This window comes from Tamandua tetradactyla, chromosome 5 (genome assembly GCF_023851605.1).
Source record: "Tamandua tetradactyla isolate mTamTet1 chromosome 5, mTamTet1.pri, whole genome shotgun sequence".
NCBI classification, from domain to species: Eukaryota; Metazoa; Chordata; class Mammalia; order Pilosa; family Myrmecophagidae; genus Tamandua; species Tamandua tetradactyla.
The window spans coordinates 74772024-74844112 of NC_135331.1; the positions used below are offsets into that span (position 1 = coordinate 74772024).

At 39.2% G+C, this 72089-nt stretch overlaps 1 protein-coding gene across 5 annotated transcripts; it reads left to right on the forward strand.

Moving 5' to 3' along the window:
- The first annotated feature begins 23551 nt into the window (after positions 1 to 23551).
- On the forward strand, positions 23552 to 46989 carry LOC143682523 (uncharacterized). 5 transcript variants are annotated; one of them, XR_013175170.1, is made up of 7 exons: positions 23552 to 23735; positions 24110 to 24168; positions 25728 to 25895; positions 28796 to 28883; positions 33976 to 34119; positions 38667 to 38890; positions 40405 to 40589. XR_013175170.1 is itself a non-coding variant. In XM_077159168.1 (6 exons), exons 3-6 carry the CDS (start codon positions 25870 to 25872, stop codon positions 40459 to 40461), a joined length of 315 nt encoding a protein of 104 aa, XP_077015283.1. In that variant the 5' UTR covers positions 23552 to 23735; positions 24110 to 24168; positions 25728 to 25869; the 3' UTR covers positions 40462 to 40589. The 5 variants fall into 5 exon arrangements, 3 of the variants coding, with proteins under 3 accessions (XP_077015283.1, XP_077015284.1, XP_077015285.1); XM_077159168.1 differs by lacking the exon at positions 38667 to 38890; XR_013175171.1 differs by lacking the exons at positions 33976 to 34119; positions 38667 to 38890; positions 40405 to 40589 and adding an exon at positions 46726 to 46989.
- Positions 46990 to 72089: the final 25100 nt, after the last annotated feature.

A 72089-nucleotide genomic window follows, 5' to 3' on the forward strand; every position in this document is an offset into this window, starting at 1 on the left:
CTTGACCAAAAGAAGGAAGAGAGAAACAAGACAAAATAAAGTCTCAGTGGCTGAGAGATTTCAAACAGAGTTGAGAGGTTATCCTGGAGGTTATTCTTACATATTATGCAGATATCCCTTTTTAGTTTATGTTGTATTGGAGTGGCTGGAGGGAAGAATTTGAGACTGTTGAGCTGTGTTCCAGCAGCCTTGATTCTCAAAGAGGACTGTATAACTACACAGCTTTTATAATGTGACTGTGTGATTGTGAGAACCTTGCAATGATGCTCCTTTTACCCAGGGTACGGACAAATGAATAAAAAAGTAATAATAATAATAAGGATAAAAAAATAAATGAATAATAAGGAGAGATAAAGGGTTAAAAATGGGTAGATTGAAATACTGTGAGTCAATGAAGGGGAGGGACATGGAGTATGGGATGTATGTATTCTTTTTTTTTCTTTCTTTTTCTTTCTTTTTTGGGAGTGATGCAAATGTTCTAAAAACTGACCACAGTGATGAATACACAGCTATGTGATGCTATTGTGAGCCATTAATTCTATAATATGTTTGGACTGTACATGAGTGGATATTTCTCAAAAATACTCAAAAAAAAGCAAGTCACCTTATGAGCGGGACAAGGGACCAAGGAGAAAATGGCCTGAAGTGCTACCTGCCATTCATCCTCTTCACCAATTCCCAGAGCACTTTGGGGGATATGATTATAAATGTCCAAACATCTCTTAAATACCTCAAGCATCAGACATTCACTAATACTTGTAACACATTTATTTAATCGCAGACATCTTTCTGTATCTGATAGATTGTAAAGTGGAATCTATATAGAATGAGACAGGGTACTTCTTCTCCTATTAAAATGAACATAAATATAGCCTGTAAAGGATGGTTCACTATAAAATTTTGAATAACAAATGCACCTCAGGACAAACAGTACAACAAGCACCCAGTGTTCTAAACTCATGAATATTTGGGGTAATCAAATAGAGCACAGAATGTAGATAGGAGAGAAAACTATAAATACTTTTGCTAAAACTTATCTGTAAATGGAAGACTAAGAGTTTGCATTTGGGTTTTCTTGCTTTTTAATTCTTAAGTATGTTGTGTCTTCAAATATATACGTATGTTTTTTATATGTTCGCCTGAAGTTTTAAAGCAGTTTATAAAATAAACTGAGGGCCAACAGTGCGTATTTAACAGGTTATTTAGTATTCCGGTCCTAATGAGTTAAGTGCCTCAAGTGGAATACGTTGATCATAAGCGTTAATTTTATCCCTGCCATGAGATTTCGCAATGCTTAGCTTACATATTCTTGCAAATTACTAGAAAGACCTCATTCCCATGAGACAAAGTGACAGCTATGAAATTAAGTACTGTAAGCCAAAGACTCTAACAGCTACATTAAACAAACACACCTCCAGCAAATTTCTCTGCCCCCACTCATGCAAATGGAATGCAATCTTGTCTAAATACAGTAACTTGCAGCTCTCCACACTTAGATGGTAAAAAAAAAAAATAGATCAACTCTCTGGCCTTGTTTTACTGCATTTCCAGGGCCTCTTAACTTCTCTTCCAGAGAGATAGGGAAGGAGAGACACACAAGCAAGGCAAGTCCATTCCTGGTTAGATCCTGTCCCATTACCAAAGAGTCATTTTCAGGAAAAGCTGATATGATTAATAATAATTCAGGTAAATCTAGTCATAATTTTTAATTACAACTGCGAATCCAAAAAAAATTATTTAGGAAAATTTATTATGTATGATTGCCAAACTTTAAAATGAATTGATTATTCTAAGAAATAGATTCTTCCCATTAAATAAAACAAACAAGTGTTGATTTTAGCTTTAACTACTAACCCCTTCTCAGACAGAAAGGTGATAAATCTTTCCTAAACCCGGCTAACTAGACTTAGGTCTCTATTTTGCTCTTAGCTGCTTTTTGTACATCACTGACTAACAGGGGCTTCCTTCCCAATTAAATCCCTTACCATTCGCATCCCTCCCCATTCTGTCTCCCACAGGCATTATTTGTTACATTGTAGCCTTCGCGCAGCAGCCTTGCCTGCTGCAACTGTTCTGCTCAGCCCTCCTATTTCCAGCTTGGCTCCAATCAGACTATCCTTCCTTTCTCTTTGCCATTTGCTTTCCCCATGCTGTCTCCACCCACCCCAAAGCGAAACACCTGTGCCCTGAAAACACTCAGGCATGGGGACTCCAGATTTTTTTTGTATTACATAAGAGGGGCTTCAAGGCAGCAGCTGGCTTTGAACTTGCAGCTGCAATATTGCAGCAGATAGCAGATAGTAAAGAAAGAGGAGGTGATGGATGTTATGGAGGTTAACTCACAATCCCCCAACCTGCCTGCTGAAATTGCCCCTGCCCCTAGCCCACCAACAAGCACACATTAGCTTAGCAAACTGTCAGATAGGTTTTAATTCATTCCTATCCACTCTCTAGACTCAAACTTCCAGAAAGAGTGCCTCAGTTTAATCATCTGTACAAGAGGAAGAACAGTACTTACTGGGTTGAGTTTTATGAAGATCAAAGGAGAAAACAAATGGGCAGTGCCTAGAACAGTTCCTAGCATAGAGTAAGCTCTCAAAAACAATTATTTTTACTATACTGAAGTTGAATCTAGTCATTTCATTTCTACCACATTTATAAAATTTGATACCTAATAACAATTTTATTGAAATTAAATATGCAAAGAATATTTTTTACGGGAGTAGACAGCACTGTGGTAAGAATTTTAACCCTTTTGTCATTTGTTGAGTGAGAGAAGGCAACAATTTATTTTTACCATGTGAAATCAATAGTAATTCTGGGGTAGAATGTGCTTCTAATGAGATCATCATCATTATTCAAAGTTTCTCAGTTTCCTGGAAGAAATTACATCTAAAATCTCAGTCAGTCATTCTGTGAACATGAAAGTGAAGAAAAGAACATAAGACACTGATGGAAAAAAATATCTCAAAAACCATGTTTGCTTTGAAAGGGTTAAATAGCAAAATGAAAGGCATAATTCCTTTATTTGACCTGCTCTCTGGGGGTAAGTAAAATGGGAATGGCATTGGTTTTCACAACTTTCTTTCTCTGATCTCTTTCCATTGCTACCAAATAAATTTTTTTTAATGTTTTAAAAGCAACCTCCAGGCGCTCTTGATAGTCACATTGTATCCAGCGGTTTCAAACATTTTTAAATATGTTAAAGCAGCTGCCTGTGATCTAGCAGGCAGGCATTGAAGGTGACATTTGCAAACATCATTGTTTCACTCCCAGTTCACAGGCATTGTGACAAAAAGAAAATACAAACCTTCACTCATTCTAGAGCAAACAGTCTGAAACCAAATGATTCACACGGGAATAGTCAAAGGTTAAATTCACATATTCCATAGCTTTCTTACAAACTTTAGTTAAATCTCTGAAGATTAACTATGGAGATTCTTGGTCTTTCTATATCCCATGTCATTATATATATTATATATAATATGTATATATTATATACAATAAACATTTTGATAACTTTTGAGATCATGAGGTTGGGTTTTTGTATACAAGATAACTTCATATAAAGCACATATGTACAGAGGGAATCATTTTAACTGTAAAAATTTAATGAACTGCCATGCAAATAATGCCTTGACTGTTATTTAATATAAATTATTACTAGAAGGCCAATTAAATCAAATTTATTTTCTTTGGCAGCAAAATCTCTGGGCATTGAAAGCTGAGGTAAAACATTTCAGTTGACCAATTTTAAAAATACACAGTTTCCCCTCAAATCCCAGAATGACCAAATCCTTGGGATGAGGACATGGAATTATGAAAATGAAAAGCACTTCTCTAAGAAAAGTACAGAGGTAAACTTGGGGGTTGGGGGACCAGCCACCGTGGTTCAGCAGGCAAGAATGCTCTCCTGCCGTGCCAGAGGACCTGGGTTCAGTTCCCAGTGCCTGCCCATGTGGAAAAAAAAAAAATGGGGGGAGAATAAAAATAGAAGATATTAGGCTCATGCTAATTTTCTATTGCTTTGTCAGATCAGAATATTTACATTTACTAAGAAAAGTTATTTATTGTTCAAGGTTACAGCTCTGGTTTCATGAATATGGAAACATAACTGTTCAAAGGTCTCAGCATGGATATTGCAACATCTTGATATAACTTCATTCATCACAAGAAGATGTTGCTAATTTGTCAAAGCAAAATGGATTTTGAGTTTGATTTTTTTCAGACATGACACTTTTAGGAAGGTGACTTCTGAGGAAACCCATTGCTTCAAATGAGGAATTCCTATGCAACCCATCCCAAGGCAGGTGATGAGAACATTGTATTCACTAATACATACATACATGCAAATGACCTCACTTAAATCTTCTGGAGGTGGGTCTGTGCCTCCAAGAATTCCTTCATTTACTTTACTCAGGCACAAGCCAAGGCAATTTAAGCAATCTGCAATACAATAGTTTTTCCTGCTCCTATCCCTTATCTTTTCTTTTTTCCTTTGTCTTTTAATAGATCAAAAGCTATCACAAGAAAAGTTCTGACCCCATGGTGCTTTAGTTGGAATGCATTTACAAAATTAACTTTGAAAAAACATTGGAGTTGATTAGATACATTAGATATTCTGTCAACAAATCCAACTCATCCTAATCAGTCATAATTAACACTGATGTTTGATGAGAGATACAAGAGTAGCAAGCTGACTGCTGAGCTGACCCTCCAGGGAACAGGTTAAAGTCTGCTCATTATCTTCCACTTGGAAAAGAAGTTCCTTTGCTTGTTTTGGCCAAATCAGCAAAAGAAACATATGCCCAGTTTCTAATGGGTATAAGAATGTTTTGCACACATTTAGCAAATTTAGCAGGCAAGTTTTAGGTTTCGTCAGGAACAGGAAGTAAATCCAGGAATCCTGGCAATTTAGTAAAATCAACCACCTGCTTAACCCATACTCTCCATTGTGGTCCTTCTATCCCAAGAATGTTAGAGAACGTCTCCCAGCAAGAGCAGCATAATTAAATGAGCATAACTCCAGTGTCCAAAAGAATTCCCTGGATAATAGAAACCAGGCAGAGCTGATCATTGGATTATACCAGGCACATCTCAAATAACTCCAGATTGGCAAGGAGGGAGCTTCTGGAATGCTGCCGACCCAATTCCCCACAACTCGTTTCCCACCAATATAAAGGGGCCTTTAGTTTAACCCAGATTCATCATTTACTCTGCAAAAAGGAACTTTTTACTACTCAATTCCTTGAAGCTCCTTTGGAAATAAAAGCCAGAAACAGGTTCTAGTGACCTAATTACCACCTGTGAATTTATCAGGACTAAGCCTTTCCTTCTACCTCTCCTGTTCCACCACCCCCCACCCCACCCAGAACTGAATTCTCCCCTCTCTCACTTAGAGTTTCTATCTTTCTTTATAAATTGTTTAATTCTCATCAGCCTGCAAATATGCAAGTCTTTACATTCTAAACACACCTTCCTCTACTTCTTCATTACCCACTTACTCCTCAACTCTTGAAATCTCCTTTCCTTCTTTGCTCTACTGGAATTTCTCTTCCATAAGCCTCCCCACTTCCCAATCTAAAGACCTCCTTCCTTCCTTGCACCCTCTCAGGAAGATGAGATCGCTGATCAGCCATGCTTGGACCTTCTCCCCTACAACACTAATTCTTGGAACTTTCCAATCAACTGTTTCCTCCTACCTCCTACCACTGCTCCAAATGCTTATTTTCACTCTCCCTGCAGTCCCTGGCCAAGTGCAAACAGTAATAGGCAGAAGCACTGACGTTACTTAACTATAATATTAAAGCAAATATAAAAATCAAGTTGAATACTTAAGATTTTTCAATTTTATTGCTTTTTTCCTAAACTCAGTTCTAAAAAAAAGTTAAGAAGGATCACATTTATTGAAGAATAAAATACCAAATTAAGATGAATGGTGAAGATGAAACACATACTTTCCAAGGAAATTTACCTTTGGTGCCCTAACTGTCCCCATCCCTGCCTCCTGCCATCACCAGTCAACTTGAGGTCGGGTCCTTATTTATTTACTCCTGTTTCAATTTTCAATTTCTTCATAGACAGCTCCGTGTGGGTCTCCCACAGGACCCTCACACTCAAATTGAAAACTGAACTCCCGGATCTGTTTCTATGCCCAGAGATCCTTTTTCTATCTGTAGCACCACCAACCTGGTGGTGACCCAGTCTCAGAACCTCACCGCACTGCGATTCCTCCCTCACCTTGGCCCCTGTGCCTAAGCAGTCTGCGCATTCTGCCTGCATGGTCACTTTTCACCAATTTCCCTATCTCAATCCCCTACCTGCATTACCATTCTTATACCTCTTGCTTCTTTTCGCACAAGCATTGCAACAGTCTCCAAAATGACCTGCCTTCCTTTCTCTATCCACGCCTATTCTGTGTGTCTCTGCCATATCGGTGGTTCCTGCTCTCAAAACCTTCCAATCATTCCCAGCATATTGACTTACAGAATCCGTAGTCTGGCATGCAAGGTCTTCCCCAGGCTGGTCACGTGTTACCATGCCTTTCCTTGCATTTGTCCTCAGAAATTTTTTTTTTTTTTTGGTTCTATTCTCACAGACACATTTAATTCAAGCCTTATGTCAAGATTAACAGTTTTCCTCTGTATAGGAAAACAAAGTGAGCGTTTAAACAGTTAACTGCATGAGCCTCATGCTCAGCAAAGTTTAGTTCTTAAATCTGTCCTGACTCCTTTTATCCAAGAAGGGAATACTCTATCAGATCGATGGCGTGTGGTAACCAGAATCCGTCATCTGCTGTGGGAGCTGGGAGTGGTTTGATTTCCCTTTAACTGTTACTCTCTTTCCATGTACAGCTTGGCTGCCAAGTCCCTCGGGCCTATAAGATTTCCATGTATGTGTATTTCTTTCCTTCCGTGTGATCTCAGCAGGGATAAATGAACCTAAGATATTAAAATGTAATTCGTTCAGATCTTCGCCTTCAGGATGAACATTAGGATGCTGCCATCAGCCAGAAAATTTGTGATCTAATTTAGAAGCAGTGAGCCGTGCTGCCTTTTCTCAGACACTTCAGAAAACTACACCGGGTCCCCACTTTTCTGTGGCTTTGTAAAAGGTTTTCTTTCAAGCTATAAACAATGTTGATTTTTTTTTCTTCACCTTACCATTTCAAGAAAGATTCACTTATTAAAGGCAAGGAGTAGGAGCCACACTCTTGAGCTGTCACTTTGTGGAAATGCCATATCGCATGAGCGTCTTACCTTTAATCTCTCGGATTCTGCTCTATTAAAAACTTTCCCACACTGACCCATTTTACCAACATATTTTGAAGGAAATCTGTGCTTGCAGAATTCAGTGATTAACATTGAATTGGCTTAAACAAAGAGTTCTAAATGGACTCATCTCATTATCTCTGAAAAAGAGATTTCTTACCCAAGCATCTTAGGCTAAAATCTTCAGTAGTATCATTAAAGAACATTTTTTTTTAATTTTTTGCTTTTCTATAGACAATTTTACCCAGTTTAGTTCATCTTGCACCTTATGTCAGCTAAAGGAAGTTACTAGTTCATTGGTTACTTAATTTTTTTCTTTATTTTCTCAGAAAAAGGAAGCCAAATGTTGGGCTATAAAAAGCATAACAGGTGTAAATCCCAGACTTTTTTTTTTCTTTACTTTAATACTTAGTTAAAATAGAAGTGGATAGCATTAAACATGATTCTGTTTAGAGGAATTCAACACAGTGAGCAGTAGAATTGATCTTGAATTAGATCAAATCCAATTCAAGAAAAAATAAACAGCTGAACAGATGAGTTGCTGAGTATCCTGGAAAGGATTTGTGAAGAGAGACTCACAGTCTTTCAGGGAATGAAGAATTCCTAATACCCTCCCTCCCACCTTCCTATGCCCTCTAAGGAAGAAGTTAAAGGAAAGATTTTAATTCATAAATGAAAATTTAATTCACAATGACTGTCAGCTCATTATAACCTATCCTAATAACAGGATATGTGCAAAGGCACACACCCAAAGAGAGGAAAAGAAAAAAAATGACAATAAATGTATCCACATTAACTGCAGAATAATTTTAATAACAAAATTAAAGCTAGACCATCAGTTGAGACACATGTTAAGTTGGCTTTTCCTTTACAAAAGTCTGGCCTCGTTTCGAAATCAACTTTTTCCAATTTAGATGTAGGATAAAGAAGGCACTAGAACCTTCAGGTTTTCAGCCTAAAAGCACCTGAGTTCCAGATCCATTGGCTACTGCAGACCACCAGCAGGTTTCTTTTGTGAATACTAATTTATCGATAGCTTCTTTACAATGCAACCAAAAGGGATTTGAGGCTTTTAAAATAAGATGCTGCCTTGCACTTCAGAAGGTAACTCTGACAGAAAGCAAATAACATTCTCAGCAAATGCAGTGAGGGAATGGATTAGCAAACATATTAGCAAGTAAGAAGGAAGTGTTCAAAGGGCCCAGTGGCTGCACCTTTAAACAACACAGGTATACCCTTCAGTTTCTGTTCACTTCTAGACCTCATGTTTCATCCAACACCATACGTACTACAAAAAGTAGTGTGACTTAAAAGAACTAATGATCCCCCAGTGCTACAATTGTGCACACTTTAACCCTCAATATAGCATTCAGATAAAAGGACTCAGCTGATGGTAAGGGATATCACCAAAAGGTTGTTAATCAGAGCTCAATTTGTGCACATCTTTTCTTTTCCTCTGAGAAGAAGTCCAACATATTGTAATGTTCACCTTCCTTTAAAATAACAAAAATTCCATGCAGATTATCAGAAAAATTTTGCAAGCTTGATTAAAAGGCATATCAATTTCTAGGGATGGGTTCTATTTTTCAACTGTGTTTTCCACTGTGAAAACCTTTATTAGATTCTCAACTCTAAGTATGTGCTAACCATATAATTTAGCAGAAAGCTGCACTTCCATAAACCTATTTTCATCATGCAGTCGATTGTTCATCATGAATGAATATAATCCACAGACTTCAACAAAATGTAGTACACTTTTAGGACTACCTTAAAATAAAAGTTTGGATAAATTGTCACTGGAAATTACACTGCCACATTACCTGTATTTCAAATTGTACTGATTAAGTCTTTCATATAGCCAACTCAGTCAACAGAGATAATTAGACAGCCTAGGAAGCTCTAGCATTATAAAATCAAAGGACTTAAGTCTCACTGCGAGCTCCAAGTGCCAATCATGCTCACGTCTCTAATGTTTATAAGGCACGATTGCCACCTTCTGGCAACTATGAAAGATTGCAAGGGCTGCCCAAGAATCACTAGCTTCAGCCTTGCTTCAGCCTTGCTAACAATGACAGGGGGGTTCTCCATAGCCAAAATGTGCCTGTTATAGGAGTATAGCTTGTTTCTCTGGATGTTAATATTTTAGTAAGGAGATCATAGGCAAAAAGAATTTTGCCTTTCGTCATTACATTTTACATTAAATAAGCACTATATATGTCAACTATCTATGTTTGTGCTGAAGGGCAGCAACATTATTTTATTCATTAGAAAATATTCTTTGTAAAAATTGGTGAAAGAAGAATTGAGCAAAATGATATTGTTGCTTTAGGACACTATATTATAGTGATTAATAACCTAGGTTTTAAAGTTAAACAGACATGAGGTGACATTATGTCTCCCTTTTTCATCTCTTTTTGTTAGACCTTGGTCATGTTGCTTAATTTAAGTCTTGGTTTGCTTGCCTGTAAAGTGGGGATATCCACACCAAGATAGTTGAAACAATTAGGGGGGCTAATATTTGCAAAAAAGTGCACAAGAAGTAATATTGGGACCATTATTATTAAATTCTGCTACCTTAAATTAGCTGTGGGCTTTGTCAGAAACTTAATAAAGATATAGAGTTTTATTTTTCTTATTTATGTGTGCCAAGAGCTCTTTCTTCTCTGTCACTTTGTCCTCAACTCCTACAAAATCCTCCACTTCCACCAAGCGCTGATTCCAAGCTGGCGTCCGATATCCAGTAGCATGCAGACAGTCACAGAGCCCTGGGGTTGTTAGGGGTGGCTGTATGATGTTTAAGAAGTCACTGTTCTGAAAGTCTCTAGCTATTCTCAGAAACATGTGAACAGAAATCTCGGGAAGGCTTTGCAAGGGTTTAAATTTATAGGATAGGATGATATTATATTCTGTTACTTGCCAGGGAAGCTTTTTGTACTTGCAGGGAAATACTTATCCATGAGTGCTTATTAGAGGGCTAGGCAAGCCACAGAGCACCTGTTGCAATGGACTTAGACATTAAGGAAGTCTATTGTCTCGTGTAACGTGGAGTTCAGAGGTACTGGTGTCGCTGACCCAGCAGCACAATTTCATGAAGAGTCCAGGTCCTTTGAGTGCTGTGCATTGCTGTGCACAATGGTGCTTTATTCCAAGGCTAGACCCTTCTGTGGCCTTACTAGGTTTCCAGTAAAAATCTGGGCCACGTGGGTTCTCCATCACAGTCAAGGAGAGAGAGAATTTCTTCCAGGACATCCTGGGGAAGAGGATCTTTCCCTTATAGCCTTGATGCATCATTTCTCTTGGTTCATTATCCACATACTGACACATATCCATTCCCAAACTGGATGACTTTAAGGTAAATCTGATTAGCTTAGAGCCTTAGATCAGTCAAGGTCTGCCCCTAGACTAAAATGGGATCATCTGTCCCCATGTCTTGCCAGCTGCATGAAGGAGAGTAGACCTGAACCCAATCCAGGTGTGTTGGAAAGGAAGCAGGAGAGAAGGGAGGCTAGATGCGCTGCTCATGTGAGCACACGCAGAGTGCTCCGGCCAGCAAGTACAATGTGGCTGTGCTGAATTTGTCCCTGAAATAATCCTTAAGGGAACATTTTTCCAAAGTCCATATACAAAGAATCCCACATGTTGCAACAGAAATGTTACATAAAAGATATGTGAATTTCCCCTGAGCATTATAGGGTTTTAACAAAAGGAACGTACTTCAGTTAAATCTTTCTGAGTACAAGTGTCTGTTGCTTCTGGGGACCTCAGTTTCCTCATCTGTTAAATGAGATGGACTCAATGTTATTTCTCATCTCTGATTCTGTGTTTGTGAATCCATAACCACCTACATCACCAGGCGAACATAAATAAATATTTGCATGTGTTGTTAGCACTCAAGTATTGACCTTCCATTACTCGGACTCTACTCCATATGGAACTGATAAAGATATACCCAAGTGTAAAGCCAGTTCCTGCCTTCCAGAGCCTTGTTTGGGAAGGAAAGACTGGTTTATGAAAAAGCCAACAGGGCAGCAAACAATTCCTTAGCAACCAAAGGGTGGAAAGGAAGAGTGATCCAGGCGGTAAGAGGTTGGCAAGGGGGAAGAGCAGATTCAAACTGCACCTGGAAGAGCAGGTAGATATGGAAGATGAAACGACATGGGGAGAGTAGGCAAACACCATGGTTAGGAATAGATCTAATGCACTTTGGAACTTTGTGTAGACAAAACAACTATATGGTAATGCACAATTATGATGATGCTCGATAGCTGTGACAGTTGTAAGTTACTCCACCTACTAAGTGCCAGCACTTCACTTACGATGTTTCACGTAATCTTCGTAATAACTCTAGGAAACAGGTGTTATGATCCTCATTTTACCCTCGACTTCTCTTGCCCAGAGTTGAAGGAAAGACAGTAAGTAGTAAGCCTGTGAATAGACGAAGGTCCATGCGACTTCAAAGACCATGACATCTTTTCCACACTGCTCTGCTCCTTGACATACGGCAGCTTTCTGCGAGAGCCCCACCTGCCCGGTAGCGGGCTGCACATCACTTCACACACGTGGGCCCACGTGGAAAATCAGACCGTCTATGGCAAGACTTTATCTTCTTTTACACAAATGAAAATAGCTTTACTGACCCCATAGAGAGGGACACTTCTGGTTGGGAAGAGCGCATAGTTTCACAACTTATATGATCCACTTATTAAAATGAACCGTGACAGTGAAAAAAAAAATGGCATTGCTGGTTAGCCACTGAATTGTTAGTATCTGGCTATATTTGAGAAGTCGTAACACAGAGGCAGCTTTAAATCTTTCATCTAGAGATTGGATTGAGGAGCTCTACTGGAAAGTTCCGCAGTGGATGTGACAGTACAGCTCAGAGAGAGGGAGAGAGAAAGTCCCCTTGTTGAACTCCCTCTCTGCACAGACACTGTAAATCCACCTGTCACCTACAAATAACTTTTCATGTTATATTCAAGTCAGCTCAGCACCCATTTGGAGCTTCTGCTGCAGTTCCTGGGCTCCAGTGGTCAGTGTGAACCCATAGCATGAATAGAACATGAATCAAACACGCACACATCAACCATCTAATCACGTTGTCCAAATGAAAATGAAGGTCCTGCCTCTGCTTTCATTCCAAAGCATGCCCCCCGGGTAGTCATGTACCACCACGCCTGGACTTCTTTCACCAGCCACCATTCCCTCCTGTACAATTGTAAAATTAAAAAAAAAAAATACCTTTTGATCTGTGACCTGCATTTCAAAAACTGACATCTGGTGGTTAGGATGGTAATTAGACATCACTTAAAAGTTATTCCTTCCTTGTTAACTGAGTTACTCTGTGATCCAATTACGGGTACACTTAGAGGAATTCAGGCATATTGACTGTATAATCCATAATGTGTGTCACTAATACTACCACCAAAAAGCTCTGTGTGAGACATTGTGAGGATTCACATTAGACAAAAATTCAAGGCCTGGATGGTGCTTTCTCCTCGATGTCTTTTATCAACTACACAGAAAAGGGAACACTCTCAAGAGGTATGGGATCCAGACTGGATGTCAGAATTGACAATGCTGCGTCCCTGGCACCCCTAACAGGCACAGCCTGGTGCCAACTGGGTACCCTCTCTGACTGGGGGCCAGGGGTGTCACCATGCTTGCTGCTGGCTTCTCCACGGTACTTTCACCTGCCATTTTTCACCCACCATTTAATCTTATTTTACTGATAATCATTAGTGAAAAAAATTTTCCTGTGGCTTTTGATGCATTACAACACACTTTTTGGTAGTGCCTGCACAAGGCTTATAATGTATTTGTTTACTCCAAATTGCCAATGTTTAGACCCAGAATTTCCTTTATGATGACAAGTAGTTTCTCTTTCTGAATTCATAAAGTGGTCCGTTCAGTTCAGGTTTTTCAAGCTCCTTTACTATTCTGTCTACTGCTTTAAAATACATTCAAATTAAATGACTTCTCTTTTTCATGAGCACACACACAACCAGAGGGGAATTGAGAGCCTAATTCACCCACACTTTTGTGTTCAGAGAAGCAGTCTGAAATTGCGGAACTGAAGCTTGGTCCTGGGAACCTTCTCAAAGTATCCTCGGTAGATATAAAGTGACCCTCAGTCGATTAATGGTGCAGCTTTCGCTGGGGATTGGGCAGGGGTGAGGGTGGGAAGATGACAATTCTGCTCACATATGATGCTACCCTTCCATAAATGCTTTGAACGAATGGCCATGAAACTCATGATGTGCAGGGTTGTCTTCAATTACAACAGCAAATCATCGGCCATCGGCTTGGATTAGAAGCCACAGACACACCGTGGCTGGAGCTGGAAAGGAGGGAGGTTGTTTGTAGAAAATACAGACACACACAAAGAACAAAAACAATTTCAAAACTTAGCAACAGCAGCAGGGCTGCTTCTCTTCATAAGCATGTCTATATTTCCTTAGGTTAAAACGTGGCACAAAGAGAAAAAGGACTTGGGGGGAGCGGGGGGTCTTCCTATGATCATCCCCTGTTCTGAAACAAGAGGGTAAAATGTGCCGCATCGAATGAATGACTGCAGCAAAAGATCAGTGAGAGCTCATTCCTCAGTCTCCTTTCTCCAAGTAAGGACAGGACAGGACAGGGAAATTCCAAAGCCTTCTTTCTTCCCTAAGCCGGTTTGTTATTTCATTCGCTTGGGGTGCTTCCCCTTTACTTTAACTGTTGACAGGTTTCTGTTACAATCTCCCCCACCCCACCCCACCCCTTCCTTTTCCTTTTAATCCAATTGTTAAAGCCATCTTGGGTTTGATTTTAAACAAGTTGGCGTGACACTGGGTCCCAGAAATAAGCTGCTATCTCATAAGCTGTTTGGTGCGCTTAGAATTTATATTTTGGTTCCATGAAACTGAACAGAGAACATTCAGAGCTCCTTCCCAGCCAGTACCATTATTTCCCTGCATATTAAAAAATGGAAAAATAAAAACAAGTCACACAGAACGTGGCAGTCCTGCTGAGCGTGTGCAGCGGGAGGGTAACATGCCTTCTCTTTTGGGTTCACCTGCCACTTTTGAGTTATAAATGAGACTCATCCCAGTCACGGGCATTGCAATGGTTCAGAGTGGTGTATGCTGTGATGAGCTGACACCAGCAGTCTCTTTGTGACAAGCTGTTTATACCCGCGCCTTAATGAAAACAACAAAACCAAAAAACTTATTGGTTGTGGTCAAGGTGGATGGTACCAGGACCTTCATATCCTAGACTCTTATTCTGCAGTTTGCAGCCACACCAGGACCCCAAGAAATGTTCACAAATAGGCACACATACCCACGCACACACACGTGCATTCATTATTAGCTACAGCTCCTTTCTGTTCCCCTACCCTGCATGAGTTGGACTGGCCTTTTGTGATCCTGAAGGACTTCTTGAGCTCATGTTATAAACAAACTTAAGACATGTATCCAGCGGCTCCTCTGCTTTGGCCTGGCTTGGTGCAGTGAGGCCCTCAGAGGGTTTGGTGGTGGCTGCATGGGAGGAGCCCCAAGGAGGAAAAGAGCAGAAGTCATAAAAGAAGGGATTAACTGACTCAGAGAGAAGAGTCTGCCTCGTCCATGTGGCATAACAAAGGAAATGTGGCCCTGGGTAGCACTTACACACAGACTGGCTTGGCACCTGCATCACTTGAGCATCATTTTTCTCCACTGGCTAAGGCCAGATTTGGTAGGATGGGGAGATGATAGCAGCTTATATTTATGGAGCTCAGCATTCTAGGTGCTTTACACCTACAATGTTTTATTTAATCCTCAAAACAATTTGGGTAAGGTGAGTGTAACACTAACCCCAACTTACAGAGAAGGACACTGACAAATGGTGGGATTCAGTCATCTACCGCGAATCCCGTGGTGGGTAAGTGGCGTTGCCTAACAGGAACTTCCCAGGTCCATGTGACCTCTACACACATGCCCTGAATGCCTCCACTCCGCCCAACCTCCTGAGTCTTTCCCTGAGAATTCCATTTCTCCTGTCATATTTCAGATTCCACCTCCTTAGGTAATACGGGGGTGAGATAAGGAGAAAGAGAGAGACTGGTACTGTGAAAAAGACCAGATTTTATAAAGAAAAGAAGGCCAAGAGAAATTTTCAATGATGAAAGGAGCCAAGAGATCTTTAAAATAAAGATGGCACCTGTTCAATTTTAAACAGTTTGGCTAAGTGCTCCATGGTGATGAAACCCCTCACATACAAGCATGCACAGATCCACGCATTCCCTCCAGACTTTCAGTAGAAGTCCACTAGGCTCACCTTCTCAGGTTAGAGAAAATAAAGACAAAGTTGTCTTCCATACATGGAGCTGGTGAAAAAAACAGAAGAGAAGAAACAGGCTAGGAGTTCAGATTCAGGGCTGAGAATGAGTATTTAGCAGAAGCTGAAAACCAAAGAGAGATGTGTCAGGAAAAGTTGAGTCTCCTGCCCCCACTTAAAGAATCCTTGGAAACACTACGATTCCCCACTGCATGTGGGAAGGACATGGAGGTATATTGTTTGTTTGCAGTCAGAGAATTGCCATCAAATCCCAGCTTACTGATCCAACCAGAGGTCATACAACCTTCTGGGGCAGAGAAACATGATCCAGATACATGTGCCTTGACTCACAGCTGGGTTTACCATCCTTCAACATTAAAACCTAACTAAAAAGAATGCCATGGGCTCGAGGCGAGAAAAACACTGGGCATCTGCTCCGATCCAAAGAAGCAGAGTGATTTCAAAATGGAATGTGCAGCTGCCCAGGAGAGAAATCCAAGTGACTCACAAAAGCTCTTTGGCTCAATCCTGTGTAATGGAATTTCGAGACAGGAATAACAATATTAAGTCTTCTAGCAATTCACAGCCAGTATTTTCAATTAAGACTCTTTGGAGTCTCCCAACCTGGAATAAGGCTAAGTAAGTTATGCTAATAGACGGATCACCTTCATACTTATAAAATTATCCCAAAGCCATTTTGAAAGGGCATTTCTGCTGCCCATGCAGAGGGAGAAATCTTCTCTTAAGCTTTACTTCTGGCCTGAATGCCATACATGCGGGACTGCCCGTCAGTCCCCCGTGGTCCAGCACGGCACCACATGCCAGCTGGTCAGTACAGCTGGAGAGCAAACACATCCTCAGTCCTCTATCGGAAGTCTCAGCTGGTCACTGGCAGGGCAGCCATATCAAAGACTTATTTGGTAATTGGATCATATTAAAATTTGTGGGTGAGAGTCTATATGTGTTTGGTGATCCGGACCAATACAGGCTACTGCCAATTGTTCCAGGGTGACAGTGACCAACACAAATGCTTAAACAAATCAAGCTTCTCATGCTTCAGACTCATGTGGTATAAATAGTTGCATGTAAAGGAAGGATGGCCAGCAAATGAGGAGAGGTAAAGGATGCATTTCATACTGTACTTAGGTGAGAGGACTAGCACTGCACTTTTACTAACACACACACACACACATACACATACATACACACTGGGGCGGTCAAGAGTACGGAGAAAAGACAAAGTCCAACTCACCCCATGGAAACGAAAGGCCCTCTTTCCTATTGTCTGCTCCCAAAAGTGGGCAAGAATTATGCTCAATAAGAATAAGAAGCAAAAAGAAAAAAATTAATGCCTGAAAAACCTTGAGGAAACAAATCATAATCACATCTTGGGGGAAATATGCATGAAACTTTAAGAAAATATTGGAGAACCCAAAATAGTAATTTTTAAAAACCCAGGTACATAAATAATAGCAAAATATGGAGTCAAATGGCTCATTGAGATTATATTTTCATGAAAAATAAATATTCCAAAAATGATAATTCTGATACTGATAGCATCTATGTTAATTAAGTTTCTTCTAATAAGAAATAAGTTCTAGTATGGAATAAATGCCGACTTGATATTACATTTGGAGGGATCTAAGTGAGAGTGAAAGCACAAGAGTGTGTGAGAAGAAATGATTTTATTGGAAGGACACTAGAAGGATTTTTTAAACTCAGGGACTTCACTTGCAGTTTTCTATAAAGCGCTGGTTTTTCAAGCTTTATTACATAATAGAATTGCATGGGTAACTTTGCAAAAGAAGCAATGCACTTGTTTGCAAAAGAAGGAATGCACCAAAAAAATTACATCCATATCTCTGGGGACTGGGTGAATGAATGAGTTAAAAAGCTGGCCAGATTATTTCAATATGTGGCCAGGGGTGAGGACTACTGCTCTGTGATGTCAGAATTAATATTATTCAAACTTAATAAGTCCCAGGTCCAAGATTTTTTTTGTACAAAATTCTGAATTTCCATGAGAGAGAATATAAGTAATCCAGTTTATATTCAAAGGCTATCCCTGAAAAATATTAGCCATACCAGAAGAGTAGGTTCATATTGGAGTAGACATGCCTGTCAGAGCAGGTTGAATTCTGTGAGCTGGGCAATCACTGAAAAAGTGTCCATTCCAGCAGCCATGGGCATGACAGGAAGACTCATGCTTAACCAATGCTCCAAATACTCACCCGGTGTCACAGTCAGGTTTGTGGGTCAGCTTGGCCAGGTGGTGGTGCCTGGTAGTCTGGTCAGGCAAGTGCTGGCCTGTCTGTTGCTATGAGGACATTTCATGGAGTTAAATCATGACCATGTTGGCTGCATCCACAGCTGACTGCATTTGCAATCAGCTAAGGGGAGTGTCTTCTGCAATGAGTGATGCTTAATCTAATCACCAGAAGGCTTTTAAGGAAGAGTCAGAAGAGACAATCACTCTTCCTGCTTCAGTCAACCAGCCTATCCTGAGAGTTTGTTAAGGACTTTCATGGGAGCTGCCAGCTCGCAGCCTGCCCTACAGACCTTGGACTCTATTTCCCCATGGTTACGTGAGACGCTTTTATAAGTTTTATATTTATAGATATCTCCTGCTGATTCTGTTTCCCTAGATAATACACCCAGATAAAATGGTACCACCAAATCGAGGTTCAAATAGGGCAATCTAGAGCAATGCCAAAATGAATGCTGAGATGTTCCATATACCCTAACCAGTGAATGCATCCACCTGCATTCATTTATCCAAACACTAATATCACCTGGTCAAAGTTATTGCATCAGTTAATAGATAAGAATACCTCATAAGTGTGTGTAAAAGAGTAGTTTAAAAAATAAATGCTTCTCGATAGGACTTAACAAATGACTATGAATGCTGAATCTTTAAATTGATATCTCTTTCAGTCTCTAGTATTTTAGAGCAGCTAGAAGTAAAAACCTAAAATCATGAAATTGTAACTCATGTCAAAGTCCGAAAATCGTTCTACAACTAATTGTGGTGCTGTGCTTGGAAATTTATAGCTTTTTTCATACATGTGTTATTGTTCACAAAAAAAGAAAGAACAAAAGTTGATTGTGATGATAAAAAAGTATTTAAGCCCTCTAGCCTCCTATATTCTGGAGCAGCTAGAAGGAAAAATATGAGAGGATGTTATGGTAACCCATGACAAACTCTGGGATCTGTCCTGTAACCACTTTTTGAAGAGTGCTTTGAAAACTATTGCTTTTTTATTTCTTTGCTTTGTATATATGTTATACCATACAATTTAAAAAGTTAAAATAAATAAATTAAAAAATGCTTCTTTTACGTAGATAAAATTTCCCATGTGAGTCTGTTTATGCCAATGTTAATTACCTACCAGGCCCTTTTTTGCCCTAATTCATAATGGATAGATGATCCTCTGTCTAAATTTAGTCCTTAGCACAAACGTTGAATTAAAGAAGTTCATATGAACATTTTTTAATGAAATAACCAACTATCAGAGCTCACACAGATAATAAAGTCAAAGCACATGACATGTATGGAATAACTCACAAATCAAAAGCAGCACATTATATAGAGAGCACCTGCAAAGGATACAGCCCCAGGGGAAATTCAAAACCAGTGAGACAGCAGTTGCTTTCAGGGAACCAGTGATTTGAATGGGAAACCAGACCTATGTACTTGGAAAACAATAAAGCATCTTCAGAGAGCATGTGATTGAGAGTGAGAACAAGTGCTGACTTGGTGAGGGCTCCAGGAGTGCACATAACAGCCTGCTGCAGGTTTGTGTCATGTGCTGCTGAGCCCAGAGGCTCATGAAATGGGCTGGCCCACCTCCTTCACTTTCCCTTGAATCCAAAGCACAAAAGACTCTGTGTGTTGTGAAGAAAAATACTATGTGTTCATGCTATGCGGTTGGGGAGAAAAGAGATAAAATCATGGAGAGCAGAAGTGTCAGATAAAGTGTATAATGTCTTCCCACAATAATTCAGAGTTGTCTTTTGCTGGGTTCCTCCATAGCCAGAACTCGAGACAAGAATTTGAGTGCCAGTAGGGCCCTAAAATGAATGCAACCAGGAGAATAGTGTCTGAAACCAAACCAATTCCTATTATGGAAAACCTTTTACTAAATGTCTGCTTTTCCCTTTAGTAAATAGAACATAAAGAATTTAATTGAATATTTTATTGAAAATCTTACAGTGTCTGTGGGTTCTCATGCTGAACATCAGTTCTCATCACACAGCTATAGGGTGTACTTATGGAAATAGCAAACGATTAGACAGAATCTTTAATGGCCTTGAGATACTGCCATTGGGCTGTTTTTTTTTCCCTTTACCTTTAAAAAAACTCTTTAAATCTAATATCAGTTTGCTAAGGTTTTGGTTTGTTTGTGAATCTTTTCCATCTGGTTGAATTTAGGGAAACTATTTTTGTTTGTTTATTCTCTGAATGAAATGAACTCTCTCTCTCTGCACACTGAGTTAGAATGGGCCCGATGACCCTTCATCTCTTCTCTGACCATCTAGGGATTAGATATATTCCTCTATGTGATCTAGACCTGGAGAGAAGATTAGGGTGCCCCACCCTTTCGTGGAGACTAACAAGCATTCCTCGAAGGAAAGTCTTCTCCTTGACGCAGTCCTAGTCCCTCACTAAAGAGTCATCCACAAATAGCATGCTCAGCTACCCACCCAGCCATCTGCCTCCTCCAGCTCTGCCTAAAGGAATGAGACATCCCAGAGTACAGTTCTTTGTGCTCCAACTGCTACTACCTCAATTCACAAGTCCGGTTGAGTCCGGAAGTTGTAATCTGTGCATGGACTTAATAGATGCCAGAGGGAAAGAACCATTTTCGGGGGTGGAGGATGCAGATATGGCTGGTCTAAAAGATGATTCCTGTGCAGATGAAATGCAACTACCTGATTCTTTGACTGCTGGGGACTCAGAGTCCCACAGTTACGGATGGACAGTGGGTTTCAGTTAAAGTCTTCTCCCTCCAAAATATTCTGCTTCAATGGATGGAGCATGTGAAGCAATGGAATGCTTTAGAAAATCTACCCCGAGTAGTGTAGCAGTAAAAACATGATCTGTCCTCAGTTTATAACTTTGGTACCAACATTTTTGTTGTTATTTATGGGTATTTTAAATAGGAAGTTTGGAGGAGCCTTACCATACACTGTTTATTAGCTATCATATGGACCCAGAAATGCCAGAATGAGCAGACTGAAATTCCATTTACAGTAGAACCTATACAACAGGTCACCTAGCCATCAACCTTAGCTATCTGGTAGATATAGTAAAACAATACCAGCTTCTGGGCATTAAAGCATATGTCTTGTGGGAAAGCCCTGAAGCAGGAACTACCAATTCTGTAATTTAACAGCCATTCTCTTCTTCCCTCAAAAGTCCAATTTTTATCTGGAAACATTACAACTCAGAATAAATTATTCACTTTTCAGTCTTCCTTGCTGCTAAATTCCCATGTAATTAGATTCTGGCTAGTAAATTCTAGAATTATTGTATGGTACTTCCAGGAAGTCTCCTTGGAAGTAAAGGTGCATACTCTTCTTTTCCTACCTCCATCCTACTGCCTGGAATGCAGAGGTGGTGGATGGAGCTTCAGCAGCATCTTACAATATGAAGATGTGAGTTACATCCTAGAAACAGAGCAGAGAGCTGGAAGGAGCCTGGGTCACCAATGACTTTCCAGACCCCCTATTGCAATCTTGTATTGGTGAGAAACAAACCATCTCAAATTTAATGGGATAAAATAACAATTATTCATTCTACTTTTCTCTCATATTTATGAGAGTTGATTAGGTTCAGTAAGGCAATTCTTGCTCTGGGTTTCTCAAATGGGACTGGCGACATCTCAAAGACTTCCTCATTCACACATGTAGAGGTTAATGCTTGCTATTAGCTGGGATCTCAACTGTAGCTATGAGCCAAGGCACCTGCACTGGCTTCCTCTCACCTGGCAGCAGACTTCTAAGATTAGAGATAAGCAGATATCCCTTAGCCCTTTGTGGCCTAGTCTCAGAAGTTACAGTGTCACTCCTGTTACCCTCTATTGCTTGAGGCAATCCCAAATTCCACCCAGATTCAAGGAAAGGGCTCCCAGACTGGCTTATTCATGGGGGGATAGCAAGGTGTACAGGTTTGAAACTGTTATGTAACCCAGAGAAGCTATGTTCTTTAATCCTGATTCAATATTGTAGGATGGGATCTCTTAATTAGGTTGTTTCCATGGAGACGTGACGCATCCAATTATGGGTGTGATCTTTTGACTAGTTGGAGATGTGACTCTGCCCATTCTCGGTGGGTCCTGATTAGTTTATAGAGTCCTTTAAAAGGGGAAATGTTTTAGAGAAACCTCAGATTCAGATGCAGACACAAACGTTTGAAAATGCAGAAGCCCCAGGAGACACAGTTGCTTCAGAGAGGACAGAGACACAGACATTTGAAGATGCTTGGAGCACTGACAGAGAGAGCAGATGCCCAGACACAGAGGTTTGGAAATGCAGAGCCCAGCCAATGTTGCCATGTGATTTCCCATGAACTGCCAAGCAAGCCAGAGCCCAGATTTGTGTCCTGGAGGAGCTAAGTAAAAGCCCACTTAGAAAGGAAACCACTTACATCAGAAATAGAAGCAGTGGAACCCAGATTAAGGACCAACAGATGTCAGCCACGTACCTTTCCAGATCAGCCTTCCTTAAGTCAAGGTGTCTTTGTCTGGATGCCTTAGTTTGAACATTTTTACGGCCTTAGAACTGTAAACTTGTAACTTAACAAATCCCCTTTTTAAAAGCCATTCCATTTCTGGTATATTGCATTCCCCAGCTTTAGCAAACCAAAGTACTTGGTCATATTTTAAGAAGTGCAAAAGATGTCATTATGGCCATCTTTGGAAAATAAGATCTACCATAGCCCCATACTCACCCTGGATAACCTGCTTCCAGACTATTTTTACATGAGAGATATAAACATTGATCTTGTTTAAGCCCATGTTAAGGATTTTTCTATTATGTGCTGCCCGTCCTGATGCTAGCTGTCGTAGCTCTATACAGCGTCAGTCATAGTTGACTTACGTTTACTTTACAGACACATCCGACCAGCCTGTTTCACAGGGATTTCCATTCCAAAAGAAGATTAATGATGGAAGAGAAAGTGAGGGAAATACTATTGTTAGAATCAAATCAGGCATACCCATTGCAACACAAATTGAGGAAAGAAACAGAAAACCATAAAAATTCAACTCATATTTCAGGGGGTCATTCAGTAAAAAGACAAAAAGCATAATATGAATCAAAAAAAAAAAGCAAAACACCCTAGACACCACAACTAAATTCAGCAGAATTCAAGAATGAATGAGGACTCTGAAATATTAAAAACAATAAGGTTTTTTATGACATTCTCATTAAACATAATTTTTATACATATGACAGCTGAAAACAGCCTTCCAGAAGATTTTCCTGTAAATTTTCAACATGATTTCATATTATTATTTTCTTAACATGGAAATTAATTTCAATATTATTTTCCCAAGGAAGTAATTTATTAATTACCAATGCTATTTTTTTTTTTTTTTTTTTAAAGACAGAGAGAAGGAAGGAAGGATAGAAGGAAGGAAGGAAGGAAGAAAGGGAAACATTTTTAAACATTTTCTTGTTTTATTGTATTCTGTTTCTCCGTTTTTGTTACATGGGCTGGGGCCGGGAATCGAACCGAGGTCCTCCGGCATAGCAGGCAAGCACTTTGCCCGCTGAGCCACCGCGGCCCGCCCCCAATGCTATTTTTGAATGAAATAAAGGAAGAAAGACAACACAAAAGCTCTCATGATTAGGTCAGAAATGTGAAAATGAAGCTCAAGCTTGCATTAATTATGACATCCTGGGGAGGACTGCCCAGGCTGCCTTACCCTAAGCATTAATGATGTCATACCTTGGGAGGATTGTTCAGGCTGCCTCACCCTAAGCATTAATGACGTTATCCTGGGGAGGACTGCCCAGGCTGCCTCACCCTGCCCTCCGAGCACAGTAACCCACTTCTCTGGGAAGGACCCCACCTTTCAGATGACTCTGCCCCAGGGGCTGGCAGGAAGAAGCCCATTGTCTGTGGAATTTCCCCAGTCTCCACCTTTCCATTTTAGAAACCAGGTAATGTTCATTCCAGTAGTTTGTTGTTCTGTTTGGAGTTTTTTGGGGTTGGTTTGGTTTGGTTTGACCCCCAATATATTGCTCACTTCTCCTGGCTCTAAAATGCCTTGGAATTAGTAAACACTAAATCCAGCTCAGAAAATTTCATAGAGACAGATAATAGATTAAATCAGTTACCAAAGCCAGAGGGCTGGGAGGGGAACAATGAATTCTTGCATAAGAGTGCAGAATTTCTGTCTGCAATGAGGAAAAGGCTGGGATAATAGTAGTGCAATAATGACTACCACTGAATTGTATACTGGAAAGTGCCTGAAATGAGAAATTGAGAGTGCATCTATGTTACTGTAACAAAGGTTTTTTTAAATTCACCTTAGAAGCTCAAAGGAATCAAGAATACTTCAGTTGCATCAACACCCAAAAGAAAATTTAAAAAGTAAGATACAAATCTACTTCTTCACTAACAGCATTAAATAAATGAGAACCTAATCCTTGGAAGCATCTAATTCCATCCCTTCCTGATTCTACCTGGCTATGCTGGAACTGAGTCTCTAAAACACGTCGGACTCTCATGTCCACCAGCCTTCAGAATTTCCTACACTTTGTACCATTCAGAGACAGAGTAGCATTTACCAGGAAAACGACTCAATTTTCATTATTACCCCTGTGTTAGTTTGCCAGGCCTGCTATCACAAACACCTCACAATGGCTTGGCTTGAGCAACAGGAATTTATGGTCTCATGGTTTGGGAGGCAAAAAGTCCAACCTGAAGGTCAATGCCAGGCCATGATTTCTCACGGACTCTGCGTGTTCCGACAATCCTCTGTCACACCACAATCTCTTTCTCCTTATATCTACTCTTCTGCTTTCTACTGACGTCTGGCTTCTACTTCTGCCAACTTCCTTTGCTTTTAAGGACTTCAGCCATATGGATTAAGGCCCACTCTAAATTCAATTGACTCATCTAAAAAGAACATTTGAAGATAATATTCATAAATTAGTCCACACCTTAACTAATAATAACATCTTCACAGGTCCTATTTAAAAATGGGTTCACACCCCCAGGATCACAGGGTAGGACTTAAACATGCCTGTATGGGGGACGTGATTCAATCCCCAATACACCCCACACACAAAGCCACAAGGAATTGTCACGCAGCCCATATTATCTGGTCCTCCGACACTGACCACTCTATTCTCACTGCCAGAAGTTCATGTCTTTTGTTTTCAACTGCTTATTTTCTATCCATTTCAAGGCTCATTTCAAATGTCTTCTCTGCTTTGAAATCTGCCCTCATCCTCCTAATTATAATTAACCTCTTACTCCATATTCAATAGGTAAATATTTGAGTGTTTTAAGGGCAAGAGATAAAAGAAGGGGAAAACATTTGGCATGCTGCTCTTCTACTCAGAGAGAGAAACATTCATCAAATAATCAATAAATTATGTAAAATTAATAGCAATATATGCCATAAATGAAAGGTAACTGGTGCTACAATGGGGGGATTTGACCAACCATGTGTTGTCAGAAACTGTGAAGGGTCTGAGATTTCATCTAATTGGTAAGCTAACAAGTTAGCCTGTCGCCATTTTATAGTCATATAACGATAGAAGACAATACTCCTGAGTCAGAGACAATGACAGTTTATTGCTCATAGCAAAAACAGCAGCCCAGGCAGCATCTTGCTTTGGTTCCCCACACTCCAATCTCCATAGGACAATAGGATGAAGGCAGGTGTTACTTGCACGTGCATTTAGGTGCATCACAGGAGAGGAACTTGGAATTTTAGGAGACTCTGAGCTTTTATATGGCTGTCTTCTGCCTATTCTCCCTTCCAGAGAGGGAAAGAGATTAATGGAGGTAAATCTCCTCCAGAAAAGTGGGGGAAGACATTGTTATTATTCTGGAATGTAAGCAAATGTCTCCAGGGAGAGGAAGCAGCAAGCTGTACCACACCGTGATGTCTCTAAGAATGCATGTCTCTAAATCTCTAGGGATATACTACCTCTAGCTTTCAAGGTTGCTTGTCATTCAAACATGTCCTCTGCTCAGAAAGCCTGGGCCAATGACGAATGAAAGAAATCCATGGAGAACCATCTAACAACATCATGAAGATCTGTGAAGTTCCTTGCAAAAATGAAGTTTGTGCTGAGATCTGAAGGGTAAGAGTCCATGGGATGGGGGTGAGTATAGGAGGGGTCATCCAGGCTGAGGAAACAGCATGTACAATGCCAGAAGCAGGAGAAATGATGACATCTCAAGAAGATAGCTATATGGCTGTAGCAAGCAGAACAAGGAAGAGTGTGATGCTAGATGAGTCTGGAGAAGTAAGCAGGGACCAGACCATGCAGGGACTTGTCATTCCATATTAAAGATTTGGTCATTCATACCAAGAGCAGTGGGAAGCCAAAGATGGGTTTTAAGCCAAGATGCAATATGATCAGAATTGCATTTCAACAAATCCCTTGTTGTTTATGCTGCAGAGGACAGACTGATGTGGAGTTAAGATCCTGCGTTCCTGCTTCCCATAGAGACTTGGATTGTGGTAAAATTCATTGCATTTGTCTGCTCCATGTCTTATTCCTCTTCGTGTGTCTGCTACCGAATGCAGCCCCGCACTTTGGGATTTGTCATATATCATTTATCACTCATCTACTATGCACTGAGCACCAATATGAATCAAAAGTTCCTTTCATTGTTGAATCAGTACCAAGAGAAGCCCCCTACGTTATTACAGCTTCAATTTTAATGTACTTTCATGTATGAGTATACAATTGCTCCTATATCAACTTCTCTACTTAAGATACTTCAATGTGCTTATGACAGGAAAGATCTAACTAGATATAGATTGATGTCATTTTATCAAAATGTTCAGCTGCTCTGAAAAAGAGCACCTGAATTAAGTAAGATTAGGATGCATTTGAATGAGGATTTTGAGCTGTTTTTGATGGCCTTAAATATAAGAAAAAATTCCAAACTACAGCTTTGAATCTGGAGCGGAGGTAAAAATAAAGGAAGTGAAATCTTGACTAGCATGATAAGAGAAGGCCAAAAATTAAGTCAGAGACTGAAAGTGCTTGATCGGTACAAAGGATAGAGGATGTAAAGACTTCAAGTAAGGACTTCTTCAGAGAGAGCTGTTTGGTTTTATATATGAGATACTGTGGAAGTGTTACCTTTTGCATTTTCCCCTTCACCACAAATTTAATAACTTTATTTTCACGGCAGCTCCATCAATTTTAGTTTGGATGTGTTATGATTCACTTCCCCAGAGCGTTTGCATAATATATATCCTGCAGGTTTCATTTCTGTAAATCACTGCTTTGCGGGGGAGAAGGGGAGCAGATTTCAGGCGAGCCCCAGCCTTTGAGTAAATTTTGAGAGCAAAAGGAGATTGCATTTTTTGATTGCCAAGTTATTTCTGCTGTTCACTGAGAAATTATTTTCCCTATAACACTTCTGTTTGTATATTCCATGAAGTTAATATCTGTGAAATCAGTTGATTCTCACTGTGCTAAATTATACCAGAATAGACAGGAGATTGACTTCCTGGTATTGACAAGAGAGGACTGTCAATGCCTGTTGACTTATTATCTTCGGCAGTTGGGAAGAATTACAATACCACACAAAATTACTTCACAGGGTACGTTTAGAGAGCAAAGAAAATTAACGGAGGGAGGGATTCTTAGGGTATTTTTGCATTCGACAGATTTCTATTTCCTGTCAAATATTTCCTCGGAAATGAACTGGAGAAACACGATGTAGATTGATTTAGCCACACCTTAAGAAATGCCTGAGGTTTAATTGCCTCTACAATATTTATGCTTACATAAATAATTCAATGGCAAGTAATTCCAATTTCATAAAGTGCCTCCCATAGAGGCACACGGCTCAAGCCTAAGGACTTAATTGCAGCTTGATGAAGGTATTTAGGTCACTATAACCAATAAGCCATAAAGAACCCTTTTAAAGACATAGAGGAAAGAAATCCATACACTTCAAAGTTAAGCTCTTAGGAAGAAATTTCATATTTGTGGTTGATCCTAAACACTTTGGGTTTCAGGAAACATGGCTCTATCCATGATAAACTTTCTAAAAATACTTTGTTTTCAACATCACCCATGAGGTCACAGCACACAGGTCCTTTAAATTCTCACCTGACTCATAACTTGCCAAATCCCAACCAAAACTATTCCAGCCAATCCTAAAGAACACAAGGGCAATATATAAGATTCTACAAAGTTTTTATGTACCGGGGTAACATGCTAAAACTTACAACCTCCAGATGGGTTCCTGGACAAGATAAGTCCTGAAACCTAGAGTGCCCAGCCTCTCCAGAACATCAACTAGTTCCATCTCCCATTCCATATTATTGACAGCCTCTTCCAACATGAAAAAGTTAGAATGGGCAGAGCCCAAATACCCCTAAAGAGTGGGAGAAAGAGCAAAGGTGACAATGAAGTTATACAGAGAAAGTAGGGTTTAACAAATGAATATGATATCAGAATCATTAAACTGATATTTCTTTTAGTCTCCAGTATCTGAGAGAAGCTAGAAGTAAAAACCCAAAATGATGGAATTGCAACCCATACCAAACTCTGAAATCTAAACTACAACTAATTGCGCTGTGCTTTGAAATGCATTGCCTTTTTTTGTATATATGTTATTTTTCACAAAAAAGGAAAAAAAAGTCGATTGTGATGATAAAAAAATATTTATTCCTTCCAGCCTCCTATATTCTGGAACAGCTAGAAGGAAAAATCTGAAATGATGGTATGGTAGCCCATGACAAACTCTGGGATCTTTCCTATAACTATTTGTTGAAGGGTGCTTTAAAAACTATTGCTTTTCTCTTTCTTTGCTTTGTATATATGTTATATTACACACAAAAAAAAAAGTTAAAAAAAATTCTCACCTGAGTGACCACTTTTCCCTGAGGTGGCATAACCACCACAGAACCCTGAGCACAGGGCTAGCAGCATTTCTCTCCTCCTTTGTGATCACTGTACATTGTGACATTTGTCTCCTTTCATTTGCTCATTCTCTTTCATTCTTCCCACAGACAGAGCTGTATTTTCAGACACAGCTTTTGGATAGAGGAAAAGCTGGTTATCTCAGTCTGTGATCACACTGGATCCTCCATCAATCAGGTGACAATTTTCTCATCTTCCAAGAATTCATATTACAAAGCCAGGATGCAAATTGGGATTATGGTGCAGTAATGAAGATTCTGCTTAAGGCACGTGACATAGCACGGCTAAGACATAATTATATTTTAAGGTATTATTGGCATTATTCCCAGTTTCATTATTTTTCTGTAGATGAATACTACATTTTTACATTAGAAATTCTTAAAATGCCTGTGGGGAGTTATTGAAATACACTTTTCATGATAATAATAAAATGAAAGCCCCTTAAGGGACTATGTAAATATTGAAGTTGGATTAATACTTGTGCTGGTTTGTAAGGATGTATGTACCCTAGAATAGCCATGTTTTAATCCTAATCCCACTTTGTAAAGGCAGCTGTTTCTTTTAATCTTTATTCAGTATTGTATGTTTGAAACTTTAATTAGACTATCTCCCTGGAGATGTGACTCAATCAAGAATGGGTATTAAACTTGATTAGATAGAGACATGACTCCACCCATTTGGGTGGGTCTTGATTAGTTTACCGGGATCCTATAAAAAGGAGACATTTTGGAGAATACGAGAGATTCTGAGAGAGCAGAGAATGACATAGCCACAAGAAGCAGAGAGTCCACCAGCCAGCAAACTTTGAAGATGAAAAAGGAAAACACCTCCCAGGGTGCTTCATGAAACAGGAAGCCAAGAGAGGAAACTAGCAGATGATGCTGTGTTCGCCATGTGCCCTTCAAGATGAGAGAGAAACCCTGACTGTGTTTGCCATGTGCCTTTCCACTTGCGAGAGAAACCCTGAACTTCATCAGCCTTCTTGAATCACGGTATCTTTCCTTGGATGCCTTAGATTGGACATTTCTACAGACTTGCTTTAATTGGGACATTTTCATGGCCTTAGAACTGTAAACCTGTAGCTTGTTATATTCCCCTTTTTAAAAGGCATTCTATTTCTGGTATATTGCATTCTGGCAGCTAGCAAACTAAAACAATACTTAAATAATTTTTATTCATTTTTGAAGACCATTTGCCCTAAATGCATACACTAAAATAAATAAATAGACAACATGGAAAAAAAAAAAAAAGCCAGAGCCCAGTAGAAAGGAAAAAAATCATACATTCTGTCACTTACTAGTTGGAGTAGTAACTGAAATTGGAATTGAATTTTATAACTTATAAAATGATTTGGTTCCATTATCTGATTTTTACTTCTTATTCTAACCAAGTTGTGAGGGCGTGGTATAATTCAAGTTTCTAGACAAGGAAACCGAGGCTCAAGGAAGTTGAGTAATTTTCTCAACGTGAACAAGATAATATATGGTAGATCCTGGCTCAAGACAGAGTCTCCAAGAATGCCGAAGGGGCATGGACTTGCCTGTTTTGTTCGTGACTGGGTCCCTGGAGTCTGGAACAGTGGCTGGGACACATTAGTCTCCCAATAAATCTCTATCACATGAATGGCCCCTAGGCTCTTTGTGCTGCCTCACACCGCCTTCCCGGGACATCTGTGACCCTTTCTCTGACGTATGTCCCCTGGCACAGCCTATTCTCCCCACCACTGCATTTCAACCCATCCTTCAAACCTTGGTGATTATCACCCAGACTTCAAAACAGCACTCACATCCACCTCCGTAAAGTCATCCCAGATGATTCTGCTCATATTCGCTCCTCACGCAGCCATGCACTGTTTTGTAGAGGCTTCCAATCGTGCATCTGCCTTGTCTCCCAGCTCCTCTCCTTCTTCCTTATTCTGGTCAAGCCAGATAAATGTGTGTTAACTGCAAGTGGGATCCACTGGTACTGAAGAATAACTATCTACACAGCACAATTTTGGCAACGCAGCAAAGTGATGCCTTTTAATTCTTGCCATAGCAGTGTAGATGAACGGGAAAGGCTAGATGGTGGATGGGGAAAGCAGGAAGGAGACATAAAGCCACAGGGAAGAATTCTTTTAGGAAAAGTCAACCCATTTCCGAAGAGCTCTGTCGGCCCATGAAACCCCACCAGCTACAGAAGGACAGAAGAGAATTCAGTTTATAGCAGGCGTTTTCACAGTGAATTTATAGAAGAAGGGCTGCACCTTCCAGAACGTGTGCAGAAATAAGTCATGCCACCTGGCTCATGGCATCAGCAATATCCTCATGTGGAGGAATTGGTGATAAATGCAGCACCAGCCAGGAGTTACACCTGTAAATTATAATTGAATCCTGTATATATATAAATACAGGTGGGGTGTGCTGTTTAATAAACAACTTCACTTTTTTTTTTTCACTGTATGGATTCACTCAATCTAGTTTTTGTTTTCATTAGAAAGTGAAGAACTTTTGGGGGACACCTAGCCAGGTAGAACTCCATGCCAGGTGCAGTCACCATCTGGTTGCCTGGCCTAAGCTGATGGAAGGGTAGCTGCCCACCAAGCCCATTCCTTATACACCAGGGTTCAGTCTGGCCCAGAGTAAGAATGAAGCCCTTGACTTGAGTTCCTTTCCTTTTCTCTGTAAGTCTGGGTTCTTACCTGCATGCTTTTCCCATCCCCTGGCCCCTGAAGTCCCAGAGACACTCCCTGGGCCTGACCTTTACCTCTCATATCAAGGCAGTTCCTAAAACCTCCTGTGGGTGGCATTTTTAGGTTACCCTTTGCCCTGGTTGACTGCAGGTGTCTTTCTACTTCACCAGGCTTTCTCTGCGTCCTCAGAACATTCCCTCAGTCTAGCAGAGACGCGGGAGTATGCCCAGTATTTTGCCTTTATCCCTTACAACTGTAGGGGAAGGGCAAATGTTCAATATATGCTTATTGGATTAAAGCTCACTCAATTCTAAGTTTAAGAATGCATAAATATCTTCAGATATTGAAATATAACAATTAAAACATGGTTTCTTAACCTCTGATCTGTAAATGGATTTCATTGGGTTGCCCGTCACATTGTATACAAAAGTTTCGTGGTCGGTACAAATGTTCATCTTTCTGGGAGGAGACTACATAGCTGTCATCAACTTCTCAATGGAATGTTCTACCAAAAGGTAGAGCTCTACTACCAAAAAAAAACCTTCTGATGTTTACAAAAAGGCCAAGAGATCTGACTTTAGCTTCAAATAGTTTGTTTCTGCAGAGTCAACAATCTTCTTTGTCATATAAAGAGGATTGTTGACTGGGGTAGGAGGAAGTCAAAAGGGTATCACTGCAAACATGAGCTTATTCTAAAGCAACTTTACAGAATGGTTTATATTGGAGAATCCACCCTAATTGTCACACATTGATGGTCATGGGCATATCAAGATGCAACAACAGGGATATATGCATGGAGTCTGTTGAGGAAAAACATCTAGCAAAATTAGCTGCTGTCCAAAAAGCAAGGGTAGGGTCTCTTTTGCAGAAACATTTGAGGCATTATCAATTCTTCCCCAAGAGACTCTCTTAATCCTTTCATATTCAAATCCCTCTCTTTCAAAGTGCCTCTCATGCCACCGACCCTGCTGATTTTCCCTTCTTCAATTGTTAACTGGTCTGACTGCCAGATCTTAAATTCCCCCAACATCAATTACATCTTTTTTTAAGATTGGCAGTTTCAGATTTCAGTGGGCGGTGTCTTTGCATGGGATCACTGCATGTTGATTCACTGGGTACAATGGACACGAGACTTAAGCAGGGAGGGCTGCCTAACAGCAGACATTTTATAATTGGCCAGTCAATTAGTGAATATTCTTAGGCTGCCATATTCTAACCAACTTTCTAACTGCTGTGATTCAGATAATAAATATTCACGTAATTAGGACCCCTCTGTACATCAAAATGTTAACAGCAGTGATCTCTAAGTGCTGGGATTATGGGTAATAAAAATGATAACTGACATTAATTGAATGTTCACTCTGCAAGCCAAGCACTTTACAAGCATGACCTCATTTAATATTCACAGAAACCCCATGAGAGCGCCGCTATTATTTTCCCTCTTTTCAAATGAGGAACCTGAGGTTTAAAGAGGTTAAAATACTTACCCAAGGTCACGTTAGTAGGTGGCAGAGCTGGGATTTAACTCGGTTTGTCTGAATTCAGAGCCCAGCTTCTTAACCTCCCCACTTATTTGTATTTCTTTCTCTTATACAATAAAAATTTACTACTAGTGTCATGGGGGAAAAATGGTTATTTCTAAAAACCACTGAGCACAACTGTCACCTTGTATAGTTTTTTAAACCACATCCCCCAATGTGTTTATGGTCCATTTAATTAGCATCGGCAGAGCAGGTATTTAAGTGTTTTTTTTTAAAATGGACTTTTTAGTAAAAGGTTTTTAACCGCTGCCAATCTTTGGTTAGGAGCCTGTGGCATTTGTTGTTCACAAAAATTCCTCTTTGGGAAAGTGCGAGCTCCTCTCCCTCCTCAGCTTACCACTCAGAGGTAAGACCTGAGCAGGTGAGGAGAGGCCAGAAATTGCATTTTATCCTGTAGGGGACAGGAAAGACTTTTTTTAGAATCTGCATTTTTATCATTTGTAAGATATCTGTTTATATTTTTTGTTCATCTGTTCAGTCAATATTAAATGTTAGAATTTCTTTTCCTTTTTATTAATATTAATGTGTTCTCATCATACTTACACAGTAGTATGGGCATGGATGATTCTGAACAGGCCTTAGGAAGGCCACTGATGTCACAAGGTAAAAAAAAGTCCTTTAGGAGCCCTGAAAAGGAAACAGGGAGTTATAAGACCAGAAAACTGGGGCAGAGATAGGGCAAATATCACACAGCCCCTGGGAGTGATTAAGAGATCATGGAAAAAATGTGAGGAGCAGTGCTGGCCTCAGGAGGCAGACTGGAGTGGGAGTGGGGTAGGACAATACCCCATCAGCCCCTGACGTTTCCCCTCCCCAAGACACTGTTGGCAGCAGCTCAGTGGCAGCGTCGGTGCTGGCCAATACCAAGGGAGCTCAACTGAGGTCTGGTGCCCTCACTACTGGAGCAGATCAACACATCAGAACATTAAAATGTTCTTAATTTTAATCTGCATTCTGGTGGTGGGGACCCATTTATAAATAGGAGCTTTGGAAGATGCTATTTCTAGTTATGGTGTGGTTGAACTGAAACAGGGTGGGATTTAATCCAAATTTCCAGAAGCCTCATAAAGAGAACCTGGAAGCCACAGTCACCAATGAAGAGAGGAGGACACCCCCATGTCACAGGATGCTGAGATACCAGCTGAGGAACCCCCAGGACCTCCAGCAGCCAACACCAAAAGGCTGCAGACTCCAGGGGAAAGTAAGCCTTGCCAATATCTTGATTTTGGACTTCTTCTAATTTATTGTAAGTCAATAAATTACAGTGGGTTTGTTTTTGTTTTTAGCAACCAAACAAAATAATGTTTTTTCATTTTTACATAATTTTTTTATTTTTACAAACACATATTCCCCCTTTCTCCTCCCCCATTCCCTGGTAACCTCTAATCTCCTATCTCTGCACAATTGCAATTTCTAGTCATCTCTTGTGTATTAGCTAGGGTTCTCTAGAGAAACAGAATCAGCAGGAGATATCTGTAAACATGAAACTTATAAAAGTGTCTCACATAACCATGGGGATGTAGAGTCCAAGGTCTCTAGGGCAGGCTGCAAACTGGCAAATCCAATGAAGTTCCTCAATGAACTCCACAGGAGAGGCTGGCTGGCTGAAGCAGGAAAAGTGACTGCCTCTTCTGAATCCAATTGCAAATGCAATCAGCTGTGGATGCAGCCAAAGTCATCATGATTTAAGTCCATGAAATGTCCTCATAGCAATAGACAGGCCAGCACTTGCCCAACCAGACAACACCACCTGGCCAAGTTGATGCGTGAACCTGACTATGACATCTTGTAAGCACTGTCATGTACTATGTGTGCCTATGTGCCTTGCTTATTTCATTAAACACAGTATTTTCAAAGCTCTTCCATTCAGCAGCACATCTTATAACTTTTTTATGACTGAATAATCTTCTGTGGTGTGTATGTACCATATTTTGTTTATCCATTCAGTTGTTGATGGACATTTGGGTTGTTTCCACCTTTTGGTTATTGCAAATGATGTTGCTATAAACATTGATGTGTAAGTATCTATTTGAACCTTAGTTTTGCACTTCCTTTGGGTACATCCATAGGAGTGGAATGCCAGGTTATATGGTAATTCTATATGAAGGGGCCACCATATTGCTTTACACCATAGCTACATCAGTCTACCTTCCCACCAACCATGACTTGAGTCCCAACTTCTCCACATACCTTCCAAAATTGTGTGTTTGATTCAGTAATGACCATGCTTGTTGGTTTGAAATGGTATCTCATCGTGTATGTTTCCTTAATTAGGGAAGTTGTAAGTTTACAGAAAAATTGTACAGATAATACAGCTCCCATTTCCCACCTTATTATTAACAACTTCTGTTAGTGGGATGCATTTGTAACAATTCATGAAAAAATGTTTTAATAATCGTACTGTTAACAAACGGTCCGTCATTTACAATAGGGTTCTCTGTGTTCTAAGTTCTATGTTTGCTTTTTTCATTTTTATTCTAGTGACATATATACAACCTAAAATTTCCCATTTTAATCACATTCAAATGTATAATTCATTGGTGTAAATGTTGTGCTCCCATCACCACCATCCATTACCAAAGCTTTACAATCAACCCAAATAGAAACTGTAGACTTTTAGCATAAACTCCCCATTCCTTATCCCCAACCCATTCCCCCAGTAACCTATATTGAGGTTTTTGACTCTATGAATTTGCTTATTCTGGCTATTTCCTGCCAGTGAGATAATAAAATATCTGATTTTGACTTGTATTTTCCTAATGGAAAATGATGCTGAGCTAATGATGTTGAGCATCTTTTCATGTGCTTATTGGTCATTTATGTCTTCTTTGGAGAACTGTCTATTCAATTTTTTGCCCATTTTTAATAGGGTTATTTGTCTTTCTGTTATTGCAATATAAACGTTCTTTAAATATTCTGGATATTACTCCCTTATCAGATATGTGATTTCCAGATATTTTCTCCTATTCCAGAGGTTATCTTTTCACTTTCTTGATAATTTTCTTCAATACACAAAAGTTCCAATTTTTGTTTAAGTCAAATTTATCTACTGTTTCTTTCGTTGTTCCTGCTTTCAGTGTCATATGTAAGAATCCATTTCCCAATCCCAGATCATGAAAATTTGCCCAATTCCTATTGTTTAAGGCAGCCAGGGTGTGATATTTGTCATAGTAGCATGGCAAACTAAGATACCGTATGTCAAGAAGAGCAGCCAAATAGAAGAATCCCCAGTGCCTCACAGGACACCCTGTTGTAGCAACCCCAGGGCCTATTGGACACCGGTTAGACTTTTCAGTTTTTTCTCCAAGAAGTCAATATATTGAAGACTATTGTCACACCCTGAATACATCCATGAATGGATAAAGAAAGGAGAAAATCAAGAATTTCATAACAATGAGATATGGCTTATAAATACCCTAGGATTTGAATTTTTATATATTATAGCTGAATCCATCTGCTTTGTTCATAATTTTTTTCTGTTGTTCTAAAATTAACGACAATTTACAGCCCCAGAGTAAGTTCTATGTGCTGAGCATTAGGCCAAAGACTTAAACTAGATGATCTCATTCAATCCTGTTCCCCCTCCCATTTGGGATAATACTTCTTTTTCATATTTTATAACTTTGTGTTCTTTTTGTAATTTCACACTTTTTGTTTACAGAATATGCCTCATTCCATACCCTATTAATAAAAAGTATGAACACAAAGTTTACCTACATCGGTAGGTAGTATGCCTCAGAGCATAGGTGCACAAGCTATGACCTGTAGGCCAACTCCAGCCCACTGGCTGCATTTGTAAAGTTTGATTCTAACCCATTCATGTTCCTTTGCTTATGCATTGTCTATGGCTGCTTTCACACTACAAAGGTTCAGTCGTGTGACTGTGACAAAGACCATATGGCCTGCAAGCTGAAATGTTTACTATCTGGCCCATTACCGAAAAATTTTGTTGAGTCCTGCCTAAGAGCATTAATCATGTAATTATTTTTCCCATTGTTTTAATTCATGCTATTTGATCCAGCTTTTAAAAAAAATTTTTTTAATGTATAACATATATACAAAGCAGAAAAAGAAAAAAGCAATAGTTTTCAAAGTACTCTTAGACAAGTAGTTATAGGACAGATCTCAGAGTTTGTCATGGGCTACCATACGATCTTCTCAGATTTTTCCTTCTAGCTTCTCCAGAATACAGGAGGCTAGAAGGAATAAATTTTATTTTTATTATCACAATTGACTTTTTTCTTTTTTGTTGTAAACACATATATACAAAAAAAAAGCAATAAATTTCAAAGCACAGCACAACAATTAGTTGTAGAACAGATTTCAGAGATTGGTATGGGTTACAATTCTATAATTTAAAGTTTTTATGTCTAGCTGCTCCAAGATACTGGAGACTAAAAGAAATATCAATTTAATGATTCGGCAATCATACTTGTTTATTAAACCCTACCTTCTCTGGGTAACTTCACCATCATCTTTGATCTTTCTCTCACTCTTTAGGGGTATTTGGGTTCTGGCCTTGTTCTGGCTTTTTACCAGATCATTGAAGCCTTGTTTTGCTCTTTTTTTTTCTTCTTGACTTCTTTTTTTTAAGTCTTCTTGACTTCTTTATTCAGATATAATTCACATAACATACAACTCACCCACTTAAAATACACCATTCAGTGGCTTTTAGTATATTCACAGAATTGTGCAATTCCATTATCAATTTTAGAAAGTTTTCATCACTCCAGAAAGAACCCCATACTCATAAGCAGTCATTCTCCATTTCATCACAATTCCACTCCCACCACCAGTCCCAGCCCACCCTAATCTACTTTCCATCTCTATGGCTTTGCCTATTCTGGACATTTCATATAAACAGAATCATACAAAATGTGGTCTTTGGTGACTGGCATCACGTTTTCAAGATTCATTCATGTTGTAATATGTATTTTTTTTTACTTACTTTCATCACAGTTGTTTATTCATCATGATCATTTTGAAAAACATTTGCATCACTCTGGAAAAAGAAATAAAAAGACAAAAAAAAAACTTATACATCCCATACCCAAACCCCTTACCTTTCCCTCTCATTGAGGACTAGCATTGCAACCTATGCACATTTTTTACCCTTTATCCCCCCATTATTTATTTATTCTGTCCTTATTTTTTTACTCATCTGCCCATACCCTGGATAAAGGGAGCATCAGACACAAGTTTTTCTCAATCACACTGTCACACTGTAAAAGCTATACAGTTACACAATCATCTTCAAGAATCAAGGCTACTGGAACACAGCTCAACAGTTTCAGGTACTTCCCTCCAGCCACTTTAATATACCATAAATGAAAAAGGGATATCTATATAATGCATAAGAATAACCTCCAGGATAACCTCTCAACTCTATTTGAAATCCCTCAGCCACTGAAACTTTATCTCATATCTCTCTTCCCTCTTTTGGGAAGACCTCCTTTTTAAGTCATAGGATGAAAAGTGCCAGACAACGTATCTGTATAGTGCATTTGTGTGTATGTACTTAATGCTGATAAAACTTATTTAATGACTTTTACTATGTTTAAGTGGATTACATTAGTTTAAATGTTAAACTTGTTCAAATGAATAGATATGAACTGACAAAATAGCTGTAATGATTTATCACTATGGTAATGGTGCACATAAGCCATGATAGTCCTTCACTGCCATATAATAACCAGTCTGCTGGGTTGGCATGTCTAAGTGGGGCCATTCCATGTGTCTGTTGACTAGGCCAAGGAGGTTGGTCCAAGGAGGTTCCCCTCAAGGTGATGGCAGAAACCCATACACTTCTTAAGGACTAGGCTCAAAACTAATCACTTCCAACTCATCCTATGGACCAAAGCAGGTTGCAAAGACAGCCTAATTCAAGGGGCAGGAAAATATACTGCAGAGCCGTGTGCAAGGCTCCAGGAAGAGATGAGGAGTTGAGGCCAATGATGCACTCTATCACACAGGTATTTATATATTTATATATTTATTTTTATTTATATTTATTTACTTTTATTTATATTTAATTATGCTTTTATATATATACTCTAAACCTCTAATTTCTTTAACACGTTTTTTACATTGTTTATAAACCATTTGCATTTCTACTTCACTATACATTTCCACATTTAATCTTGGCAAAGGTCCTATGAATTCAGTGTTACCACGTTGCCTTTTGGATATGAGGAAGTTGAGTCAGGACATCTGACTTGTCCAAGGTCAACAGATTGGACCTTGAAGCCAAGTCTATCTATTTCCAAAAACTTTTCCTCAAAACCATATTTATATTATTATAGTTAGTGCAACTGAGAAATTGGCTTTTTGATTAAAATAAATTTAAATTACAATGGCCACATGTGGCCAGGGATTACCATATTGAATAGTACAGACTAGGGATGGTGGGACCACAAGATAGAAGAAGCTTGGGCCCTGATTCATCATGTAAAGGAGAGAGAATATTCTCCCTGGGATGTTACATGAGTGAGAAATAAACTCTTAATGTATTTAATCCTTTATAATTTGGGGGATGTGGGGGATAGAGTCTATTTGTTTTTACATAACCTGCTCTAACTTATACCTCTGGAAAAGTGATTCTAATTAATTTAAACGTGTTATGGAATTCACCAAACAGGGGTAAAGCAAGGGACAGCTTGGCAGGTGAGATTGGAAATAGATAGGAAGGAAATGGAAGAGATAAATGTCTCTTAAATTGGTTTGGCAGAGGCCAAATAATGGCTAGTACGTTGGGAAGCAAAATAAGGTATATTAAGAAACAGAAGTCTTAATATAGTTATAGCTTGATATTTTTATTGGTTCCTTCTGACTGGGTTACAAATTAAACTTACTTTTACTACAGAATTAATTTGCCCTTTCACTGGTAAATAAATTATCACTTTGAGGCAAACTGACATACAGTACACAAGCATAAAGATACCTTTTAAAAAAATACAATGATTCCCTATATCCGCTGCATCTTTTATTGGTATTTATTGTAACCCAATACCTCTAATGAGTTGTGAAACTCTACAGCTCTGCACACTTTCAAAACAAATAGCAACGCTCTAGTAGCTCCCCAAACACTACTGCCACCCATCTCTTCCAGACATTTACCCTGCTTTGTGGGTGTGTTTATGCTAAAGTTCAAGAAAACAAGCTTTATTCTTCTAGTAGAGTGGTGAAAGAAAACGTGGGCCATCCACTATTAATTGGCTATTAACATTTTAATTTTGAAGGCTGGAAAAAATTTTGGCCCGCTGCTCTCTTGCACACTGTTACATGTGGAAATCAGATGAAAATGAAACGAATAGTGAGACAGTAAAACACCAGAAAACTGTGATTGCTTTTTAGCTTTAGTTTACTCTATAAAAGCACTAAGCCCCACGGGGAAAGGTGACCAGGATGGACATAAATGGCGGTGAGTCCTCATTAAAGTCAAGTTCATGACTTGGGCAATAATCCCAGTTCCATTATCCGCTCGCAGGTTGCACTGTGCCTCCATCTAAGAGAACTTCTGCGCCCTTGGCTGTGGAGACTGTGATCAGAATGTGAGAACTCTGGAGTCAGACAGTGCCACTTCGTAATGTCACCCTTCGTTTGACTGCTGAGTTGTGGGAGCAGGTCACCTTTCTGAACTGCAATTCCCTGATCCATGTGAGGGTTAAAGGAGCTAGCACTTCTAACACCCATAGCACATGGTAATTGCACATGGCTAGGAGTCTATACAGGTAGCTGTGACCTATTTTGAAGGCCCTCCATCTCTTCCTGCCCAACTCTGCCTCTTATACATACAATTTTATGTTCTAAATGGCAATACTGGCCCCATTTCGTTTTTAAAGACTCAGAACTCATTCAATTGAAATCAGTCTCATAACATAACCTGGAAATGTAGACACCTTTTAGGAAACAGGTGAAAAGGAAGTTACAGGTAATGTACACAGGTCACTCTGGTTAGGCAACAGGAGATGGGAGATGAGTAGATACTTCAACTCTGTTTTAGCAAGGTTTAACCTCCCTCTGTTACGTGGATAGAGTTTGCTGTTTTCCTTACTTCTGATGGTTTTCTGAGTCAACTGCATTTCCTTTTATCTTATAAAGAAAATTATTGCAAGCACATAACAGATGCCTAAGGCTGGGGCCCCCAACTTTCTCCTTTTTGTAGCCTTGGATTCATGTGGTTTGCATGTTTGCTTTACGTTTAATACGTGCTTTGCTAGACATGGTTGACACCTGGACACCAATCCAAATCCAAGGTCATGATCCAGATTGGGATTTAAAAATAATGAATACCAGGCAGACAATAGTGACTCAGTGGCAGAGTTCTTGCCTGCCATGCCTGAGACCCAGGTTCGATTCCCAGTGCCTGCCCATGCAAAAATAAATAAAATAAAATAAAAAGGATGAATATCTGTGCTTATCAAGGATCCACCAAGATCACTGAATGAGTTCATAGAGGACAAGTATCCTAAAAAGGACCCGTATGGAGCCTGAATGCTAGGATTCCCTGCAAATCTCTTTCTCTCTCTTCTTACTTATTTTGGCTATTGGTAATGGTAGAAAGATTTCTACTGTGAGTGGATTATTAAAAATGTCACCATGAAGAGAGGGCTTTCTCAAACTCATCATGTTTGGTCAACCAATTAACACTCAAACTTGTTTTATGTGTGTTTCTATCTAAAGACAGTATATTGAATGTATATGATTGATTCTTTATTGATTCACAAACATTGAACTCATGGCCAGCAGCACAACTCATGACAGAGTGAAGCTTATCTAAAACTTATGTTTTCTGCATAAGACACATCTCAGCCTTCCTGTGCTTCAGCATTAAATTTGGTGGTCATTTTAAAGAGAAATCATGAATAAAAGGCACAAAATGTGGAAAAAATCTAGCACTAACTATACTGCGAAAGGGACACTTTTTACAGTATGAGAACTGAAACAAAAAAGCAGAACATTGCCGTGTTTGAGCTCAGCTTGGAACTTGCACGCTGAGCGACTCAGACTTCTCACTGCTCTGTACCTGTCTGTGAATGACTGTGAAAGTACTGGGGATGTGGATTTGGGGGTGACAGATCAATTTTAGTGAGTAGGGGAGTTTGCAAATGCAAAATCCACAGGTAATGCAGGCCAACTGTACCTGGCGTCATTTGATGTGTTCCCATGAAGGGAATGTAAACAAAAGGATAAGTGTCGCCTCCTGGCTCAGAGAGCTAAGAAGACATTGCACCTTCTCTACACTTTCCATTCTGGATGCCAATGTTCAAGGTGACATTGAAGATGGCATAGCCACAACAGGGAAGAATTCTAAAGCCCTGACTCACATTTCAAAGGAGACTGCCTAACCAGAGACACTCACATTGAACTTTTAGCAAGTGAGAAATGAACTGTGTATCTACTTCAGAAGCTAGAGTTCCTTTAACCGGTAGCATGAGTTTTAAAAATGAAAATATACTCAATGCAATCCTACTACTGGTATCTGACCATTGTAGTATACAGGGCTAAAAGAAACAATAATTTTACTGCATTAAAATGCAGTCCATATACCACCTTTTTAGTTAAGGTGTAATGGAGAGGCTGGAGGGAAGGGCCTGAAAATGTAGAGCTGTGTTCCAGTAGCCATGTTTCTTGAAGATGATTGTATAATGATATAGCTTTTGCAATGTGATTGGGTGATTGTGAAAACCTTGTGTCTGATGCTCCTTTTACCTACCTTGTCAACAGACAAGTAGAACATATGGAATAAAAATAAATAAATAATAGGGGGAACAAATGTTAAAATAAATTTAGTAAATTGAAATGCTAGTGATCAATGAAAGGGAGGGGTAAGGGGTATGGTATGTATGAATTTTTTTCTGTTTTCTCTTTATTTCTTTTTCTGAGTTGATGCAAATGTTCTAAGAAATGATCATGATGATGAATATACAACTATGTGATGATGTTGTGAGTTACTGATTATATATGTAGAATGGAATGATCATATGTTAAAAATGTATGTTGGTATGTTTAATAAATAAAGTAAATTTTTTTTAAAAAAAAGGAAAAAAATACAGTTCATATATACTGGTGAGAGGGTTAGTTGGTACCAACACTGTGGAAAATTGTTTAGCAGAATCTACGAAAGCCAAACCTTGACGTATTCTGGGACCCAACTGCATATAATCCCATCAGAAAAGTGTGCACATCAAAAACACGTACTAGAATGTTTAGAGCACCACAGTTCATAACAGCCAGATATTGGAAACTAACCAAAGTCCTTCAGCAATAAAATGGATAAAGTATGGGCTATTCACCCAAAGAAATATTGCTCAGCAATGAGAAAAGAATGATCTGTGCCATGCAACAATAAGAATAAAACTCACAAACATAATTTTAAGCAGAAGAAGCCATATAAAATAATGCATACTGTATGATTCCATTTATATGAAAGACAAAAACAGACACAACTGATCTCTGTGATAAGTTAGGGTAGTGGTTATCCTTGGGTGTGGGGAATGACTGAAAGGAAGCTGAAGGGAGGGTGTTTTTGCATTATTATTACATTTTAACTTAAAAAGTTTTTGTACCTGTGTCTAATGCTCCTTTTAACCAGGTCATAGACAGATAAGTTTAAAAATATGGATAAATAATAGGGGGGAAAAGCGACAAATTAAATCAGTTAGATGAAAATGCAAGTGGTCAATGAGAGGGGTAAGGGAAATGGGATATATGAGTTTTTCTTTTTTCTTTTTATTTCTTTTTCTGGAGTGATGCAAAATGTTCTAAAAATGATAATGATGATGAATACACAACTATGTGATGATATTGTGAGTTACTGATTGTACACCATGAATGGACTGTATATGTGTGAAGACTTGCCTTTAAAAAAAGTGTTTTGTGTTATACATTAATTATTGGAGTACTTCTTTCTAAAATTTTTCATGTCCTCTCAAAAAAATTCATACTGGGTGGGAAAAGACAAATAAAAAGATTTACTCTTCTTGCCTGAGGGCAATAGAATCTGTGATGAATGAATTTCTGTACAAATGATCAGCTCCAATCAGGACACTTTAGAATTCCTTATTTTTTTCAGAAAATAGGCCCATTGTCTACAGATTACCTACTTCCTCATCAAATTAATTTCTCATCTAGGATACAAACAAGAAATGTGTTCATATTTAACAATTAAAATTCTATCGTAATTTCACACTCAACAATGCCTTGCATTCATAATTTCAGTATTAGATCTGATTGAATATGATTAAATATGGTCTATGCCTTCTAACACAGATTGCATGATGGATCTAAATGAACTCATTAGTAGCTAATGCTGTAGAGAACTTTCTAAATGCTAATGTTTAGCTGCCTTTGGCGCATTAATTAATTTAAAGATTGTATAATTATCAGAGCTTTTGATTCAAGTGCATCTACAAATTTTTATTATTGGATAATGCTTATTTGCATGAGCATAAAAAATTAAATTATGTCATCCAAAGATATGTGGCATAATCAAACGATCATACAGGTTATGGGGTTATTATTGTATTTTTGTATTTACTGGGAAAGGGAAAAGAAAAATGGGAGGGGACATTCTTTTTAACACATGAGGAGTCAAGTCCTTTATAAATGCTTGTCATCAAAATGGGGGCAATAAAAACAAAATGAGGGACAGGAAAGGAATAGAATGATGGGAGAACATGGATAAAATACTAAATCCAGTGCACGGGACAGAAGGAAAGGCTACCCAATGTAAAAACAAACAGTCCCGTCCTAGAAATCTAAGCCAGAGAAAAACCAAGCTGACAGGAATACCATAAATTCTAGGTCATTGTTTTGGAACCTGATAATTGGATTCTTATTGCAAGGACCTTAAGTTCACCCGGGGTTATTAGAAAATCAGCACAGTTGGAACACATTAGAAATTTTTGGATACTTAATGAGTTTTCTTTCACAGTCAGGGCCAGGATTGTTAAGGGGTAGTCACCTCCACCAAGTGATCTAAGGTGGATTTCTGTATTCACTCCTAGCCCCTGTCAATACACTGTCAAGGAGAGTACAGTCTAATAGAGAATAACATCATAGGATCAAACCTAAGAGCAGAGGTAAGGGTAAAGCGCTGGAGGCACTCTGAGGAAGAGACGTGAAACTGGGAATATTTCTTCCCCATCATTTCAGCTATTAGGGAACTGAGCTGCAAAGAAAGGTAATATGGTAGGGACAGAACTGTAAATAAGGAAATATTTCTAGGCTGCAACCTTCTGTTTCTCTATTAATGACAGGGTTTATAAATATCATCGTACCATATGCATGCAGCACCCACAAGAGAGGATTTTAACCAGAACAGAGCCAGCATAAGCAGGATTTTCAGTGATGTCTTCTCACTAATATTTAGTATAGTTTGAAAAGTTCGGGAGTTTGGAGGGGGGTTAACATTGATTCTTTCAATTATGCTTGCAAATGAATTAGACGTGCAGGAGGACTCAGTAGGAAAATTCAGAATTCCAGGAAAGACAAAAGTGAAGCCATGAAAGCTGACAGAATGGCGATTTAGCTTGAAATCTATTCATCCAGGCACGAGACCATGGCCAGGAGAAAGACAGAAGGCTTTGCCCATTCACCATTCCATATCACCCCAGCACTGCCCAACATGGGATTTCAAAGTCATGTCCAAGAACCATTGTCCTTCATGGTTGAAGCTGGATCAATACTCCATCAATATACGATCCAACAGGAAGGGGGAAAACAAAGTCTACAGATGGCAGCTTCTCCTTTTATCTGGAGAGTACTTAGAAGCTGCACCGACAGCTCAAATGGAATCGCATGACTACTGAATGTGTGCTGTATGATTATTAGGGAAGGAAGAGGAACTGCTAGTAGGCATCATCCCATTACTGGCACCACAAGAAGGAGTTAGGAAAGCTGACAAATGCACGGGCCTCCTAATTGGATCAGTCAAAATCTCCATCTCAAGAAAGTTAGGGCAAACGAATTGGTCCTCGAGACCTTGAAGAATTTATATGCCCAGATTAGCAGAAAGTTTGGTCATTCCTAAGTATCCTTCCTCTATGTCCAATCTCTGTTTTGCTCATGTTCCAAGTTACTATTACCATTACTAATGAAGTCAAAAATCAAATGTATCCTCCTGTGACCAAAGATTTCACAATCATAAATAATTTCATATGTTAGCAACTGACGACCACCTAACCTGCTGATAGTGCTATCATTACTGGTGGTCTAGTTTGCAAGCTGCCGGAACGCAGTATACCTGAAATGGAATGGCTTTTACAAAGGGAATTTATTAAGTTGCAAGTTTACAGTTCTACGGCTGTGAAAATATCCAAATTAAGGCACCAACAAGCGGTTACCTTCACTCGGGAGAGGCCAATGAAGTTCGGGGTTTCTTTCTCAGCTGGGAGGGCACACCACATAGTCTGCTGGATTTCTCCCCCTGCTTCCTGTTTCATGAGGCTCCCCTGGGGGCATTTTCCTTCTTCATCTCCAAAGATCTCTTCCTGTGTAGACTCTGTTGGTTCTGGTGACTCTGTTGGTTCTTGTGGCCCTAAAGCTTTTTCCAAACTGGTTCCCTCATAAAGGACTCCAGTAAGGAATCCCTCTTTGAATGGGTGGAGATACATTACCATGGTAACCATCTGATCAAAAGTTACACCCAAAATTGGGTGAGACATATCTCCATGGAAATGATCAGAAAGGTCCCAGCCAGCATAGTTGATTGAGGATTAAAGGACATGACTTTTTTCCGAGGTACATAACAGCTTCAAACCTGCTTAACTGGAAAGTAAAGAACTGCTCTGGTTCTTGTTCTCAGATGCCTCCAGATAGCCAGAAGCAGCTCAGTCTCATCCTTAAAAACACTTCAGAATTCTTCACACCTGGGAATTTGGACCCAACTCACTCCAAGCCTCGGGGAGTAAAGAAGTCCTTTGCTTGTCCTTTTCCACCTCTTATGCTCCTAGGATGTACATATTTGCAAGATGATTGACAGTGATAACATGCATTCCCTTCGGTGGATTCCAGTTCGCACCACAGAGTGTGGCCTGGACCTTATGGCTCCAATAAGACAAAGATAAAGCATAGCCTGACATTATCACATTTCAAGTCTGAGTTATTTCATCCTAGGTATGATCATTTTGTTAGAAAGGCATTTTATTAAAGTAACTCAATGTCAGATTCAGAACGCAAAATAAATATCACTTAGCCAGAATGTGGTTGTTGCATGCTGTGAGACCAAGTACTCGACATTCTAGTCAAAAAGTATTACTGTATAACATGCTTTATTTAGCTCTTGAGCACTCCGTAAAAAAAATCTTGGATACTTTAGGTAGTTCCTAGGTGTTATTAATATATCGTACAATATGTTCTGAACATCCACCGTGAGCAATACAATAGAATAAATTTTCTCCTTCCATTTTCATGCTAGATAGAAGACAAAGAATCCACTCATGAGAAGATTCCTGACATTTAATGAAATAAAAGTAAGGGTAAGACATTGTACTATCAGAGTTCTGGGAAATCATTTCATACTGAAGTGATGAGGCTTCAAAGAAGAGGTGATATTTGATCAGTCCCTTGAGCAATGATGGATATGAATAGACAGATCCGAGAAAAAGACTCAAGGATTGAAAAGTAACATGAAAAAGAAAAGGAGCAACAAAACAAAACCCGCATCATGACCTTGGACTAGTTAGTACTTTAGGTTAGCAGTAGAGAAGGTTATGTGTTGGTTGAGTAGTAGGAAATGAGGCTAGGAAAACAGACTATGCTAAACTTTGGAGTGATTTTACTTCTCCATCAAGTTTGAACCTTAGCTCCCTTGACCATAGAGGGAAATCAGACAACTAAACATAAGAGACTTTAAATAATATTAGTCTCTTATATTTGGTGTATGTACATTTTTACGCCCCAAATTTAGAGGTTTGTTTTTTCACCCCTACAGAATTTTTAATGTGAAATTATTTCCCAAATGTCAGTCTTTCTTTAAATATAAGCTAATTTCCAACAGAAGGCTTTTTTTTTTTCTTTTTCAGTTGCAACAGGTTTGGAGAACTCTAGAACTTGGTCCTTTAAAATAAATATCAGACACCCCCATACATACAATTTCTAGAAAACTAAGTTGCCAATTTTAAAATATTGGAAGTTCAAGTAACATAATGCTACACATTTAAGTTTCTAGTTATTTCGTAAGTGGTCCCTACCATATGCCATGCCCAATGTATGCTCTGGGGCTACAAAATTAAATAAGACTAATAGAGCCCCTACATTCAAAGAACTTCCCTCTGGCATGGAAAAAGGACACTGAAATAAGGTGTACTGGTTTGAAATTGTTGCGAACCCCAGAGAAGCCTTGTTCTTTAATTCTCATTCAATACTGCTGGGTGGGATCTCTTTGATTGTTTCCATGGAGATGTGATCCACCCCTTCAGGGTAATATTGCTTACTAGAATCCTTTAAGAAGGAAACATTTTGCAAAAATATTTAGAGCCAACATAGCCAGAGACCTTTGGTGATACGGGAAGAAAACACCTCCAGGGAAGCCATTTGAAGAAGCCCATAGAGAAAGCTACCAGACATAGCCACATGCCTTCCCAGATGACAGAGGTGGTCCAGATGTCATCAGTCTTTCTTGAATGAAGGTAACCTCTTGTTGGTGACTTAATTTGGACATTTGCACAGCTCTAGAACTGTAAACTTGCAACTTAATAAATTTCCTTTTTAAAAGCCATTCCATTTCTGGTATATTACATTCAGCAGCTTTAGCATATCAAAACACAAGGTAATACTAAAGAGTTCCATTAGCACCACAGTATATCAAATACTGGGTGCTGTCGAAACATATAGGAAGGACAACCCAAAATTGAGAGTTTAATAGCGCTGCTTGAAGGAAGCTGTATTAACTTCCTATTGCTGCTAAAACAAATTACCCCAAACTTGGTGGCTTAAAACAACAGAAATTTGTTCTTTCACAATTCAGAAGTTGGGAAGTCTGAAATTGGTGTCTCTGGGCCAAGATCAAGGTGCAGTGGAGCTGTACTCCACCCAGAGGCTGTGGAGGAAAGTCTTTTCCTTGCCTCTTCCAGTTTCTGCTGGGTGCCCGCACTCCTTGGCTTGTGACCCCATCACTCCATTCTCTGCTTCCTTAGTCACATGGCCTTCTCCTTTTCCACCCACGTCATGTCTTCCCCTGCCTTCCTCTCATAAATACCCATGTGATTGCGTTTAGGGTCCAGCTGGATAATCCAGGAGAATCTCTCCATCTCAAGATCCTTAATCACACCTGTGAAGTGATTTTTTGTGTCATATAAGGTAATATTCATAGGTTCCAGGGATTAGGACATAGACATATTGGGGGGAGGTGGGAGGTGGCATTATTCAGCCTACTACAGAATTCACTTTTCAGGTGGGGCTTTAAAGATAATTAAGAGTTAGGCTCCGAAGTTCTTTCTCTTCCCCTCTTATTCCCTACCCCCCAAGTATAGTCTTGGAGGCTTGGTTTGGGGCAAGATATTGTATGTGAAGAACATATAATGTAAACACACATGATGTAAAACCAGAATCATTTTTTAAACCATGAAGCTCTCTAGCCCATATAAAAAGTCAACCTGTGGCCCTAAATTGCTGGTTTAATCCTCCAATTAGGCAGAACTGAAACAGAAGCAGAAGAAGGAATAACAAGCATGACTGCAGTAAACTCCAGCCCATTAGTTGCTCTCCCACATGTACCAGGCGCTTGCCTGCCACTTGCAAGGGACCAGATGATTTCATATTCACCTCCACATGAGCATGTCCTGAAAATTCTATTCTCTAGCAAAGCTTTGACAATACCCGGGGCCTGAAGCTGCTTCTTCCTTCTGATTGGAGGCTGCCCTCCATATTTTCTTCCCAGGCTCTGTAAATTTGCATCTTGTCTATCTAATGAGTTTACATACTTGTTTCCTCTGCACAATCTGAATTCAGATCCATCCTTCGGGCTTTTGATAGGAAACATGTTTGTCATCAATATATTTTGTTTCCACTAAATACAGGATTCACTCTGGCAATTATCCAGGGCCATAATCAGCTGAAGTGGCAGTGAAGTGTTGAAGTTAGAATGGAAGAGTTGTAGAGTTTCATTACTATGCACATAAACATGATACAAGTGCCTCGCAGGAAGTGCTCTGCCTCAGACAGCTGCCAGAGCGAGACTGCAGGAACGAGCAGACAAATGCAGAACATATTATATTTTCTAGAAAAACCAAAGAACTTTATATGCTGCAGTGTTGAACTTGATAATTAAAAACCACAAAATGTGTAATTTAAGAAGAAATAAAATCTACGTTTAAGTGCACATTGACTATTTATTGCGGTGTTTATCTCCTCCATTTTGGAAAACAGTAAGATAACAATACCAAAAAAAGAATGTATGAAAAAAACCTACCATTTTCCTCTAATATAGCTTGATATCATTCCATATCATGATTTGTAACAGGAGCATTCTTTCATAGAAAAGGTAAATTGGCCGATGCATATTCGTTAAGTGACAGAAAGAACAAACAGAATTTTGGTTTGCCTCTCTCAGTGCCATGATTTTTTTTTCACATGGGCAGGCAGCAGGAATCGAACCCGGGTCTCCGGCATGGCAGTGAGAACTCTGCCACTGAGCCACCGTGGCCCACCCAGTACCATGATTTTTAATACTACAATTTAGATATATGCTTTGTTCAAATAGTTACTACTAGAGTGGGGACCTTTAAGGATTGTGGGGACGATAACAAGGAACATGAGTGGCACAAACACAAATGCTGGAGTGAAGGTAATGGAACAATTTTAATACTGTTTGCTAAATCTAGGATTTGGATAAGCATTGGGTGTATTTTTAGTTGCTCATTTACTCAGCTTTATGTGCCTACACTCAGCAAGGAATGGCATACATCTCTGGCTGGATAATATTTTAGGATATAAAGGATTCCTCTCTGTTCATCCTTTTTTCCTCTCAATTTACCCTTGAAATCCATAGTCAGCTCTGTACTCATTGCCCCAGGGGAGGAATGCTTGTTTTCCAAAAGGCTTAAACTCCTTAAGAGAATTTAGACAGTTTGAAAAGGAAGCAAAGGTAGAAAAGAAAATTCACTCCTCCCCCCCCCCACCTCCTCCTCCCTCTGCCCTCAGAAGTCCTCTGGGAAGTCAGACTTGTAGGGTGCTTGGACGTGCAGGGTGCTCGGACGTGTAGAGTGCGCGTCCAGCGCTGCCGGGGAGAGCTCCTACACCACTCAGCCCAGGCCTCTCCTCGCCTTGGTAGCATTGACACGGATGAGGATGGGGGGTTCTCCAAGGTCCTGTTTCTTGATCTCTTCCATCCACGCAAGCAGCAGACGTTCCCTGTTCACAAGTGATAAGACTTTCTACATTAATTGAATGGATCTCTTCATTGTTGCTATGTCATGCCTTTTTAGGGTGATAAAGATATTTACTAGATAAAGGTGCGTTTTGTGCATGTGAAAAAAAAAGAAAGAAAGAAAGAAAGAAAGTTCAGGCCTAAGTAGCTTAGGTTGGATAAATAGGAAGGAATACCGAAGGAGGTATTCTTCTCCCTTCAGATTTGCAAGAGTCTTCCGGTCTTAAGAGGGAGAAGAGAAAGGGGGAAGTTCTTTGAACCATGGGAGCAGAGGGATTGCTGTGTTTTAATCACCTCCTGTCCACCCTGTTGGTGAAGGAGGGATTCCCACCCTATGGCTATGGGGATAGCCAAACTCAATGCACCAGACACTGGACAGACAAGATCAACAACAGTTTATTAGTCGCAAATACTCATAGCCCTGAGAATGGGGACAATGTATGGTATGCAGGGCCATACAGGCAGTTGCACTTAGGGACAGAGAAGACAACTCTCGGTAGGAGGCAAGCTTCCTAATGTCTAGAGGGTAAGAGGTGCCTCCTGGTTCCTAAAAGCAGTATGCAATTGGCTTAGTTTGAATAATTCCAGCTAGCAGGAAATTGAAACCATTTGCTCAGATATAAGCAAGAAATGTTCCTGGTCCCCTTGAGAAGAAGGGTTGTTGGGAGGGACTTTATCTGTTGGAACACATTGTGGCTAGGCCATTCAAAGCCTTCTCAGGTTCACCAGAGGGAGTCAGGAGGAGGACTTAGACCCAAGCCCATCTTACAAGAGTCCACGTCCCTGGAGGGCATGGGAGAGCGAGAGAGGCTGAACCTGAAGAGACTCCACCAAACAGGGATAATAAACTTCTCAAGAACAGCTCCTGAGCACCAATTACCAAGGACCACGAGCCCTTCACCCCACTTCACCTGGGGCTTCAGACTCAGAGTGGGGAGGAAGGGGTTAGCAGTGCCCTTTAGCTTGGTGGAATTGGAGCTGGAAACCAGATGTGAAGCTGAGTTTTAAGAAATAAAGTCTTATTTGTGCCTTAGGTGAGGGACTAAGATTCATGGCCATCACATAGTGAGAAAGAAACAATTCATTGTTGAATTTATTAATACACTAAAAATACAGAGAAGGGATACCCAGATTAGAGTGTGGCTTTCCTGAGAAAATGGTGTTGTAACCAAGAAGTTAGAATTTAAGGGATGATTGTGATAACTGAATCATTATCTAGATAATTCTTTTTACTTTCTAGTATATTAGAGTAGACAGAGGGAAATTCCTGAAATCTCTGAACTGTAATCTAGCTGCCTTGATCTCTGATGATGATTGGATAGCCTTTATCTTGTGTCCTGTGTTTCCCTTTGCTAAAATTGCCAGACTATAATATACCAGAAATGAGTTGGCTATTTCAATGGAGATTTATTTCATTGCAAATTATAATTCTAAGACCATGAAAATGTCTGAATAAAGGCATCAAGGGGGAGATACCCTCTCTGGGGAAAGCCTGCTGGCATCCGGGGCTCTTCTGTCACATGAAAAGTCACATGGTGAAATCTGCTGACCCTTCTCTCAACGTCTCCGGGCTTTTCCTGGGGAGTTTTCTTTCTCTGAGCTAAATATCTCTTGGCTTTCAATCATAAAGTGCTCCAGGACAGGGTCTTAAGACCCACCTTGAATGGGCAGGGTCACATCTCCATGGAAACAATCTAATCAAAAGCTCCCACCTAACAATAGGTCTGCCCCACAGGGATAGATTAGACGAGCATGGCTTTTCCGGGGTACAGAACAGACTCAAAACAGCACACCTTGTGATTGTAAAAAACGTGTAACTAACCTTCATTTGTACCCATTCTATCCAGTTTTTCAACACTGGAGTCTTGTGGTCACTAAAGACAGCCCCCGATGTTTATTAATGAAGGGCCTTTGTCAGCCCAAGAACTAACCCATCCCAAGTCCAAAGTTATCTTGATAACCAAAACTGGATCTAAGCAAAATGGGCCCACCTGACATGCACAGTAGCTTCAACTTAAATCTATAAGTCACCTATACCTCATTATAATACTAAAATCACACCCCTCATCATATTAAGGCTGCCATTTTTTTACATATGTTTTGTTATTAAACATGTAATGAATCTGCACATGTTCAATGATTGAATCACCTCTAATTACATCATCTTGAACCGTTGTGCTCATTATCTTAAAACCTGCACATCTTTTGATACTATAAAACTAACTTAATTATTGCAGCTCTGGGAGACAGATTTTCTGGGCCGATAGGCCATCTGCTGTCCTGTTTCGCACCTAGCAGTAAACTCTTTCTCTCCTGGAAACCCAGGTGTTTCAGGAATTGGTCATTGAGCACAAAGGGCAGAGAACACACTGCTTTTATCCAGTAACAGTGTACTGAGTGACCTGAAGACAGATGCCAGGCAAAAGTGGGGGTGGGGATAGCACCCCGGAAGAGAAGACACACCTTCTTGTAAAGGTCCAGAAACCAAAAGTCCAAAGAACAGGGCACCAGATAACAGAACAGAAATCCTTTCACTGAGACGGAAGTATAATCTATGTAGGGAGGGGATACAGTGGAGATGTGGATGGTGACCATATCCCCACAAGGCATTTAAAAGTCAATTTAAGGAATTTGGATGTTATTCTGAGGCCAGTAGAGTGCTTCTTTTCTGCATGAAACCTCTGCTAGTCTAGAAATTCAGAGGTCTTTCAGAACGTGGGCTGCAACCTCATCTTGGCTCAGACATCTGTAACCTGGATCTTAGACCTCATCAACCCACTAGCTCTACCCCTCTCCCCACCCCTGTGAAGGTTGCTGTAATAAACTGAAAGCAGACTGAAATTGAGCACAAACTTACATTCGAAAGCAGGTTACAAGCAACTACAGTTTGAATGTCCAGTGTAATTTATTTGTCAGCATAGTTGCAGGTTCCAATAGGACCAATGCACAATAACTGGGTCAGGGCACACAGTGTATTTAAAAGTGGAGGACATCAAAGTCTTTAAAAACCTATTGGCCGGAAGAGTCACCCCCAGAGAACCTCTTTTGTTGCTCAGATGTGGCATCTCTCTCTAAACCAACTCAGCAGGTGAACTCACTGCCCTTCCTCCACATGGGATGTGACTCTCAGGGGTGTAAATCTGGCCTGGCAACACAGGACAGAACTCTCAGGATGAGCCGGGACCTGGCGTCAAGGGTTTGGGAAAGCCTTCTTGACCAAAAGGGAAAAGAGAGAAATGAGACACAGTAAAGTTTCAGTGGCTGAGAGATTTCAAACAGTGGAGAAGTTATCCTGGAGGTTATTCTTATACAATATATAGATATCCCTTTTTAGTTTATGGCATATTGGAGTAGCTGGAGGGAAGTACCTGAAGCTATTGAGCTGTGTTTCAGTAGCCTTGATTCTTAAAGATGATGTATAAAGATATAACATTGGCAATGTGACAGTGTGATTGCGAAAACCTTATATCTGGTGCTTTTATTCAGGATATGGGCAGATGAGTAGAAAAGTATGGATAAAAAATAAGTAAATAAAGGGGGGATAGCAGGTAGAATAAATTGGGTAGATGGAAATACTAGTGGTCAATGAGCAGGAGGGGTGGGGGGTATGGTATGTATGAGTTTTTTCTTTTTTGTTTTTATTTCTTTTTCTGGAATGATACAAATGTTCTTAAAAAAAATGACCATGGTGATAAATACACAACTATGTGATGATGTTGTAAGCCATTGATTGTGTATATTGTATGGAATGTATTATGTGAAGATGTGTCAATGAAAATATTAGTTTAAAAACCCATTGGCGCCATGGGCCACAGTGGTTCAGCAGGCAGAGTTCTCGCCTGCCATGCTGGAGACCCAGGTTCGATTCCTGGTGACTGTCCATGAAAAAAAAATCCATTGGCCAGAGAGCTGTGGGAGGTCATTGGGGAGGCAAATCTGCTGTAGCCTCAGTGGCAGCCTCTAAAGCTGTGGAAGGAAAGCACTGGCCTCACCGCACGCTGGGGCTCAGCAAGCTTGCAGCAAGCCTCTTTGCAGCACGACACAGGCACGGACGGGATATCCATTTGCCTCAACCCACTCCTGCTGGAGCAGCATCTTACCAATGTACATAGGAAGCGCCCCTCTGACTGGCACTAAGCCAGTCCATATCATTTTTTCATCAAATGTCTGGTTATCATTAATCACAAAAAAATGTTTTCCTCAATTTGTTTACATTCTATTTTGTGGCCAACAGATTTACAAGTTTTGGGGGACTCAGGTTCATCAACAGAGTAATACAAAACACCGTCCACCTGGGTGAGGGGCTCTTCCTTTGTTCATTCTGATCTCGAGCTTCACTGCTCTTGGGTCCATACCAGTACCTCAAAAAGGGAAAGCCTGGGAACTCTATGTTACAACATTGCCCATGAGCTGGGGACTGGGAGCCTTTCAAAGAACTCTCTTAGACACCCAGGGAAACAGCGTCACAGGACAGAGACCCGGCCTGGCCTTGCTTTACTAAGAACAGCCGAAGGGATTCCAGCCAATCTGCCCTAGAAGAACCAAAGACACCCAGCAGGAACTCTAATTGTATCTCTGCAGTTTTGTAGAAACAGCAGGATACACTCCTACCTCTTTTCCTAGAGCGAGCATCTGTGGGGAATAATCTGCACATCTCTCTTTGAGAAAGGAAGGAAACTAACACTTATCAAGCTGCTACTATGTGCATTAGGCACTGCATATATACGTCATACCATTCAATCATTGCAACAGCCCTAAAAGGTGGGTATTAATATTATTCCAATTTTACAAAGAGAAGAAAATAGAAACTTAAAGGAATTAAATAATTTGCTGAAGTTTCCACTTCTAGATAGAGACTGAGCCAAGCTTCACAACCAGATCTGTGTAGTTGTCAAGATTCTCTGCACTAGAGCATACTGCCTCTGTAGAGCCAACTCTGAACCTGGAGTTTTGATTCTGGACTGCTATATTCTTTTTAAGAGAAAAATGTGCCCTATGGCATACCCACTTCACATTGTGGGGTGACAATTCCTCCTTGTGTAAGACTTTCTGGCATGCTACGAGAGGCTAGTACGAACAACACAAGTAGGTTCCCCCAGCTCATATGGCAACCGAAAGCATCCCATGTTTTCCCCAGTGCCCAGGGGGCAGTATAAGAGCGCATCTTCCTGAGAACCATGCTAGCAAAAGAAAAAAGGAGTGAGAGAAAATGACTCCGTGCTTATAGTACATCTTCCTTATTCTTATTCAACTGAGGCTGATCTTCTCCAACATTGTGGTCATTGGATTATCTCTAAGAGTTAATCATCACTGTGCAGGTTTGGGGTGTGAGCCCAGGGAGAGGGAATGCCAGTAGTGTCCCGTTTCAGTTTGCTGAAGTTGCCAGAATGCAATGTACCAGAAATAGATTGTCATTTTTTGTTTGTTTTGGGGTGCATGGGTCCGAAATTGAACCCCGGTCTCCCACATGGCAGGTGAGTAATCTACCACTGAACTACCTGGATTGACTTTTTTTTTTTTTTTTTTTTTTTTTTTTGCATAGGCAGACACTGGGATGTGAACCCAGGTCTCCAGCGTGGTAGACGAGAACTCTGCCTGCTGAGCCACCATGGCCCCTGATTGACTTTTATAAAGGGGATTTATTAAGCTATAATCTACATTCCAAGGCCATAAAAATGTCCAAATTAAGGCACTGACAAGAGGATACTTTCTCTCAAGAAAAGATTATCATATCCAGAGTTCCTTTGTCACATGGGAAGGTACATGGTGGTGTCTGCTGTCCTTCTCTCCTGGCTTCGGGGTTCAAACAGCTCTCTCAGCTCCTTCTGCATCTCCAGACATTTGCGTCCCGTGTGTTAGCTCTGAGCTCTCTCTCTGTTTTCTGCCTTCTGTTCCTTTCATACAAGGCTCCAACAGAAGGAATAAGACCCACCTTGAAAGGGTGGGGTCACATCTCCATCTAATCAAAAGGTCCCATCCAAGATCTCCATGGAAACAACCTATTCAAAAGGTCCCAGACAAACAAAAGGTCTGCTCCAACGAGATTGCATTAGGATTTAAAGAACATGGCTTTCCTGGGGTGCATATAGCACAGTCCCCAAAATGGAGAGGGGTAGGTTACATGGAGAAAGACCTCACAGAGCTGTCACCACCACCACAACCACCACATCAACTCATCAGATGGGCAAACATTACAATGTCACACAAGTGTCTGTCAGTTATACTTGAGCACTCTTACCAGCAAGGGTGGTGGGGGTGGAAAAAGTAATTCTCTGCTAAATGACTTTTCCTACAACTTGTGGTTAACAGATGGATGAGGTGCATTCTTGGTTCCTACCATATAAATTTAACAAGCAAACAAACAGAATTTTCAAGACCCTGAGATTTGCCCAAGATTATACAAGTCATTACTTTCAGAGCCAGATTTCCAAAACACCATCATGCTTTCAATGATTAATCAGTTGGAGAAAATATTAACCAGACCAAAATTTGGATTCAGATTATGAAGTAACAAAATATTAGTGCATATACCATACATCTAAGCTTCACTCTCTGGAATTTATATTTTGTTCTCTACCACTGCTTTAGTATTTATTGTCAGCTGTTAAATAATTATTTACTTTCAGTTGTTAACATTTTGATAGCTCATTTAACCTCTTTTGGCCTCAGTCTTTGCATTTGTTAAAAATAATGCAGTAGTTGGACTTTAAGGATTTCTCTACATTCCTTCATAATTCTAGCACTCTGGTGCTAAGGTGGCTGAAGACCATTGACCATAACCTGTCATCCTAGCTTTCTTGTCAAAACACTTCATATTCCTTAACAGTAAATCTCCTTAGGTCTTTAAGCTCACAATATTGACATTTCATTTAGGTTCATAATCTCAAATATTTATGCAAAATGTATTTTTAAGTTCATGCTTAATGTATTGCCATTATTTTGTAATTTGCTGTTCTCATTTTTTAAATAAATGCACAGAAAAACTACTAATGGCAAATAGTTTGAAATTTCATAAGCAATTAGTCTAACCTATCCTGATGATAACATAATTTTTTTTCCATTATCAAAATCTTTAAGAAGTTGGCTAAATGACTGAGTAAGAGATAACTAGAGGAAATGAAAGGAGACTAACAATAACAGTTTGCATTTATAGGAACACACACTTACACAGAATTTGCATATCAGTAACCCCTAGAAAGTACAACCTAATAAATCAATCCACTGATCTAAATTAATTAAATCTCACCTTCAAGAACAAAACCATGAGGTATTTTCATGCATTTTTTTCTGAAAAGGTAAGTATTGCCATATTCCCAGAATCTATGTCTTTCCCCCACAAATGACAATATCTAATAATTGTAGAGTATGTCACAGCTCATGTATGAGTTGATAAGTCCCCATAGCAACCCCATGAAGTAGGCATTGTGGTTCTCCTGTTACAAATGAGGAAAGAGTTTTTGAGAAAAGTGAAATGCACAAAGCCATCCCAATTCAAACACAGATGCTCCTTCCTCTTTACTCCATCCCTTCAAAAGCCACAGCACAGTAAACTGTCATAAGTTGGCCCTAGCCTAAACTCTTGGTGCAGACATGATTATAAAATCGACCAAATCCTTGTGAGGACAGCAAACACTGAACCTGGGAGACTGTGCGTTGCCATGTGTAACAGTTAAGTCCACGTGTCAACTTGGCCAGGTGATGGTGTCCAGTTGTTTGGTCAGACAAGCACTGGCCTGACTGTTCCTGTGGGGGTATTTCATGGATTTAAATCATCAGTCAGTGGACTGCATCCATGAATGACTACATCTATAATCCACAAAGGACATTGCCTTCAGCAATCAGGGAAATCTCATCCAATAGGTTGAAGGTTTTAAAAGGAGACCTGAGGATTGCAGCAGTCAGAAAGAAAAATTTCTCACTACTTCTGGCCGTCAGCTTCTCCTGGGAAACTTATGGACATATTTTTTTAGAGTTCCCAACTTGCAGCCTGCCCTATAGAATTCAGATTTCCCAATCCCTATGGCCACCTGGGCCAAGTCCTAAAATAAATATATTTATACACATATATATCCTCTCTGATCTGCTTCTTTGAAGGACCCCAGCTAATACATCATGTTAATTCATCTGTTTATTTCTTTATTCTTTCCTTTATTCAATGTAAGATTTTTAAAGTACCAATCATGGGCCAGACACTGTGCTATATATAAGTAATACAAACTAAATTAGTCCAGTTCATTCATTCAGTTGTTCAGACAAGTCATTCATTCAAAACACTTATTAAATGTGTTTAGCAACATAATTTACAGTGTGTGGAGTGCCATGGTAGGTACTGGAAATAAAAAATGGAGAAGAAATGGTCCCTACTTGAGAAGAGTTTGTGGTTTTACAGTGGCTGTTTTATAATAGTCAGTTTAATATTTATAAAGAAAATGGCATCCAAACATTATTTCATTTAACTATCTTACCTATACAGCACCTTCTTCAACAATTCACGGATGTCCTTAGTACCGAGTGATGAAGCAAGGATTCTCAAATCATTCAGTTCAGATTTACTAAGATATTTTCTATTTTTCCTCAGTTAAATATGAGTATTTTGGAAATAATCTTCACTGCGGAGAATCCTAATTTCATTTGGTAACACAGTATTGAAAGTGAAGCAAAACCATTTCAGGCTATTTGTCTAAAATGCTGTCATTACCTGTCAAGAAGCAATTTCACAGATTATCTTTTCAAACTCAAAGTAAAGAGTTTGTAAAAATGTTATCAAGTTACAACATTCAGCTTTAGAGAAGGAAATTTTTAAGCAGGTTGAGCTTAAATCCTCGCTGGATCTTCCTGTTTATCCCAGTTTAAATGTGTCAAAACCAGATGATTTCCTTCACAATCGCCAAAAGATGGAAACAATCCAAGTGTCCATCAACAGACGAGTGGATTAACAAAATGTAGTATATACATACATGGAATATTATGCAGCAGTAAGACAAAATGACGTCCTGAAGCACATGACAAGATGGATGAGCCTTGAGGACACAATGCTGAGTGAAATTAGCCAGCCACAAAAGGACAGATACTGTATGATCCCACTTTTATGATCATGGTAAAGGTAAAATCAGAGGCTTATAATACAGAATATAGGGGACCTAGAGATATGTAGAAGCTAGAGGTGAGTGAACGGTTAGCTAATGAGGCTGAACACCAATGTGAGGGAATAGATAGAAATGAAGGCAGTTCTCTAGTGAGTCTATAAGTAATATTACCATATTGAAGATAAACCAGATTGAAAGGGGTTGTATAGACTTTTGTATCCCATTGATTAACACTAGAAGTAGAAATTAGCTCTTGCAAGAAACAATTACTTCAAAGGTAAGATTTGTGTACAAAGAATGTTTAAGTCCAAGGTACAGGGAAAAACTGCTATTGCATTCTATGGGCTATGTTCAAAAAAGGAAACCATCAGCACTACCATAGCAACAGGCAGGCATCAACAGTACTATAGCAATACCAGGGGTAAATAATTGGGAAGGGGGGTGTGACAAGAGTTAAGTGGAAGTTTATATTTTCTCTTTAGTGAGGGTGTGTTTATTGGTTATTTTTCTCTTGGGAGCAATGCAGATCATTTGAAATTGAAAGTGTTGATGACTGTACAACTAAGTGAGGATAATGTGAGACATGGGCTGCTGACTGGGACATTATACATGATGTCCAATGGATGAGGGTGGCTGAAGGATAAACTGACTGAGAAATAGAATGGCAAACCATTGTTTATACATATGATCGAATAGTGCGTGGCTACAGCCAGGAACGAAGTCATGAGGTATGCAACGAGGTGAATGAACCTGGGAAACATTACGTGATGCAAAGTAACCCAGAAACAAAACAATAAATATTGCTGGTCTCTTTTAGAAAATACTTATAAGAAAATTTGGGCCTAGATTATAAGCTCTTATTGCAATCACATTTATTACTGGAATTGTTATTTCTAGATTTTGAGATGCTGTGCTATACATGTATAATTAGGTATTTCCCTGGAATTTTGTGTACCTATGTGATACTTAAGAATCAAGGTAGGAGTTCTGCAGTTATGAAAGGAGCTCTGCAGCTATGCCACATACAGCAACTGTTAAAGAACCCAAAAAAGAAATCAGGCTTCAATTAGAGATGGGAGCAAAGGCACTTGGGTCAGGTAAGGTAAGTCAGAATACACAGGCAAGGAGGACACTGTATTTTATAACTTCACTTACTGTATGAGACCAAAAGAAAAGAGGTGTATTTTGTTCAAAACCCACATTTTCTGTAGCACACAATCTAAGTCAACCTGTCTGGATAGATCATTTAAACAACCCAAACACATGGAGCCCAGATTGGGAGTGAGGGCTTATCACTCTGTATAACTTAATAGGATACCCGGATACAGCCCAGAGTATATTAAACAAATCATTAAAACATACGGGGCCCCTCAGCAACCAGCACAATCCAACAAAACAGCAACCGCACGACTGGGCATCTGAAGGGAGACACTGAAGGATGTGTTTCCTGCCTTGCCTGCTCTGGCCTGGCTGTTCTCCCGGTCCTAGGCAGTATTGATGGACACCTCACTTTATTCTTGCAATGAAGAAAGGTGCACAGCAAAGAATATTCTCCAAAGTGAAGCTATCATCATCGTCTCACTCTCCTAGACCATTGTCTCTTATGCTCAGTAGGGCATCTAGGCCACCTTTCCCCTTTAAGTGGACCAGATGCTATTCTGGAGGGCAGTGGTGTGAGCAAGTCAAGATTAGAGAAGAAAGCAAGCTGCGCTGGGACTACCAATAATATGAAGAAGATGATTCACGTGAAGAAGTCTGATATATTACAGAGGCCCTTGTTTAAAAACTTAAACAGGACAATCTGGTTTTGGTAAAATCTCTGAACCTTTCACTTTCTACAGATGATGACAAGAAATTTAGGGTAGATTACTAACCATTTCTAAGTATAGACATTGTTTTTAATGTTTTTCTGCTTTAAAATTGCACACCCAAAAAAGATCATTGGATATAAAGTATCATATCCTAATGTTTTTATTATTTCCATGAACTTTCACATCAAAATATATGTTCAGATCTATAATTAATTGTGCTCCATTAAATAATTTGGATTTTTACCTTTAACAGAGTAAATATTCTATACGTTATTTAATCTCTGAAGAAAGGATTAGCAAACAACCACCTGCAGGCCAAAGAGGGCCTGTTGCCTATTTTTGTAAATGAAGTTTTGTTGGAACATAGCCATACCCAATTGCTTGCATATCATCTATGGCATTTTTGCATTACAGTGGCAAGAGCTGAGTAGTTGTGTTAAAGATTCTAATCTACAAAGCCAAAAAAATTTACTATCTAGCCTTTTACAGAAAAAGTTTTCAAATTCCTGCTCTAGAGCATTTACTACTTTATTTATAAACTATACAAAATGAACAATAGGCAATTTAATCGCTTTAATTGGAAAAAATAAAAATTTAGATTCTTGCCACATGTGATTCAAAAAAAAATTAATTCCAGAAGGTGGAAGAGCAAACTGGAAAACAAGACTAAACAAACAAACAAAAAATCTACAAACAAAAATGCTATATAAGTGTAGAAAAGAATATAGGGGAATATTTTAAGTTTCAAGTTGGAGAAGACCCTCCTAAGCAAACATCAGCCTTAAAACCACAAAGGAAAATATTGACAGATTTTGCTTACATAAAATTTTTAAATTTGTATTTAATAAAAGACAACTTTTAAAAAATTAAAAGAAAAATAACAGACTGGTAGATAGTATCTGTAGTATTTGTAATAGCTGTATAATATAAAGAGCTACTACACTTCAGTAAAAGAGAAAGAAACAACTCATTGGAAAATGTGCAAAGGATATGAACAGGCAGTTCACAAAAGTGTTAAAATGACCAATTTTTTTAATCATCAGAATCAACTGTTTTTCTTTTTGTGAAAAACAACATATATACAAAAAGTAATAAATTTCAAAGCACATCATGAAGATAGGTTGTAGAACAAATCTCAGAGTTTGGTATGGGTTGCAGTTCCACAGTTTTGGGTTTTTACTTCTGACTGCTCTAAGGTACTGGAGACTACAAGAAATATGAATATACTGATTCAACCCTCATACTCATTTGTTGAACACGGTATTCTCTGTATAACTCCACCTTCACCTTTGATCTTTCTCTCACTCTTTTCTCACTCTTTATGGGTATTTGGGCTATGCCCATTCTAACTTTTCATGTTGAAAGGATTGTTGATAATATAGGATAGGGGGATGGAAATAGTTGATGTTCTGGAGATGCTGACCCCTCTGCATTTCAGGACTTATCTGGTCCAGGGACCCATCTGGAGGTTGTAGGTTTCTAGAAAGTTATCATAGTGCATAGAACCTTTGTAAAATCTTATATGTTGCTCTAGGTGTTCTTTAGAATTGACAGGAGTAGTTTTTGTGGTGGATTGGTAAGCTACGATAGGTGGCGATGTCTAAGTGAAGCTTGCATAATAGTGACCTTCACACTAGCCTCTCAACTCTATTAAACTCTCTTAACCACTGATAACCTTATTTGTTAACTTCTTTTCCCTCTTTTGGTTAGGATGGCATTGTTGATCCCATAATGCCAGGGCCAGGCTTAATCCTGGGAGTCATCTCCCATGCTACCAGGGAAATTTTCACCCCTGGATGTCACATCCCACATGGTAGGGAGAGCAATGATTTCACTTGCAGAGCTGGGCTTAGAGAGAGAAAGACTACATCTGAGCAACAAAAGAGGTCCTCCAGAAGTAACTCTTAAGCATACCTATAGGTAGGCTAAGCTTCTCTACTGCATACATAAGCTTCACAAGATAAATGTCCAATATCAAGATGAAAATGTGTTTGACTCCATTAATAATCAAAGGAATGTGAGATAAAACAATAGTTTGATACAATTTTCCGTCTTGGACATCTAATGGACAAGAATTTGAAAGACTGATTATTTGGGTGGGCCACGGTGACTCAGCAGGCAGAGTTCTTGAGCCTGCCATGGGGGAGACCCAGGTTCAATTCCTGGTGCCTGCCCGTGCCAAAAAAAAAGAAGAGTGATTATTTTAGTGTTCAGAAGAGTATGGGAAATGGGTATTCTCATATTCTTAGTAGAAATATAGATTGGTATAGCATTTTAGGAAGACAGTTTGGTAGTATTTATCAAAAATTTAAAGGTGCATATTTTTTGATCTGGTAGTTGAGTTTAGACTCCCTGACCCTGCAATTCTCCTCACTGTCTATTGTACTGGTGTTATTTGCATATGTATGCAAAAAAATGACTATGTAGAGATGTTTTACAGCATTATTAAAAATGGAAATAACTAAATGTCTATCAACAAGGGATTGGCTAAATAAATTATGAAATACTGAAAAAAAGTATGACAAAATCCCCTGAGGGACAGGAGAAAAGATATGGAACTATCAAGCTTTACCACTGGGGAAACCTGTGATACTGTCTCAAATACTAGGGACTTGCAGGTCAATAGACCAAGTCCTTGATCTTGAGGCTTGCTCTTGTGAAGCTTATATAAGCAGCAGAGAAGCTAAGCCTACCTCAGTTATGCCTCAGAGTTACTTCCAGAGAACCTCTTTTTTTGATCACATGTGGCCTCTCTCTGTAAATCCAATTCTGCAAATAAAATCATTACTCTCTGCATATCATGAGATATGACATCCAGGGGTGAAAGCCTCCCTGGCAACATGAGACATGACTCCCAGAGATGATCCTGGCCCTGGTACTGAGGGCTCGACAATGCCTTTCTGACCAAAAGAGGGAAAATAAATGTAACAAAGTAAGGTATCAGTTACTGAGAGAGTTTAAATAGACAAGAGGCTATTCTGGAGGATACTCTTATGCAAGCTTCAGCAAGAAATTAATATTTCTCCTGGTTTGCCAAACCCCAACCAAAACTATTCCTGTCAACCCTAAAGAACACTCAGGGATTCTACAAAAGTTTCATGCTCTATGATAACTTTCCAGAAACCTACAACCTTCAGATGGGTTCCTAGGCCACTTAAGTCCTGAAACGCTGAGGGGACAGCCTCTCCAAGAACATTAACTAGTTCCATCCCTCTATCGTATTTTATCGACACTCCTTTCCAACATGAAAAAGTTAGAATGGACATAGCATAAATACCCCTAAAGACTGGGAGAAGGATCAAAGAAGCAGGAGAGTTATAACAGAGAAGATAGTATGTAACAAATGAGATTGACTGCTTAACCATTATATTGATATTTCTTTTAGTCTCTTAGTGCTTGGAGCAGCTAGAAGGAAAAACCTGAAATTTTGGAAACTCCAAAATCTGTCCTATAACTGCTAATGACAGTGTACTATGAAATTTATTGCTTTTTATATACATCTTATGTTTCACAATAAAAAATGTTAAAAAAACAGACTTCCAAAGAAAAATTTGTACTTGAATTTTTATGATAATCTGCAGTTGAATATTTTTTCAATATTTTAAAGTAAGTTTCATTTATCATAGGATTGATTAGAGCAATATACAAAGAAAACAACTCTGTTTTTCCTCTATGTCAGCACTCTTGAACACAGGAATAGTTTACTTTGCAAACTCAGACAGAAAAAAGGATTTGCAGGTAAATTAAGTACAAATTAAAGTACCAGAAAATGCCATTCAACAAACCCAAGTGGTCAAGAAATATCATTTTCTTTGTTTTTTTTTCATAAAGCTTAATTTCTGACTCTGAGCCACTCACCACCCTACCCCATTCCACTATGTCAGAGAAAAAATACCTTAGTACTTCATCAGGTTTCTACCACCCTCTTCTTCCACAGTTCTAGGGGCTTATGACACACCCAGGCATGGGGAGAGATGTTTTCCAGATAACCCTTTATGCAATAGATTAGCATGTCTTTCCTGACCCTGTGGCCTCAGGTTCTCTGGTACTTCTAGGTCACTCTTGGAACATGGAAATCTTTTGCTTACCTACACAGGTCCCTTCTGCCTGGACACACTTTACTGCTGCTCCTTTTTAAGTTTTGAGAATTATGCAGTGGAGTAGGTGGTATTATCAAAAAACTCATCTTGCTCTTGGAATCCTTAGCTCTTTCACTGGTCTCTCCCCATGTGTTCACTAGCTCTCTGCCACCACCCTGACAGCTGGAGAGAATCCTTCTCCCTTTGTGTTTCTTTGTGATTTTCTTACTATGCCCACAAACCCACCAAGCTCTCCTAAGGACTTGAGCTTGTGAGTGACAAAACTCAGAAAGACTTGGAGAATATTTCTAATTTCTGCCCTGCCATATGCCTTTCCTGGGCACAGAGTTAACCACACACTCAAATGGAAGGAAAGGTGGAACATAGTTTGGTATTCCTAAATATTATCCTACAATACTAATAGCTGCTTAGCAGAAGTAGTAGAAGTGATATTCTAATCCTATCTTCTTCAACATTTCATCTTCCATAAAATACCTTTTTTTTTTTAAGGGATACAATGGTGTGGTAGGTAGAAAAATTACTCCCCAGATGTCCATGTCCTGTTCCCCAGAGCCTGTGATATTACCAGGGCAATGGGCACATAGGAAAGAGTTGGCCCCATGCTGCTGATTTTGATGATGGAGAATGAGTGCCAGAAGCTGAGGAATGTGGAAAGGACAAGGAAACGGACTCTCTGCTAGTGCCTGCAGGAAGGAATGCAGCCCTGATGACACCTTGATTTTAGCCCAGTATGACCTAGTTTGGTGTTTGGAATTACAGAACTGCAAGCAAATAAATTTGCATTGTTTTAAGTCACTAAGTTTGTGTAAATGTTGCAACAGCCACTGAAAATCAATGCACGGATATAGAAGGATTGCCAGATTGTAATGAGAACATCTGCGTTTAAATCTCAGTTTTGCCTCTGACTGTGTGACCCACTCTGAGTTTTCAGCTCCTCATCTGAAAAAAAATAGGTAAGAAGTCCTAGCTCAAAACAGTTGGTAAATAGTAAATGAGGTTTAATATAGTGCTTTTATAAATTTAATCTCATTTTTAAAGACTTCATTCAAAACATATTTAAGCTGCAACAATACCTAGGTTTAGAGAGTGGGGATGATTGAGAAAGATTCTGCTCTCACTCATCTGCCTAAAACAAGTGCCTTTTAATCACTGAGCATCTGAATCAAACACATTTCTTACAACTTTAATGTGAATAGTTCTACAAGATTTTAAATATAATGAAACTAGGATTGAAGGACAGCAATTGACTTTCAAAGAATTTTAAAATGCCACCACCAAAATGGTGAAGTCATTGTGGAAGGCAGTTTAGGAGTTCCTCAGGAAGTTAAATATAGTGGTACCATATGACCTGGCAATTCCCACTATTAGGTATATGCCCCAAAGAATTGAAAGTAGGAACTCAAACAGATATTTGCACACCAATGTTCATAGCAGCATTATTCGCAATTGCCAAAAGATGGAGCAACCCAAGTGACCATCAACCAATGAATGGATAAGTAAAATATGGTATATGCATACAATGAAATATTATTCAGCTGTAAGGAGTGAAGTCCTGATACATACAATGACATGGATGAACCCTGAAGTCATCAGAATGAGTGAGATAAGCCAGACACAGAAGGACAAATATTGTATGATCCTATTGTTTGAGGCAATTAGAATAAGCAAACTCTTAGGGTCAGAATCTAGAATATGGATTACCAGGCAACAGGGTGAGATAACTAGAAAATACTCAAATATTTGGAATTTTATAAAATATGTTTGAATTGAATGAAAATGAAAACACAGCCTATTGAAATTTGTGAGCTAAAGCTAAAGGAATCCTAAGTGAAAAATATATAGCACTAAAAGAAAAGAATAAGAGCCTCCAATCAAGGATCTAAGCTTCTAAATTAAGAAACTAGAAAAAAATGCAAATTTAACCCAAAGCAAGCAAAGGAATGAATAATAAAGACAAGAGTGGAAATCAATCAAACTGAAATTGAAAAACAATAGAGAAATTCAACCCAAAACTGGTTCTCTGAAAAGATCTATAAATTGGATAAACCCATAGTCAGAATGAAAAAGAATAAAAAAGATATGACACATATTCCAATATAAGGAATGAAAAAGTGGGCATCCAGCCCTAAAGATATTAAAATGCTAAGAGAATATTACAGGAACCTTGTAAATAAATTTTAAGACTTAGACAAAACTGACAAATTCCTTCAAAGGCATTAACTATCAAAGCACACTCAAAAAGGATAGAGAATATGAAAATCTTATATCTTCCAAAGAAATTGAACTCATAGTTTAAAATTTTTCAACAGAAAAAGAGACCAGGATAACACATTATCCCAGAAACGTTGGCTCCACTTTCAAAACCAATCAATGTGTTTCCTCATATTGACTATAGAAGGAAGACCATATGACATCTCACTTCATGTAGAGAAACATTTACAAGTCAACATTTAATCATAAAATACGCAACAAACTAGAAACAGAAGGGAAATTCCTCAACCTGATAAAGAACATAAGTACAAATTTATAATTAACATCATATTTTATGGTGAAAGATTGAACACTACCTCCTAAGATCAGGAAAAAAAAAATCAAGTCTATCTGCTCTCACTATTCCTTTTCTTTTCTTTTTGTTTTAGTCTTTGACTTGTTCTCACCATTCTTTTTCAACACCAAACTAGAGGTTCTAGTCAGTGCAACAAGGCAAAATATGTATTTTTAAAGGCATACAGACTTTATAGAAAGAAATAAAACCATGTATGTTAGCATATGACATCATTACCTAGTTAAAAATTTCCTGAGAATCTCCAAAAGAGTATCAGAACAAATACATGTATTTAGCAAGGGTGCAAACATACGGTCAATGTACAAAAATAAATGGTATTTTGATATACTACCAATGAAAAATTGGAACCTGGAATTAAAAAAATCAACAGAACTTAAAATAACTAACCAACTAACTAAATAAATAAATAATCTTTTTCAAAAAAACAAACAAACTACTGCCTGCAACACCAAAAAGTATGAAATATTTAAATATAAATATGACAAGGTATGTGAAAAGTCAATTTGGTGGAGAAAAAAGACAGTCTTTTCAACAAATGTTGTGGGAAGAATCACATATCCATACGCAAAGAAATGAACTTTGGACTATATCTTGTACCATATGTAAAAATTAATTCAAAATAGATCATAAACCTAAAAGTACTATTGAACTTATTAACTTTTAGAAGGAAACTTCTGGGATTACGCAAAAAATTCTTAGATGGTTGCTTTAAAAATGATAAATTGGACTTCATTAAAATGAAGAACTCCTGCTTTTTTTGAAAGATACTGTTAAGAGAAGAAAAAGACAAACCGCAGATTGAGACAAAATATTTTCAAGTCACAGGACCGATAAAGGACTTATATCCCAAATACATAAATAACTATCTAAACTCAATAAAAAGAAAAACAAACATCCCAATTAGAAACTGAGTACAAGTTTTCAACAGACATTTTACCATTGAAAATACGTGGCTAGTGAATAAGCACATGAAAAGATACACAATAGCTTTAATCATTAGGGAAATGCAAATTAAAATCAGATTGAAATATCATTATACACTTATCTGAATGGCTCAAATAAATAAAAATGGAAAAACCTGGCAATTACAAATGCTGACAAGGATGTGGAAAAACAGGAACTCTCATTCAATTGCAATGGGAATATAAAAACCACACAGCCACTTAGGAAAATAATTCAGCTGTTTCTTGTAAAGTTAAATCTATATTTCCCATATAACCCCTCAATCTCATTCCTGTATATTTATCACAGTGATTTGAAAACTTCAATTCATACAGAAATCTGAACATGAATGTTTATTGATGCTTTCTTCATGATGACCCAAAACTTGAAAGGCCAATGTGCCCTTCAACCGAATGGGTGAATGAACCATGGTGCACCCATACAATGGACCACCAATCAGCAATATGAAGGGATGAGCCCCCGACTCACACAGCAACATGGAGGAACCTCAAATGTATTTCTCTAGTTGAAAGACATCAGATTCAAAAGGTAATAATTACATTATTTCATTTATATGGCATACTATAGGGATGGAAAACTGACGGGGATCATCAAGGACTGAAGAACCAGTGGGGTTGACCACAAAGCAGTCGCACACGGACATTTTTAGGAAAATGGAAATATTTCTCTATGGTATTTTAGTAGCTGGTATATAAATGACTATGCAGTTGTCAAAATCATATAATTGTACAACAAAAAGAGTGAATTTTACTGCATGCAATTTTTTTTTAATCAGCTAGGACAAAATCAGACTCATAAATGAATCCAATTACGTTACATATGTAGTACATCGCCTCACTGAAGGTAGTGGTGAGATGAAAGGAACTGACCTGAGAAAACAGCTTTTACTAGATACCATAGGAGTAAAGACAAAGAGAACTACACTATATTCTGGTTAATAAATTGTTATCATAGGGCACAGATTAGCAATTGCAAAACTACTTTATAGGTATGCTAAGGTTGAACAAATAAGTAAATAAATTGCAGGTAAAGGGAGCTAGGGAACAAGAGAGAAGTTAAAAGCAATGAGAGAAAGGCTAGAATGAACCCTAGGGTGTTAGATTCGAGTCAGAGACATCAGTGTGAACTATAGTTTATTTTAATGTATGTAAAAAGACAGATATGGAAAGAGAGATATGCAAGTGCATATGGATAAATATATACACATATATATGTATATATCAGCTCTATCTACTGAGCAGGCCTAGAAGTAGTGACATCTCAGTGTCAATGAACACACCTAACACCCACATCTTGACTTCTAAATACCACTCTCTAACAAAAGGAACGAGTAAGTACTCTTTGAAGAAAAGCTTATTCTAGTTCTAAGGCAAGGAAAACACTAGAGGAAACCGGAGGATCTTGAAGGTGCCAAGAAGATATTACCTTGAAAGTATCTTGAAAGTGCCAGAAAGTAAAAAGAGTGCTTACAAAAAACAGATGGAGACATATCAAAAGGTCACAGGAACAAACCTGAAAGAGCTTTCAGTGGCCAAAGCAAGTGCAACAAAATAAATAATGGCAGTACTGGATTCTAACCCAAACAATAAAATAAATACCCATGAGTCCATAAAAACCAGTAAAGGATTAACCATGCCTAAAGACAGGTTTGGCCAGTGCCCCCAGTTCCTGGGAATGTCCTAACTAAAACTTTCCTTTTTCAGCAGAGGACCTTGAGCCAAACCTGATTGTCTATACTGACAATGTGATTTTTGGTGGGCCTTTGAGCCATGCGATATCAGCTCGACCTCTGAAGGGGCTGGAGATGAAGGTCAGCCATGTGGGTGGTTAGCCTTGTCTACATGACCCAGCACCAAGAAAATCTCTGGACACCAAGGCTCCCATGGGCTTCTTTGGGTGACAGTCCTCTGTGTATGTTGCTACTCATCATCGTTGGGGAAAGGAAGTGCCATCCACACAACTGCCCTGGGCGAGGACAACTGGAAGCTTATGCTTGGAGTTTTCCTGGATCCTGCCCTAGGTACCTCTTCCCTTGGCTGATGATAATTTGTATCTTTTCATCACAATAAACCATAACCATAAGCATAATGACTTTGCTGAGTTCTATGACTCCTTCTAGCAAAAAATTGAACCCCGGTGCAGTCTTGGGGACTGCCAAACTTGCAGTTGGTGTCAGAAGTGAGGGTGATCTTGAGCACTCCTGAAATTATTACTGAGATAAATTATTGGATTCATAAATAAATGTGAGAGAAGGGGGAAAACTTCCTTACAGAAG

Excerpts from the sequence above, each read along its gene's own strand:
- LOC143682523 (XM_077159168.1), top strand. The coding sequence starts at position 25,870 with ATGAAGTTTGTGCTGAGATCTGAAGG. Across the intron at positions 25,896-28,795 it reads TTTGTGCTGAGATCTGAAGG|ACAGAGCTGTATTTTCAGAC; the intron begins GTAAGAGTCCAT and ends TTCTTCCCACAG. Across the intron at positions 28,884-33,975 it reads CTGGATCCTCCATCAATCAG|AAGCCTCATAAAGAGAACCT; the intron begins GTGACAATTTTC and ends CCAAATTTCCAG.